General features: G+C 49.8%; 1 protein-coding gene across 1 annotated transcript; it reads right to left on the bottom strand.

The window, feature by feature from the left end:
* Positions 1 to 35,698: 35,698 nt before the first annotated feature.
* Positions 35,699 to 53,456, bottom strand: LOC143803696 (uncharacterized). The gene is made up of 5 exons (XM_077281473.1): positions 53,328 to 53,456; positions 52,595 to 52,763; positions 38,959 to 39,063; positions 36,419 to 36,490; positions 35,699 to 36,253 (listed from the first exon to the last, which is right to left on the bottom strand). Exons 1-5 carry the CDS (start codon positions 53,454 to 53,456, stop codon positions 36,240 to 36,242), a joined length of 489 nt encoding a protein of 162 aa, XP_077137588.1. The 3' UTR covers positions 35,699 to 36,239.
* Between the last annotated feature and the right edge of the window lie 18,633 nt (positions 53,457 to 72,089).

Raw genomic sequence — 72,089 nt, 5'->3', positions numbered from 1 at the left:
TGGGCAGGGACCCTCGGCCTCCGATTTGGTGGTCGGGGAACCTCGGCCTCCGCTTTGGTGGGCGGGGACCCTCGGCCTCCGATTTGGTGGGCGGGGTCCCTCTGCCTCCGATTTGGTGTGCGGGGACCCTCGGCCTCCGCTTTCGTGGATGGGGCCCCTCGATCTTCTATTTGGTGGGCGGGGCTCCTCGGCCTCCGATTTGGTTGGTGGGGCCCTTCGGCCTCCGATTTGGTGGGCGGGGACCCTCGGCCTCCGATTTGGTGGGCGGGGACCCTCGGCCTCCGATTTGGTGGGCGGGGACCCTCGGCCTCCGCTTTGGTGGGTGGAGCCCGTCGGCCTCCGATTTGTTGGGCGGGGCCCCTCGGCCTCCGATTTGGATTGGGTGGACCCTCGGCCTCCGATTTGGTGGGCGGGGCCCCTCGGCCTCCGATTTGGTTGGCGGGGCCCCTCGGCCTCCGATTTGGTGGGCGGGGACTCTCGGCCTCCGATTTGGTGGGCGGGGACCCTCGGCCTCCGATTTGGTGGGCGGGGACCCTCGGCCTCCGATTTGGTGGTCGGGGACCCTCGGCCTCCGATTTGGTTGGCGAAGCCCCTCGGCCTCCGATTTGGTTGGCGAGGCCCCTCGGCCTCCGATTTGGAGGGCGGCGACTCTCGGCCTCCGATTTGGTGGGCGGGGACCCTCGGCCTCCGATTTGGTGGGCGGGGACCCTCGGCCTCCGATTTGGTGGGCGGGGACCCTCGGCCTCCGATTTGGTGGTCGGGGACCCTCGGCCTCCGCTTTGGTGGGTGGGGCCCCTCGGCCTCCGATTTGGTGGGCGGGGTCCCTCTGCCTCCGATTTGGTGTGCGGGGACCCTCGGCCTCCGCTTTCGTGGGCGGGGCCCCTCGACCTTCGATTTGGTGGGCGGGGCTCCTCGGCCTCCGATTTGGTTGGCGGGGCCCCTCGGCCTCCAATTTGGTGGGCGGGGACCCTCGGCCTCCGATTTGGTGGGCGGGGACCCTCGGCCTCCGATTTGGTGGGCGTGGACCCTCGGCCTCCGCTTTGGTGGGCGGGGCCCGTCGGCCTCCGATTTGGTGGGCGGGGCCCCTCGGCCTCCGATTTGGATGGTGTGGACCCTCGGCCTCCGATTTGGTGGGCGGGGCCCCTCGGCCTCCGATTTGGTTGGCGGGGCCCCTCGGCCTCCAATTTGGTGGGCGGGGACTCTCAGCCTCCGATTTGGTGGGCGGGGACCCTCGGCCTCCGATTTGGTGGGCGGGGACCCTCGGCCTCCGATTTGGTGGGCAGGGACCCTCGGCCTCCGATTTGGTGGTCGGGGACTCTCGGCCTCCGCTTTGGTGGGCGGGGCCCCTCGGCCTCCGATTTGGTGGGCGGGGTCCCTCTGCCTCCGATTTGGTGTGCAGGGACCCTCGGCCTCCGCTTTGGTGGGCGGGGCCCCTCGGCCTTCGATTTGGTGGGCGGGGCCCCTCGGCCTCCGATTTGGTTGGCGTGGACCCTCGGCCTCCGATTTGGTGGGCGGGGACCCTCGGCCTCCGATTTGGTGGGCGGGGACCCCCGGCCTCCGATTTGGTGGGCGGGGCCCCTCGGCCTCCGATTTGGTGGGCGGGGCCCCTCGGCCTCCGATTTGGTGGGCGGGGCCCCTCGGCGTCCGATTTGGTGGGCGGGGCCCCTCGGGCTCCGATGTGGTGGTCGGGGCCCCTTGGCCTCCGCTTTGGTGGGCGGGGCCAGGCCCCTCGGCCTCCGCTTTGGTGGGCGGGGCCGCTCGGCCTTCGATTTGTTGGGCGGGGCTCCTCGGCCTCCGATTTGGTTGGCAGGGCCACTCGGCCTCCGATTTGGTTGGCGGGGCCCCTTATCCTCCGATTTGGTGGGCGGGGACTCTCGGCCTCCGATTTGGTGGGCGGGGACCCTCGGCCTCCGATTTGGTGGGCGGGGCCCCTCGGCCTCCGATTTGGTTGGCGGGTCCCCTCGGCCTCCGATGTGGTGGGCGGGGCCCCTCGGCCTCCGATATGGAGGGCGGGGACCCCCGGCCTCCGATTTGGTGGGCGGGGCCCCTCGGCCTCCGATTTGGTGGGCGGGGACCCTCGGCCTCCGATTTGGTGAGCGGGGACCCTCGGCCTCCGATTTGGTGGGCGGGGACCCTCGGCCTCTGATTTGGTGGGCGGGGACCCTCGGCCTCCGATTTGGTGGGCGGGGACCCTCGGCCTCCGATTTGGTGGGCGGAGCCCCTCGGCCTCCGATGTGGTGGTCGGGGCCCCTCGGCCTCCGCTTTGGTGGGCGGGGCCGGGCCCCTCGGCCTCCGCTTTGGTGGGCGGGGCCGCTCGGCCTTCGATTTGGTGGGCGGGGCTCCTCGGCCTCCAATTTGGTTGGCGGGGCCCCTCGGCCTCCGATTTGGTTGGCGGGGCCCCTCGGCCTCCGATTTGGTGTGTGCTCTGCCTGGGGCCACTGTGCTCTGCCTGGGGCCCCATATGCTGCCTGGGGCCCCTGTGCTCTGCCTGGGGCCCCATATGCTGCCTGGGGCCACTGTGCTCTGCCTGGGGCCCCTGGGCTCTGCCTGTGGCCCCATGTTCTGCCTGGGGCCCCTGTGCTCTGCCTGGGGCCACTGTGCTCTACCTGGGGCCCCATATTCTGCCTGGGGCCACAGTGCTCTGCCTGGGGCCCCATAAGCTGCCTGGGGCCCCTGTGCTCTGCTTGGGGCCCCTGTGCTCTGCCTGGGGCCACTGTGCTCTGCCTGGGGCCCCATATGCTGCCTGGGGCCACTGTGCTCTGCCTGGGGCCCCATATGCTGCCTGGGGCCCCTGTGCTCTGCCTGGGGCCCCATATGCTGCCTGGGGCCCCTGTGCTCTGCCTGGGGCCCCATGTTCTGCCTGGGGCCCCTGTGCTCTGCCTGGGGCCACTGTGCTCTGCCTGGGGCGCCATATGCTGCGTGGGGCCCCTGTGCTCTGCCTGGGGCCCCATATGCTGCCTGGGGCCCCTGTGCTCTGCCTGGGGCCCCATGTTCTGCCTGGGGCCCCTGTGCTCTGCCTGGGGCCACTGTGCTCTGCCTGGCGCCCCATATGCTGCCTGGGGCCCCTGTGCTCTGCCTGGGGCCCCATATGCTGCCTGGGGCCCCTGTGCTCTGCCTGGGGCCACTGTGCTCTGCCTGGGGCCCCATATGCTGCCTGGGGCCCCTGTGCTCTGCCTGGGTGTAGGACACTGGTGACGTCACTTATCTCCGGACATTACCTCCGGACATTAGCTCCGGACATTAGCTCCGGACATTATCTCCGGACATTAGCTCCGGACAAAGCCACGGAAGTTGGCACAAATTGCAGGAAGTAGTATTCTAGGCAATTATATATTAGATACCATGTATAGCAGTTGAAAAGGCAGTAGGTCCTGGCTGAACGGGACGGTCCTGTAACAGAAAGGAGAGGCAGTAGGTCTGGTGCCGATAGGACAGGCGGTCCTGCAGATTTAAAGAAGGAGAATGAAAAGTTAACTTCTCTAATATATAATTGCCTAGAATACTACTTCCTGCAATTTGTGCCAACTTCCGTGGCTTTGTCCGGAGCTAATGTCCGGAGATAATGTCCGGAGCTAATGTCCGGAGCTAATGTCTGGAGATAAGTGACGTCACCAGTGTCCTACACCCAGGCAGAGCACAGGGGCCCCAGGCAGCATATGGGGCCCCAGGCAGAGCACAGTGGCCCCAGGCAGAGCACAGGGGCCCAGGCAGCCTATGGGGCCCCAGGCAGAGCACAGTGGCCCCAGGCAGAGCACAGGGGCCCCAGGCAGAACAGGGGGCCCCAGGCAGAGCACAGGGGCCCCAGGCAGAGCACAGGGGCCCCAGGCAGCATATGAGGCCCCAGGCAGAGCACCCGCCCACCAAATCGGAGGCCGAGGGGCCCCGCCTACCAAATCGGAGGCCGAGGGTCCCCGCCCGCCAAATCGGAGGCCGAGGGTCCCCGCCCACCAAATCGGAGGCCGAGGGGCCCCGCCCACCAAATCGGAGGGAGGGGGTCCCCGCCCACCAAATCGGAGGCCGAGGGGCCCCGCCCACCACATCGGAGGCCGATGGGCCCCGCCCACCAAATCGGAGGCCGAGGGTCCCCGCCCACCAAATCGGAGGCCGAGGGTCCCCGCCCACCAAATCGGAGGCTGAGGGTCCCCGCCCACCAAATCGGAGGCCGAGGGTCCACACCAACCAAATCGGAGGCCGAGGGGCCCCGCCCACCAAATCGAAGGCCGAGGGGCCCCGCCCACCAAAGCGGAGGCCGAGGGTCCCTGCACACCAAATCGGAGGCAGAGGGACCCCGCCCACCAAATCGGAGGCCGAGGGGCCCCGCCCACCAAAGCGGAGGCCGAGGGTCCCCGACCACCAAATCGGAGGCCGAGGGTCCCCGCCCACCAAATCGGAGCCGAGGGGCCCCACCAACCAAATCGGAGGCCAAGGGGCCCCGCCCACCAAATCGGAGGCCGAGGGTCCCCGCCCACCAAATCGGAGGCCGAGGGGCCCCGCCAACCAAGTCGGAGGCCGAGGGGCCCCGCCCACCAAATCGGAGGCCGAGGGTCCCCGCCCACCAAATCGGAGGCCGAGGGTTCCCGCCCACCAAATCGGAGGTCGAGAGTCCCCGCCCACCAAATTGGAGGATAAGGGGCCCCGCCAACCAAATCGGAGGCCGAGGGGCCCCGCCAACCAAATCGGAGGCCGAGGAGCCCCGCCCAACAAATCGAAGGCTGAGCGGCCCCGCCCACCAAAGCGGAGGCCGAGGGGACCGGCCCCGCCCACCAAAGCGGAGGCCGAGGGGCCCCGACCACCACATCGGAGGCCGAGGGGCCTCGGCCACCAAATCGGAGGCCGAGGGGCCCCGCCCACCAAATCGGAGGATAAGGGGCCCCGCCAACCAAATCAGAGGCCGAGGGGCCCCGCCAACCAAATCGGAGGCTGAGGAGCCCCGCCCAACAAATCGAAGGCTGAGCGGCCCCGCCCACCAAAGCGGAGGCCAAGGAACCCCGACCACCACATCGGAGGCCGAGGGGCCTCGCCCACCAAATCGGAGGCTGAGGGGCCCCGCCCACCAAATCGGAGGCCGAGGGGCCCCGCCCACCAAATTGGAGGCCGAGGGTCCCCACCCACTAAATCGGAGGCCGAGGGGCCCCGCCCACCAAATCGGAGGCCGAGGGTCCCCGCCCACCAAATCGGAGGAAGAGGGTCCCCGCCCACCAAATCGGAGGCCGAGGGTCCCCGCCCACCAAATCGGAGGCCGAGGGGCCCCGACCACCACATCGGAGGCCGAGGGGCCTCGCCCACCAAATCGGAGGCCGAGGGGCCCCGCCCACCAAATCGGAGGCCGAGGGGCCCCGCCCACCAAATTGGAGGCCGAGGGTCCCCACCCACCAAATCGGAGGCCGAGGGGCCCCGCCCACCAAATCGGAGGCCGAGGGTCCCCGCCCACCAAATCGGAGGAAGAGGGTCCCCGCCCACCAAATCGGAGGCCGATGGGCCCCGCCCACCAAATCGGAGGCCGAGGGTCCCCGCCCACCAAATCGGAGGCTGAGGGTCCCCGCCCACCAAATCGGAGGCCGAGGGTCCCCTCCCACCAAATCGGAGGCCGAGGGTCCACACCAACCAAATCGGAGGCCGAGGGGCCCCGCCCACCAAATCGAAGGCCGAGGGGCCCCGCCCACCAAAGCGGAGGCCGAGGGGCCCCGCCCACCAAATCGGAGGCCGAGGGTCCACACCAACCAAATCGGAGGCCGAGGGGCCCCGCCCACCAAATCGAAGGCCGAGGGGCCCCGCCCACCAAATCGGAGGCCGAGGGGCCCTGCCCACCAAATCAGAGGCCGAGGGGCCCCGCCCACCAAATCGGAGGCCGAGGGGCCCCGCCCACCAAATCGGAGGATAAGGGGCCCCGCCCACCAAATCGGAGGCCGAGGGGCCCCACCAACCAAATCGGAGGCCGAGGAGCCCCGCACACCAAATCGAAGGCAGAGGGACCCCACCCACCAAATCGGAGGCCGTGGGGCCCCGCCAACCAAAGCGGAGGCCGAGGGTCCCCGCCCACGAAATCGGAGGCAGAGGGACCCCGCCCACCAAATCGGAGGCCGAGAGGCCCCGCCCACCAAAGCGGAGGCCGAGGGTCCCCGCCCACCAAATCGGAGGTCGAGGGTCCCCGCCCACCAAATCGGAGGCCGAGGGTCCCCGCCCACCAAATCGGAGGCCGGTCCCCGCCCAACAAATTGGAGGCCGAGGGTCCCCACCCAGCAAATCGGAGGACGAGGGGCCCCACCAACCAAATCGGAGGCCGAGGAGCCCCGCCCACCAAAAGTAAGTGCGGCCCCAAAAGTAAGTGCGCCCCCGGGTGCAAAAGTAAGTGCGCCCCCGGGTGCAAAAGTAAGTGCGCCCCGGGTGCAAAAGTAAGTGCGCCCTGGGTGCAAAAGTAAGTGCGCCCCCGGGTGCAAAAGTCAGTGCGCCCCCGGGTGCAAAAGTAAGTGCGCCCCCGGGTGCAAAATTAAGCGTGCCCCCGGCCCCGGGTGCAAAAGTAAGCGCGCCCCCCAGTCCCGTGTGTGAAAAGTGTTGCTGTAAAGCTGGTAGCGCTGTTCAAGCACCATGTATTTCCTTCAGGAAATGCCCATCTAATATATAATTGCCTAGAATACTACTTCCTGCAATTTGTGCCAACTTCCGTGGCTTTGTCCGGAGCTAATGTCCGGAGATAATGTCCGGAGCTAATGTCCGGAGCTAATGTCCGGAGCTAATGTCCGGAGATAAGTGACGTCACCAGTGTCCTACACCCAGGCAGAGCACAGGGGCCCCAGGCAGAACATGGGGCCCCAGGCAGAGCACAGGGGCCCCAGGCAGAGCACAGGGGCCCCAGGCAGCATATGGGGCCCCAGGCAGAGCACAGGGGCCCCAGGCAGAGCACAGGGGCCCCAGGCAGCATATGGGGCCCCAGGCAGAGCACAGGGGCCCCAGGCAGCATATGGGGCCCCAGGCAGAGCACAGTGGCCCCAGACAGAGCACATGGGCCCCAGGCAGAACATGGGGCCCCAGGCAGAGCACAGGGGCCCCAGGCAGAGCACAGGGGCCCCAGGCAGCATATGGGGCCCCAGGCAGAGCACAGTGGCCCCAGGCAGAGCACAGGGGCCCCAGGCAGCATATGGGGCCCCAGGCAGAGAACAGTGGTCCCAGGCAGAGCACAGGGGCCCCAGGCAGCTTATGGGGCCCCAGGCAGAGCACAGGGGCCCCAGGCAGAACATGGGGCCCCAGGCAGAGCACAGGGGCCCCAGGCAGAGCACAGGGGCCCCAGGCAGCATATGGGGCCCCAGGCAGAGCACAGGGGCCCCAGGCAGCATATGGGGCCCCAGGCAGAGCACAGGGGCCCCAGGCAGCATATGGGGCCTCAGGCAGAGCACAGTGGCCCCAGGCAGAGCACACACCAAATCGGAGGCCGAGGGGCCCCGCCAACCAATTCGGAGGCCGAGGAGCCCTGCCCACCAAATCGAAGGCCGAGTGGCCCCGCCCACCAAAGCGGAGGCCGAGGGGCCCCGCCCACCACATCGGAGGCCGAGGGGCCCCGCCCACCAAATCGGAGGCCGAGGGTCCCCACCCACCAAATCGGAGGCCGAGGGTCCCCGCCCACCAAATCGGAGGCCGAGGGTCCCCGCCCACCAAATCGGAGGCCGAGGGGCCCCACCAACCAAATCGGAGGCCGAGGGGCCCCACCCACCAAATCGGAGGCCGAGGGTCCCTGCCCACCAAATCGGAGGCCGAGGGGCCCCGCCAACCAAATCGGAGGCCGAGGGGCCCCGCCCACCAAATCGGAGGCCGAGGGGCCCTGCCCACCAAATCGGAGGCCGAGGGTCCCCGCCCACCAAATCGGAGGCCGAGGGGCCCCACCCACCAAATCGGAGGCCGAGGGTCCCTGCCCACCAAATTGGAGGCCAAGGGGCCCCGCCAACCAAATCGGAGGCCGAGGGGCCCCGCCCACCAAATCGGAGGCCGAGGGGCCCTGCCCACCAAATCGGAGGCCGAGGGGCCCCGCCCACCAAATCGGAGGCCGAGGGTCCCCATCAACCAAATCGGAGGCCGAGGAGCCCCGCCCACCAAATCGAAGGCCGAGCGGCCCCGCCCACCAAAGCGGAGGCAGAGGGACCCCGCCCACCAAATCGGAGGCCGTGGGGCCCCGCCAACCAAAGCGGAGGCCGAGGGTCCCCTCCCACCAAATCGGAGGCAGAGGGACCCCGCCCACCAAATCGGAGGCCGAGGGGCCCCGCCTACCAAAGCGAAGGCCGAGGGTCCCCGCCCACCAAATCGGAGGTCAAGGGTCCCCGCCCTCCAAATCGGAGGCCGAGGGTCCCCGCCCACCAAATCGGAGGCCGAGGAGCCCCGCCCACCAAATCGAAGGCCGAGCGGCCCCGCTCACCAAAGCGGAGGCCGAGGGGCCTGGCCCCGCCCACCAAATCGGAGGCCGAGGGGCCCCGCCCACCACATCGGAGGCCGAGGGGCCCCGCCCACCAAATCGTAGGCCGAGGGTCCCCGCCCACCAAATCGGAGGCCGAGGGTTCCCGCCCACCAAATCGGAGGCCGAGGGTCCCCGCCCACCAAATCGGAGGCCGAGGGTCCACACCAACCAAATCGGAGGCCCAGGGGCCCCGCCCACCAAATCGAAGGCCGAGGGACCCCGCCCACCAAAGCGGAGGCCGAGGGTCCCCGCACACCAAATCGGAGGCAGAGGGACCCCGCCGACCAAATCGGAGGCCGAGGGGCCCCGCCCACCAAAGCGGAGGCCGAGGGTCCCCGCCCACCAAATCGGAGGCTGAGGGTCCCTGCCCACCAAATCGGAGGCCGAGGGTCCCCGCCCACCAAATCGGAGGCCGAGGGTCCCCGCCCACCAAATTGGAGGCCGAGGGTCCCCGCCCACCAAATCGGAGGCCGAGGGGCCCCGCCTACCAAATCGGAGGCCGAGGGTCCCCGCCCACCAAATCGGAGGCCGAGGGTCCCCGCCCACCAAATCGGAGGCCGAGGGGGCCCGCCCACCAAATCGGAGGCCGAGGTTCCCCGCCCACCAAATCGGAGGCCGAGGGTCCCCGCCCACCAAATCGGAGACCGAGGGTCCCCGCCCACCAAATCGGAGGCCGAGGGTCCACACCAACCAAATCGGAGGCCGAGGGGCCCCGCCCACCAAATCGAAGGCCGAGGGGCCCCGCCCACCAAAGCAGAGGCCGAGGGTCCCCGCACACCAAATCGGAGGCAGAGGGACCCCGCCCACCAAATCGGAGGCCGAGGGGCCCCGCCCACCAAATCGGAGGCCGAGGGTCCCCGCCCACCAAATCGGAGGCCGAGGGTCCCCGCCCACCAAATCGGAGGCCGAGGGTCCACACCAACCAAATCGGAGGCCGAGGGGCCCCGCCCACCAAATTGGAGGCCGAGGGTCCCCGCCCACCAAATCGGAGGCCGAGGGGCCCCGCCTACCAAATCGGAGGCCGAGGGTCCCCGCCCACCAAATCGGAGGCCGAGGGTCCCCGCCCACCAAATCGGAGGCCGAGGGGCCCCGCCCACCAAATCGGAGGCCGAGGTTCCCCACCCACCAAATCGGAGGCCGAGGGTCCCCGCCCACCAAATCGGAGGCCGAGGGTCCCCGCCCACCAAATCGGAGGCCGAGGGTCCACACCAACCAAATCGGAGGCCGAGGGGCCCCGCCCACCAAATCGAAGGCCGAGGGGCCCCGCCCACCAAAGCGGAGGCCGAGGGTCCTCGCACACCAAATCGGAGGCAGAGGGACCCCGCCCACCAAATCGGAGGCCGAGGGGCCCCGCCCACCGAAGCGGAGGCCGAGGGTCCCCGACCACCAAATCAGAGGCCGAGGTTCCCCGCCCACCAAATCGGAGGCCGAGGGTCCCCGACCACCAAATCGGAGGCCGAGGTTCCCCGCCCACCAAATCGGAGGCCGAGGGTCCCCGCCCACCAAATCGGAGGCCGAGGGTCCCCGCCCACCAAATCGGAGGCCGAGGGTCCACACCAACCAAATCGGAGGCCGAGGGGTCCCGCCCACCAAATCGAAGGCCGAGGGGCCCCGCCCACCAAAGCGGAGGCCGAGGGTCCCCGCACACCAAATCGGAGGCAGAGGGACCCCGCCCACCAAATCAGAGGCCGAGGGGCCCCGCCCACCAAATCGGAGGCCGAGGGTCCCCGCCCACCAAATCGGAGGCCGAGGGTCCCCGCCCACCAAATCGGAGGCCGAGGGTCCACACCAACCAAATCGGAGGCCGAGGGGCCCCGCCCACCAAATTGGAGGCCGAGGGTCCCCGCCCACCAAATCGGAGGCCGAGGGGCCCCGCCTACCAAATCGGAGGCCGAGGGTCCCCGCCCACCAAATCGGAGGCCGAGGGTCCCCGCCCACCAAATCGGAGGCCGAGGGGCCCCGCCCACCAAATCGGAGGCCGAGGTTCCCCGCCCACCAAATCGGAGGCCGAGGGTCCCCGCCCACCAAATCGGAGGCCGAGGGTCCACACCAACCAAATCAGAGGCCGAGGGGCCCCGCCCACCAAATCGAAGGCCGAGGGGCCCCGCCCACCAAAGCGGAGGCCGAGGGTCCCCGCACACCAAATCAGAGGCAGAGGGACCCTGCCCACCAAATCGGAGGCCGAGGGGCCCCGCCCACCAAAGCGGAGGCCGAGGGTCCCCGACCACCAATTCGGAGGCCGAGGGTCCCTGCCCACCAAATCGGAGGCCGAGGGTCCCCGCCCACCAAATCGGAGGCCGAGGGTCCCCGCCCACCAAATCGGAGGCCGAGGGTCCCCGCCCACCAAATCGGAAGCCGAGAGTCCCCGCCCACCAAATCGGAGGCCGAGGGGCCCCGCCAACCAAATCGGAGGCCGAGGGGCCCCGCCAACCAAATCGGAGGCCGAGGAGCCCCGCCCACCAAATCGAAGGCCGAGCGGCCCCGCCCACCAAAGCGGAGGCCGAGGGGCCCGGCCCCGCCCACCAAAGCGGAGCCCGAGGGGCCCCGCCCACCACATCGGAGGCCGAGGGGCCCCGCCCACCAAATCGGAGGCCGAGGGTCCCCACCCACCAAATCGGAGGCCGAGGGTCCCCGCCCACCAAATCGGAGGCCGAGGGTCCCCGCCCACCAAATCGGAGGCCGAGGGGCCCCACCAACCAAATCGGAGGCCGAGGGGCCCCACCCACCAAATCGGAGGCCGAGGGTCCCTGCCCACCAAATCGGAGGCCGAGGGGCCCCGCCAACCAAATCGGAGGCCGAGGGGCCCCGCCCACCAAATCGGAGGCCGAGGGGCCCTGCCCACCAAATCGGAGGCCGAGGGTCCCCGCCCACTAAATCGGAGGCCGAGGGGCCCCACCCACCAAATCGGAGGCCGAGGGTCCCTGCCCACCAAATCGGAGGCCAAGGGGCCCCGCCAACCAAATCGGAGGCCGAGGAGCCCCGCCCACCAAATCGGAGGCCGAGGGGCCCTGCCCACCAAATCGTAGGCCGAGGGGCCCCACCCACCAAATCGGAGGCCGAGGGTCCCCATCAACCAATTCGGAGGCCGAGGAGCCCCGCCCACGAAATCGAAGGCCGAGCGGCCCCGCCCACCAAAGCGGAGGCAGAGGGACCCCGCCCACCAAATCGGATGCCGTGGGGCCCCGCCAACCAAAGCGGAGGCCGAGGGTCCCCGCCCACCAAATCGGAGGCAGAGGGACCCCGCCAACCAAATCGGAGGCCGAGGGGCCCCGCCTACCAAAGCGGAGGCCGAGGGTCCCCGCCCACCAAATCGGAGGTCGAGGGTCCCCGCCCACCAAATCGGAGGCCGAGGGTCCCCGCCCACCAAATCGGAGGCCGAGGGGCTTCGCCAACCAAATCGGAGGCCGAGGAGCCCCGCCCACCAAATCGAAGGCCGAGCGGCCCCGTCCACCAAAGCGGAGGCCGAGGGGCCTGGCCCCTCCCACCAAAGCGGAGGCCGAGGGGCCCCGCCCACCACATCGGAGACCGAGGGGCCCCGCCCACCAAATCGGAGGCCGAGGGTCCCCGCCCACCAAATCGGAGGCCGAGGGTCCCCGCCCACCAAATCGGAGGCCGAGGGTCCCCGCCCACCAAATCGGAGGCCGAGGGTCCACACCAACCAAATCGGAGGCCCAGGGGCCCCGCCCACCAAATCGAAGGCCGAGGGGCCCCGCCCACCAAATCGGAGGCCGAGGGTCCCCGCACACCAAATCGGAGGCAGAGGGACCCCGCCCACCAAATCGGAGGCCGAGGGGCCCCGCCCACCAAAGCGGAGGCCAAGGGTCCCCGCCCACCAATTCGGAGGCTGAGGGTCCCTGCCCACCAAATCGGAGGCCGAGGGTCCCCGCCCACCAAATTGGAGGCCGAGGGTCCCCGCCCACCAAATCGGAGGCCGAGGGGCCCCGCCTACCAAATCGGAAGCCGAGGGTCCCCGCCCACCAAATCGGAGGCCGAGGGTCCCCGCCCACCAAATCGGAGGCCGAGGGGCCCCGGCCACCAAATCGGAGGCTGAGGTTCCCCGCCCACCAAATCGGAGGCCGAGGGTCCCCGCCCACCAAATCGGAGGCCGAGGGTCCCCGCCCACCAAATCGGAGGCCGAGGGTCCACACCAACCAAATCGGAGGCCGAGGGGCCCCGCCCACCAAATCGAAGGCCGAGGGGCCCCACCCACCAAAGCGGAGGCCGAGGGTCCCCGCACACCAAATCGGAGGCAGAGGGACCCCGCCCACCAAATCGGAGGCCGAGGGGTGTTATGACCCCAATGGCGAGGGTCTCAGAGGAACGTGGAAGTCTGCAGAATACAAAAATCCAGCTCATAGGGCAGTGGTAACTGGGTTGACCATATATCTACTCCTAACGCCAACACTAGAAGTAGCCGGGGATCATTCCTACGTTGATTCTAGATGACACGCGCCAGCCGGAGAATCTAGCTACCCCTAGTAGAGGAAAACAAAGACCTTTCTTGCCTCCAGAGAAGGGGACCCCAAAGCTGGATAGAAGCCCCCCACAAATAATGACGGTGAGGTAAGAGGAAATGACAAACACAGAAATGAACCAGGTTTAGCACAGAGAGGCCCGCTTACTAATAGCAGAATAAAGAAAGGTAACTATATGGTCAACAAAAACCCTATCAAAATCCACACTGGAAATTCAAGAACCCCCGAACCGTCTAACGGTCCGGGGGGAGAACACCAGCCCCCCTAGAGCTTCCAGCAAAGGTCAGGATATAGATTTGGAACAAGCTGGACAAAAATACAAAACCAAAACAAATTGCAAAAAGCAAAAGGCAGACTTAGCTGATATAACTGGAACCAGGATCAGTAGACAAGAGCACAGCAGACTAGCTCTGATAACTACGTTGCCAGGCATAGAACTGAAGGTCCAGGGAGCTTATATAGCAACACCCCTATCTAACGACCCAGGTGCGGATAAAAGGAATGACAGAAAAACCAGAGTCAAAAAACTAGTAACCACTAGAGGGAGCAAAAAGCAAATTCACAACAGAGGGGCCCCGCCCACCAAATCGGAGGCCGAGGGTCCCCGCCCACCAAATCGGAGGCCGAGGGTCCCCGCCCACCAAATCGGAGGCCGAGGGTCCACACCAACCAAATCGGAGGCCGAGGGGCCCCGCCCACCAAATTGGAGGCCGAGGGTCCCCGCCCACCAAATCGGAGGCCGAGGGGCCCCGCCTACCAAATCAGAGGCCGAGGGTCCCCGCCCACCAAATCGAAGGCCGAGGGTCCCCGCCCACCAAATCGGAGGCCGAGGGGCCCCGCCCACCAAATCGGAGGCCGAGGTTCCCTGCCCACCAAATCGGAGGCCGAGGGTCCCCGCCCACCAAATCAGAGGCCGAGGGTCCCCGCCCACCAAATCGGAGGCCGAGGGTCCACACCAACCAAATCGGAGGCCGAGGGGCCCCGCCCACCAAATCGAAGGCCGAGGGGCCCCGCCCACCAAAGCGGAGGCCGAGGGTCCCCGCACACCAAATCGGAGGCAGAGGGACCCCGCCCACCAAATCGGAGGCCGAGGGGCCCCGCCCACCAAAGCGGAGGCCGAGGGTCCCCGACCACCAAATCGGAGGCAGAGGGGCCCCGCCCACCAAATCGGAGGCCGAGGGTCCCCATCAACCAATTCGGAGGCCGAGGAGCCCCGACCACCAAATCGAAGGCCGAGCGGCCCCGCCCACCAAAGCGGAGGCAGAGGGACCCCGCCCACCAAATCGGAGGCCGTGGGGCCCCGCCAACCAAAGCGGAGGCCGAGGGTCCCCGCCCACCAAATCGGAGGCAGAGGGACCTCGCCAACCAAATCGGAGGCCGAGGGGCCCCGCCTACCAAAGCGGAGGCCGAGGGTCCCCGCCCACCAAATCGGAGGTCGAGGGTCCCCGTCCACCAAATCGGAGGCCGAGGGTCCCCGCCCACCAAATCGGAGGCCGAGGGGCTTCGCCAACCAAATCGGAGGCCGAGGAGCCCCGCCCACCAAATCGAAGGCCGAGCGGCCCCGTCCACCAAAGCGGAGGCCGAGGGGCCTGGCCCCTCCCACCAAAGCTGAGGCCGAGGGGCCCCGCCCACCACATCGGAGGCCGAGGGGCCCCGCCCACCAAATCGGAGGCCGAGGGTCCCCGCCCACCAAATCGGAGGCCGAGGGTCCCCGCCCACCAAATCGGAGGCCGAGGGTCCCCGCCCACCAAATCGGAGGCCGAGGGTCCACACCAACCAAATCAGAGGCCCAGGGGCCCCGCCCACCAAATCGAAGGCCGAGGGGTCCCGCCCACCAAAGCGGAGGCCGAGGGTCCCCGCACACCAAATCGGAGGCAGAGGGACCCCGCCCACCAAATCGGAGGCCGAGGGGCCCCGCCCACCAAAGCGGAGGCCGAGGGTCCCCGCCCAGCAAATCGGAGGCTGAGGGTCCCCGCCCACCAAATCGGAGGCCGAGGGTCCCCGCCCACCAAATTGGAGGCCGAGGGTCCCCGCCCACCAAATCGGAGGCCGAGGGGCCCCGCCTACCAAATCGGAGGCCGAGGGTCCCCGCCCACCAAATCGGAGGCCGAGGGTCCCCGCCCACCAAATCGGAGGCCGAGGGGCCCCGCCCACCAAATCGGAGGCCGAGGTTCCCCGCCCACCAAATCGGAGGCCGAGGGTCCCCGCCCACCAAATCGGAGGCCGAGGGTCCCCGCCCACCAAATCGGAGGCCGAGGGTCCACACCAACCAAATCGGAGGCCGAGGGGCCCCGCCCACCAAATCGAAGGCCGAGGGGCCCCGCCCACCAAAACGGAGGCCGAGGGTCCCCGCACACCAAATCGGAGGCAGAGGGACCCCGCCCACCAAATCGGAGGCCGAGGGGCCCCGCCCACCAAATCAGAGGCCGAGGGTCCCCGCCCACCAAATCGGAGGCCGAGGGTCCCCGCCCACCAAATCGGAGGCCGAGGGTCCACACCAACCAAATCGGAGGCCGAGGGGCCCCGCCCACCAAATTGGAGGCCGAGGGTCCCCGCCCACCAAATCGGAGGCCGAGGGGCCCCGCCTACCAAATCGGAGGCCGAGGGTCCCCGCCCACCAAATCGAAGGCCGAGGGTCACCGCCCACTAAATCGGAGGCCGAGGGGCCCCGCCCACCAAATCGGAGGCCGAGGTTCCCCGCCCACCAAATCGGAGGCCGAGGGTCCCCGCCCACCAAATCGGAGGCCGAGGGTCCCCGCCCACCAAATCGGAGGCCGAGGGTCCACACCAACCAAATCGGAGGCCGAGGGGCCCCGCCCACCAAATCGAAGGCCGAGGGGCCCCGCCCACCAAAGTGGAAGCCGAGGGTCCCCGCACACCAAATCGGAGGCAGAGGGACCCCGCCCACCAAATCGGAGGCCGAGGGGCCCCGCCCACCAAAGCGGAGGCCGAGGGTCCCCGACCACCAAATCGGAGGCCGAGGGTCCCTGCCCACCAAATCGGAGGCCGAGGGTCCCCGCCCACCAAATCGGAGGCCGAGGGTCCCCGCCCACCAAATCGGAGGCCGAGAGTCCCCGCCCACCAAATCGGAGGCCGAGCGGCCCCGCCAACCAAATCGGAGGCCGAGGGGCCCCGCCAACCAAATCGGAGGCCGAGGAGCCCCGCCCACCAAATCGAAGGCCGAGCGGCCCCGCCCACCAAAGCGGAGGCCGAGGGGCCCGGCCCCGCCCCCACCAAAGCGGAGGCCGAGGGGCCCCGCCCACCACATCGGAGGCCGAGGGGCCCCGCCCACCAAATCGGAGGCCGAGGGTCCCGACCCACCAAATCGGAGGCCAAGGGTCCCCGCCCACCAAATCGGAGGCCGAGGGTCCCCGCCCACCAAATTGGAGGCCGAGGGTCCCGCCCACCAAATCGGAGGCCGAGGGTCCCCGCCCACCAAATCAGAGGCCGAGGGGCCCCACCAACCAAATCGGAGGCCGAGGGGCCCCGCCCACCAAATCGGAGGCCGAGGGTCCCCGCCAACCAAATCGGAGGCCGAGGGGCCCCGCCCACCAAATCGGAGGCCGAGGGGCCCCGCCCACCAAATCGGAGGCCGAGGGTCCCCGCCCACCAAATCGGAGGATAAGGGGCCCCGCCTACCAAATCGGAGGCCGAGGGGCCTCACCAACCAAATCGGAGGCCGAGGAGCCCCGCCCACCAAATCGAAGGCCGAGCGGCCCCGCCCACCAAAGCGGAGGCAGAGGGTCCCCGCCCACCAAATCGGAGGATAAGGGGCCCCGCCTACCAAATCGGAGGCCGAGGAGCCCCGCCCACCAAATTGAAGGCCGAGCGGCCCGCCCACCAAAGCGGAGGCAGAGGGACCCCGCCCACCAAATCGGAGGCCGTGGGGCCCCGCCAACCAAATCGGAGGCCGAGGGTCCCCGCCCACCAAATTATTCTTACATTTGAATAAATAAAGTATATAGGGATTCTAGACTCCCGATTCTTTAGAATCGGGCTGCCATCTAGTACCTTATAATGTGATTATAGGAAGGCCTTTGGTGGATACGGAGTGTATGTCCTTAAGGGCAATGTTAAAGTACTGTTCAGCAATTTTTGCACTTAGTAGAATACCCGGTTGGGTAACAGGAGTTATTTATAGCCTGTAATTTATAATGTTTAATGTTTAACCATGTTTTTGTAACGTTCAAGTGTCCTCACCTCCCATAAAGGGAAGCTTGTTCAAGTATACGTATTGTTATTTGCACTCAACAAAATTTGTATGTCTTTTTGCTAAACTTGTATTGTTGTTTTCTTCCCAGTCCCGGAGTACTGTGTTTAACCAGGGGGGAGTGCAGCGCCCCAGAGTCCTGGTCGTTGCAGTACTGTGGCTCCGCCACTATGGGGAGCTATGGTGCGTCCGATGGCACTGAAGGAGTTCATCTGATCAGGTATCACAGACACCAATACATTTCACAGCCGGGCCTCCGGGGGGAGCTAAGGGTGCTATTCATTAGGCCACTCCCCACCATAGTGGGTAAACTGGGGGTCAGGCAGCAAGTTAGAAGAGAAAGCTGACTGGGTTGTAACCAGGCAACACCTTGTGGCAGAGGGTGTTGTAGGGGAAGATACAGTAGGGTCTCTGTCAGGGGTGGGATCCTGACAGAGGCTTGGCAACGAGAACGAACGTAACGGGACCGTGCCTGCTCCGGGTAGCGGCGGTGCCCAAGAAAGGATTAGAAGAGAGATAGATTGTGCTGAGTGAGAAACGAGATCACGCAAAGGAGAAATACCAGTAGGAGTCGTGCTGTAAGACCGAAGCAACATCCTACTGAGGCGCACTACCGGTGGCCGGAACGCCGAGGGAGTAGAATAACATTCAGCTTCAAGCAATACTCCAAACAGCGGCAGGGCAGTCAGTCTCAGGCGGGCTGTCTAACTCAAATCACCTATGAAGTCTTGGGAGGCAATTGCGGGAGAGGGGCGTCTCTAGGGTCCCGGAAGAACTCCAGGCCTACCCATCAAACGGGTGCCGTTCCTACCCGAACCTCAGGGAGGGACGGAAGATTAGCAGAACATCATCTAATCGAGTTGTGAGGGAACATCAGAAACAGACACAACAGTTGTGGGGTACTTTCCGTAAGCACAGCAGGGAAGGACTACAACACATAGCGCTAGGGGGAAGGCACAGATTTCCTCCTGTGAAGAGAACTCTGGAAGTGCCATTGGACCGGCCGGACTTGCGCAGCCTGGTGAACCGTATTCTGGACTGAGGACTCAGAGATCTTCAGTAAAGAGGTAAAGAGACTGCAACCTGGTGTCCTCGTTATTTACCGCGACCTGCACCCCACAACTGCACCGTTACAACACCATATTTTGCACCGGACGTCCCCCACTGACAGACAGGGCCACGGACCGGGTCTAGCCATCGTGACAACCCCAGGACTGAGACCCAGAGGCCCGGCTCCGGGTACCCCTCGGCCCTGCGGCGGTGTGGGGGCGCTCCACTAGCATTAAACGAGGCTGCACACGTCTAGTCAGCAGGTGACCGCATGTATGCAAATCACATACTTGTGGTTATACTTCCTCCACTCCCAGCGCAGGCACTGGAGAATCCTGACAGCGTGCGATGTGAAGATTCACAAGTCTGCAATCACATAGAATGACCCCAGATTTGTAGCCTCAGGCTGGACAACTCCTTTAAATAGATATCAACACTACAAGTGAAGATAATAAATTTTATAGCACATCTTAGTTGAGAAACGTGCCTCTTTCTTCATTTCATGCTTCTATTTTTGTCTTCTGCACTGATCACTGAACTGCTCGAATCTGTCTACAAATCTGTCTTTAGTGAGGGATGAAAGTACATCATTTATACCATTAAAGGAGCTGGATGAAAGCAAAAACAGAAAGGCATGAGGAGCAATTGGTGAGGCTTCTAGTGCAGGGGGACTCTACTAAGGATGCGTGATACAAGTCATACAGGTCCTTCTCAAAAAATTAGCATATAGTGTTAAATTTCATTATTTACCATAATGTAATGATTACAATTAAACTTTCATGTATTATAGATTCATTATCCACCAACTGAAATTTGTCAGATCTTTTATTGTTTTAATACTGATGATTTTGGCCTACAACTCCTGATAACCCAAAAAACCTGTCTCAATAAATTAGCATATCAAGAAAAGGTTCTCTAAACGACCTATTACCCTAATCTTCTGAATCAACTAATTAACTCTAAACACATGCAAAAGATACCTGAGGCTTTTAAAAACTCCCTGCCTGGTTCATTACTCAAAACCCCCATCATGGGTAAGACTAGCGACCTGACAGATGTCAAGAAGGCCATCATTGACACCCTCAAGCAAGAGGGTAAGACCCAGAAAGAAATTTCTCAACAAATAGGCTGTTCCCAGAGTGCTGTATCAAGGCACCTCAATGGTAAGTCTGTTGGAAGGAAACAATGTGGCAGAAAACGCTGTACAACGAGAAGAGGTGACCGGACCCTGAGGAAGATTGTGGAGAAGGACCGATTCCAGACCTTGGGGAACCTGAGGAAGCAGTGGACTGAGTCTGGTGTGGAAACATCCAGAGCCACCGTGCACAGGCGTGTGCAGGAAATGGGCTACAGGTGCCGCATTCCCCAGGTAAAGCCACTTTTGAACCATAAACAGCGGCAGAAGCGCCTGACCTGGGCTACAGAGAAGCAGCACTGGACTGTTGCTAAGTGGTCCCAAGTACTTTTTTCTGATGAAAGCAAATTTTGCATGTCATTCGGAAATCAAGGTGCCAGAGTCTGGAGGAAGACTGGGGAGAAGGAAATGCCAAAATGCCTGAAGTCCAGTGTCAAGTACCCAGTCAGTGATGGTGTGGGGTGCCATGTCAGCTGCTGGTGTTGGTCCACTGTGTTTCATCAAGGGCAGGGTCAATGCAGCTAGCTATCAGGAGATTTTGGAGCACTTCATGCTTCCTGGCACCTGCTCACAGTGCCAAAACCACTGGTAAATGGTTTACTGACCATGGTATTACTGTGCTCAATTGGCCTGCCAACTCTCCTGACCTGAACCCCATAGAGAATCTGTGGGATATTGTGAAGAGAAAGTTGAGAGACGCAAGACCCAACACTCTGGATGAGCTTAAGGCCGCTATTGAAGCATCCTGGGCCTCCATAACATCTCAGCAGTGTCACAGGCTGATTGCCTCCATGCCACGCCGCATTGAAGCAGTCATTTCTGCCAAAGGATTCCCGACCAAGTATTGAGTGCATAACTGAACATTATTATTTGATGGTTTTTTTGTTTGTTATTAAAAAATACTTTTATTTGATTGGACGGTTGAAATATGCTAATTTATTGAGACAGGTTTTTTGGGTTATCAGGAGTTGTAGGCCAAAATCATCAGTATTAAAACAATAAAAGACCTGACAAATTTCAGTTGGTGGATAATGAATTTATAATATATGAAAGTTTAATTGTAATCATTACATTATGGTAAATAATGAAATTTAACACTATATGCTAATTTTTTGAGAAGGACCTGTATAATGGACAGCAATAGTGTTATTCCTCACCTGACAGTGACGCTGTTTTTTAAAGTTTTATACAACGTTTTAGATCAAGGTAAATGTAAAAAAAAAACCCCAAACATTCATTGATATGTTATCTTCATGTTCCATTCCTGTGCAAAAAAAACCCCAAATAAAATGCATTGCAAACTTCATGTGTGTACTGATTTGGGTGCTGTATTTCATCTGATTCATCTATGATGCTGATACAGTTGAATGTGTGATGCAGAGCCGGCACTGGCACCGGGCCCCCTAACTCACGGGTCACATATTATTATTATTATTATTTATTATTATAGCAGACCGAATGGTTGGCTGTTATTAGCGGCACGCCACTGGCTGGAGGCATCTGGGGGAGTGGGGGCCTTAGGCAAATGCCTAGTTTGCCTGCCCCTAACAACGGCCCTGGATATAAGCAGGTAAACAATAAGAGCAGCACAGTATCGTATATTTCAAATATATATCGTCATATAGCAGATAGTATTTATTCTGTATACAATGCCATAGTGTGCACATATGTGTGTGTTTTTATGTCTTCGCTCTCTTTCGGTAGTATTTATTCTGTATACAGTGCCATAGTGTGCACATATGTGTGTGTTTTTATGTCTTCGCTCTCTTTCGGTAGTATTTATTCTGTATACAGTGCCATTCTGTGCACATATGTGTGTGTTTTTATGTCTTCGCTCTCTTTCGGTAGTATTTATTCTGTATATAATGCCATAGTGTGCACATGTGTGTGTTTTTTTGTCTTCGCTCTCTTTCGGTAGTATTTATTCTGTATATAATGCCATAGTGTGCACATAGGTGTATGTTTTTTATGTCTTCGCTCCCTTTCGGTAGTATTTATTCTGTATACAGTGCCGTAGTGTGCACATATGTGTGTGTTTTATGTCTTCACTCTCGGTGGTATTTATTTTGTATACAGTGCCATAGAGTGCAAATATGTGTGTGTTTTTACGTCTTCGCTCTCTTTCGGTAGTATTTATTCTGTATACAGTGCAATAGTGTGCACATATGTTTGTGTTTTTTATGTCTTCGCTCTCTTTCGGTAGTATTTATTCTGTATACAGTGCAATAGTGTGCACATATGTGTGTTTTTATGTCTTCGCTCTCTTTCGGTAGTATTTATTCTGTATACAGTGCCATTCTGTGCACATATGTGTGTGTGTTTTTATGTCTTCGCTCTCTTTCGGTAGTATTTATTCTGTATATAATGCCATAGTGTGCACATAGGTGTGTGTTTTTTATGTCTTCGCTCCCTTTCGGTCGTATTTATTCTGTATACAGTGCCATAGTGTGCACATATGTGTGTGTTTTATGTCTTCACTCTCGGTAGTATTTATTTTGTATACAGTGCCATAGAGTGCAAATATGTGTGTGTTTTTACATCTTCTCTCCCTTTCGGTAGTATTTATTCTGTATACAGTGCGATAGTGTGCACATATGTTTGTGTTTTTATGTCTTCGCTCTCTTTCGGTAGTATTTATTCTGTATACAGTGCCATAGTGTGCAAATATGTTTGTGTTTTTACGTCTTCGCTCTCTTTCGGTAGTATTTATTCTGTATACAATGCCATAGTGTGCACATATGTGTGTGTTTTTTAGGTCTTCGCTCTCTTTCGGTAGTATTTATTCTGTATACAGTGCAATAGTGTGCACATATGTGTCTGTTTTTATGTCTTCGCTCTCTTTCGGTAACGGATTTCCTGTATTGCTTATTCTCTCACACGGCAGCACTCAGAACACAGCAATCTCCACTTCCAAGCTCTTTTCTGTCGAGACGAGCAGCTCTGGAAACATAAGGAAAGTGCACATAATGGATTGAGAGCGCCGATGGCAGATTTGGAGATTCGTGTTTTCGGACGATCGTTCTGTATTCATCATTGTAGCACTAGAAGAACTCAGCAAAGCATAATATCTCCAGCCCTGCTGGAATTGGATTCCCTGTGTCATGCTGACATGGAGGAAAGGTAACCTTGGTTATGTATATCATCCTGTGTATCTGTGCGCTGTATCTAAATTACACTAGTCTTTGTAATAAATCCTTCCCCAGAGATGTGGACCAAATCTGATGTTTTCATTTTATGATTGAGCGTCTTAATTTAGCTTCCAGAGCTCAGTTCAAGGTACAAGACGTCTCCCTTCCTGGCAGGGGCTGCGCCTACTGTGACTGTGGAACGCAGATTCCCCTCTTTAGAGAAATAAAAGACACATTTTCATAAGAAGCGATGATTTACATACAAAATCATTGTAAGCTTTTATCGTTGAGATCTGCAAACTAAAAGCAAGCTTCTATTTACTGCTCTATAATTTTCTATAAAAGGTAATATAATACATGATTAATAGCTTACTTAAAAAAAACAAAGTACTTAAAGGTAGTATGTCAGCAGGTTTTTGTTATGTAATCTGAGAGCAGCATGGTGTAGCATCTGAGATCCTGATTCCAGTAATGTGTCACTTACTAGGCTATGTTTTTCTGTTTCAATACAATCAGTATTTAATCAGCAGGAAATGATCACCACAGGACTAGGTGGCAGGTGCTTCCTGGTCCAACTCTGCCCCCAGCACTGATTGGCAGCTTTCTAACAATATACAGTTTAATCTGCCAATCAGTGGTGTGGGCGGGATTATACACAGTTCAGCATTCCGAGCTCTGCTAGATCTGCAGCAGAGAAAAATGTGATTGTATCACAACTGGAGCACCCAGTAATCTAAGTGATACATCACTGCAATCAGGGTCTCTCTCCCTACATCATGCTGTTGTCTGATTACATAGCAAAAACCTGGTGTCAAATTCCCTTCACCGGCATTGACTCAAGTTCTTGAAAAGTTAAAAAGAATCTGTCAGCAAGTGTTTGCTATCTAATCTGAAAGCAGCATAATGTAAGGACAGTGACCCTGATTCTGGTGATGTATCACTTCCTGTGCAACTTATTGTAGTTTCAATAGAATCAGTGTTTTATCAGCAAGAGATTATCACTAGATCACTTCGTGTCATGTGCTGTCTAGTCCTTCTGTAACTCCCCCACCAGCTTTCTTTGTAGACTGTGCATAGGCAGAAAGCTGACAATCAGAGGTGTGGGAGGGGTTATGCACAGCTCAGTATTCAGAGAAGCGCTAGATCTGCAACACATAAAACAGTGATTGTATCAAAACTACAGCAAGCAGCCCAGTAAGTAATACATCATTGGAATCAGGGTCTCCTTCAGATTCCAGTGGTGACAGATTCCCTTTAATTCCCTGTATTCGACCAACCTCATTTTTTCTCCCATGCTGTAGAGGCAAAGTTGCAAAAATTGCAAAAATAATTTTTTAGGCCTACATACAAAGGCGGATGATGATTTTTCGACATTTCAAACAACACTACTATTAGGGGGTCCAGGCCACATTCAGGTATATACATCCCAATATAGTAATAGAAGCCGAGATCCGACACCAATACCCTGTTTACCGTGTTGACTCCCGTTGATCTCGTCTGCCCTTCCTTGTCAAGCTGTTTATTGCAATGTGTTCCGCACACGATAAAGGCCTGGTGGGAAGTGGTAAATTAATCTAAATGTCAGGGCCACTGTGCACTTCTATCCTGTTTGCTCTGTGTAGTGTCTGTCATGTCTGGATCACTCCTAAGTATTTATTGTAGTCCCCTAGGGCTTGTAATGTGGCAACTGCCTTCGTTTCCATAACACCTCAGCCTCCGAGCTGCCGGTTGTCCCCGTCTCCTGACATGGCGCTCCGAAGAGTAGGAAGCAAAGTAATTACACTTTCATCCTATGTGAAGGGAAAGTCATCCAAGCAAGTCATTAAGTTATACAGCACACCGGCCTCAGACAATTTCCCACCCGATTGACTCTTATCATACACCCTGCTGTGTATTATGGACGCTGACACATAATTGTTATTTATTTATTTTTTTTTACATTCACATTTTACATATTAGGTATTCAATATTTGCCCAAATTGTACAGGTTAATTAGTTTCCGCACTGGGAGAAAACTTGTCGATATTTCATACGCATCACAACTCGATAGAAGGCGCAAAAAAGTTACTGGTCCGACAGCAATTAACACAATCTGGTCACCCTAATTATATGGTTAACGTTAAAAAAAGACAAATGGCCGCCAAGTCCAACCGAATGGAATATATCCAACCAATAGTGCCCCCTTGTATTTTGAGGGGGTTTTACGTAGAACCGCTTGTGACCATAGTTTTTATATGGACCATTTATGTACTTGTACAAGTTACCGTAATCATCTCTCAAGACTAAATACACATAATTTTTTTCATATTTCCTCATAACCAATATGTTTCATGCCCTTTATCAGTTTTGTGGGTTTTTTTGCACCTTTACTAGCTATTGGGCATCTGTCCTATGAAATGGTGCCCACATCTGCCCTGAATATGACAGGTCACACTTACACTTTGTAAAGTACTAGTATTATGTCGCTGTCCCGTAAGTTCATGCCTCTTTTAATACATGAGAACATCTTGCTGATGTGATCTAAAAGTACTCAGATCCTTCTCTACAAGTGACTCTCCTAGTTTAGCTCTGCTGGCACATATGTTGCCCTCATTTTATTACTACCCAAGTGCATAACTGTTATGCACGTGTCCTGCATCCGTGCTTTGCGTCCCTCACTGTAGTCTGCTAAACTCTTCCTGGGCCTATATAAGGCTCACCATTGTATTAAGACTTCAATGCTTCCATGTCTCTGAGCTACTCTATGCAACTCCACCTACTCTGCTTCCTGTCCGTGGCCTCCTGGACATCTTCCACCTGTTTGCGGTTTCCAGCGTTTTTGCAGCCTGTCCATGGTATCTTGGACGTCTCCCACTTGCCAGCGGTTTCCAGTGCAGCGCCCCAGAGTCCTGGTCGTTGCAGTACTGTGGCTCCGCCACTATGGGGAGCTATGGTGCGTCTGATGGCACTGAAGGAGTTCATCTAATCAGGTATCACAGACACCAATTCATTTCACCGCCGGGCCTTCAGGGGGAGCTAAGGGTTCTATTCATTAGGCCACTCCTCACAGACTGGTAAAACTGGGGGTCAGGCAGGAAGTTAGAGAGAAAGCTGACTGGGTTGGAACCAGGCAACACCTTGTGGCAGAGGGTGTTGTAGGGGAAGAGCCAGTAGGGTCTCTGTAAGGGGTGGGATCCTGACAGAGGCTTGGCAACGAGAACGAACGTAACGGGACCGTGCCTGCTCCGGGTAGCGGCGGTGCCCAAGAAGGGATTAGAAGAGATATAGATTGTGCTGAGTGAGAAACGAGATCAAAGCGATAGGAGAATACCAGTAGGAGTCGTGCTGTAAGACCGAGGCAACATTCTACTGAGGCGCACAACCGGTGGCCGGAACGCCGAGAGAGTATCATAATATCCAGCTTCAAGCAATACTCTAAACAGCGGCAGGACAGTCAGTCTCAGGCGGGCTGTCTAACTCAAATCACCTATGAAGTCTTGGGGGGCAACTTGTGGAGAGGGGCGTCTCTAGGGTCCCGGAAGAGCTCCGAGCCTACCCGTCAAACGGGTGCCGTTCCTACCCGAACCTCAGGGAGGGACGGAGGATTAGCAGAACATCATCTAGTCGAGTTGTGAGGGAACTTAAGAAACAGACACAACAGTTGTGGGGACTTTCCGTAAGCACAGCAGGGAAGGACCACAACACATAGCGCAAGCAGGAAGGCACAGATCTCCACCTGTGAAGAGAACTCTGGAGGTGCCATTGGACCGGCCGGACTTGCGCAGCCTGGTAAACCGTATTCTGGACTGAGGACTCAGAGATCTTCAGTAAAGAGGTAAAGAGACTGCAACCTGGTGTCCTCGTTATTTACCGCGACCTGCACCTCACAATTGCACCGTTACACCACCACTTATTGCACCGGACGTCCCCCACTGACAGACAGGGCCACGGACCGGGTCTAGCCACCGTGACAACCCCAGAACTGAACAGAGACTCTCAGAGGCCCGGCTCCGGGTATCCCTCGGCCCTGCGGCGGTGTGGGGGCGCTCCACCAGCATCTGAGCAGCCTGTGTGCGGTCTCCTGGACATCTCCAGCCTGCCTGTGGCTTCCAGTATCCTTGCTGCCCTTCCTTTGTCTCATGGATGTCTCCTCCTGTCTGTGGCATCTAGTAAATCTGCTACCTGTCTGTCAGCACCAGTAACTCTGCTGCCTGTCTGCAGTCTCCTGGACATCTCTGGTCTTTTTCAAGCTTCCCGTAATCCTGCTACCTGTCTGAAGTCTCCAGGACATCTCCTGTCTGTGTTCTACGTGCCTCACCCGTCTGCTGCACCAATGCCCATGGCTCGTGTGCCCACCTGGACTTTGGGCTTAGAGTAGAGTATCCACTTCACCTGGTAAGCCCAATAATAACTTTACATTTCTCTACATTGACTCTCATCTGCCATGCGACTACCAAAACACTCATTTTGTCCTAGTCATTATTGTTATTATTATTAATTATTATTATTATTACTATTTATTTTTATTTATTACTTAATATTTATTATATTGTCAGTTTTTATTCTTTATAATTTCTTTTTTTAAGCTACACTTGTTGAGAACTATGGCAGAGAGTCAGATTGAAGAACAAAGAAAGTACATTCTGAAGCCGTACTAAAAGATTGAAAGTGTCAAGAAGTTTCGCCACTCTTAGCTACAGGCATTTGACAATGCTCCATCAACGCGTCTAAGAATTTATCGTGTCAGAGATGAATTTGATGTAACGTGTTCAATGGTTAATGAACTGAATTCTGGATGTCCTCGGAGGTGAATGAGATGAGAGTCGCCCTGACATTCGCGAACAGTCTACAAAAGTCTACAAGTGCGCTTTGCGAAAAAAGTTCCTATAGAAAACTCCTTACTACATGTAATGTGTAAATTGAAATGACAACTATATTGTTTGAGACTCTCATAAAACCTGTTGTGTTGTCATCGTCTCCAGGTCTGGGAGATAATATGCAAGCAAATTTCTCCCTGAATGAACTTTGTCAATGAGGACATACAGTTAGATGAAGCCTGTTTGTCGCATCTGTGGACATGCCCCAGATAGTGTCAGACAGGTGTATGTGACATAATTTGTACACCTGACCTACTTCTCTACCTGTCTACAGAGGTCAGGTGCGCACTGCACCCTAGCGCTTCTTATTACCTTGGATTAATGGCTCTTTGGCTGTCACTATCCTTGGGCTGGACAGGGACACCCAAGGAACCGGATGTGTTTGCCAATATCTCCATTAGATTAGTAATGGTTAGATCTGCTGATTTCAGTGGGACTGGCCACCCATTCTGTGTCTATAGGTGTCTCGACTCTTCGCCAACTGCAGATGTTGGTTTGTAGAGTCGGGCATGTTGTTTTTCATCATTACTAGTTCAAGTTAGGAGAAATAGCTATTGGTTATTCAAGACGAGTTTGTCCAACGGCTGTCTACAGTGAATGGCCGGCTTCATATAATTACTTTTCCAATCTATTAGACCTCATATTATATGTCCTGGGTGTACTTAGTATGCAGTTTTAAGCAGATGCTTGGCTCACCTCGTGATGTAGATACACAAAGCCACAGGATACAGTGGACGCATGGACCTAGGGCGTTGGTATAGCAGGCTGGAAGGACATGGAAAAACGAGCACTTGGAAAACAGCCTATGCTGGACAATAGCCAAACAACCAAGGCAGGAAACGTAAGAAGACACAGAACCAGGATGGCCAAAATAAATAAAAATGGCAGCTCACAGATGTAAGTAGCAAAGTTCGCCACAGATAGCAATTTAATGTAAGCAGACTCCAATAACAGTTTGTGATGCTTGCAGCAAAAATCGGTTAATTGAAGAAGATGCAGATTATACAATCCACAGCAGAATGTAACATAGGGAGAACAGTCTATAATGACAGTTGATGATGATTGCAGCAAACAATAGGTAAACCAGCAGCATATGTAAAAATAATGTGAACAGTTTGTGATGCTTACAGCAAATGATATGTTAACAAGCAGCAGGTGCGAATGATGGAAATCACAGAAGTCTGAGGAGATGATGGCAACAGAAGAAAAAACTGGATACTGGCAATCTCCATACAGCAACTAAACATGTTACAGCATCAATACTCAGATACAATGGTTTGTCTAATTAGGTCTTAAAAGATGACGCCACTAAGGAAAGCAAGCACTGGGCCACTTTTAAGACCTGACATGGAGGACAGCAGCTGCAAGGAAGAGAGCATAGCTTGGGCCTTAAGATGAGACAGGTACGTAACAGTTGAAGTGCATGTGTTCTTTGTATATGGACAATGGGCACTCAGAATAATTTCCTTTGGTGGGCTGAAGGTTAAATAATTTGTCACAATAGGGAGAAGGATTGTGAGCCTTTCTGACTAGTCCCTGTCTGCTTGGGATATGATTCTGAAATATTCTTCTTCTTTTTCTTCTGCACAACAGAAAGACTGTTTTTAGGTAGCTCAACAATTTCAGTATATACAGTATATATATTAAGTTATCACATTTAACTCACTTCTCATGATCCATTAAATGGGCAACTTGAAGCAGCACTAACGGTTTTCACAGACTAAGGGATCTTTAATTAACCGTAGAAATTGTCAGTATATCTGCTGACAGCGAGTAAAGCATTATGATCCTGTCTGTGTATATACGGTCTAGAGTAGCACTATTTGGAGGTCTGCTTTGCTTCAGGTTGGCTCAGTCTATGCATATACAGAATTACGCCAATACAGACTTTTCATCGAAGAAAAAAAATGGTTGATCACTCCCACCCTGACTCTTCTACAAATGAACAAATCATTATCATACAAATTATACAGAAGAGCTGGCTGCCTGGAATCAGGCCTGCCATCAGGGCATTACTGCCCTTACTGCTGTATGGGGTCCAGTAAACAGAAGTACTGAGGGGCTGCCCGGCCCGAGCAAGAGTCTTCCCCCCCTCTGTACTTCTGCTCTCCGGGCCCTAGGATATGGTAAAGTATCATGCTTTGGGGCGCTGCCTATCTGGTGCAGGGCACCTTCCTGGTGATGTGGAGTTCCTCCTCTTTTGTGGCACTTGGGTAATGGTGCGTACATGACACTATTGTGTACCCGCCGGCATATACGTGCGCCACTCGCCAAAGGTGGAGCGAGCTGCAGGGGATTGTGAGATGTAAGTATGAAAACCTTTTTTTTTTTAAATAAAATTAATTAAATGGGCTTTGGGTGAATAATGAATTCAGGGGAAGGGGCATGTAAATATAACGATGCAGGAGTGTGACTGGCATTGAATTGTGGAAAAGAGAGTACAGGTTCTAATTAATTTGTATATGTATTTGATGAGGAAAGCGGCTATTTATAGTTAGTGGGGGTGCAGTGGTGGATAACAATTTATATTTGGAATGGTGGGTTGCATAATAACTATTTATATATTAATGGTGGGTGCACATCTGTATTCAACTGCGTAGTGTAAAAGTTGGGGACAAAGTGGGGAATGTGCTCTGGAAGTGGTGCTTTAGATAACTGTGTGGTATTTCCAGCAGAGGCGAGTCCTGGCTAGAAGAAGTGAAGCCGGTCTATGCTGGGTGAAAAAGAAAAGCGAATATACAGGACTTCAACTAGAGATGTCACCGGTGAGTCAGTGTGTTACGTGCACACTGACCCTATACACTGCATGCTGTGTACAGAGCTCCTGTGTATAATGTCACTGGTGATCACTGTATTATGTGTACACTCACGCTATATACAGATTTCTTTTGTTCTGTACACTGATACTATACACAGAGCTCCTGTGTATAATTTCACTGGTGATCACTGTATTACCTGTACACTGACACTATATACAGAGCTCCTATGTATAATGTCACTGGTTATCATTGTATTACTTGTACAATGACACTATATACAAAGCTCCCGTGTATAATGGCACTGGTGATCACTGTATTAACTGTACACTGACACTATATACAGAGCTCCTGTGTATAATGTCACTGGTGATAATTGTATTTACCCGTACACTGACAATATATACAGAGTTCCTGTGTATAATGTCACTGGTGATCCCTGTATAACCTGTACACTATACAATATATGCAAAGCTTCTGCGTAAAATGTCACCAGTGATCTCTGTATTACCTGTACACTGATACTATATACAGAGCTCCTGTGTATAATGTCACTGGTGATAATTGTATTTACCTGTACACTGACAATATATACAGAGTTCCTGTGTATAATGTCACTGGTGATCCCTGTATAACCTGTACACTATACAATATATGCAAAGCTTCTGCGTAAAATGTCAACAGTGATCCCCTTATTACCTGTACTCTGACCCAATATACAGAGCTCCTGCGTATAATGTCACTGGTGATCACTGTATTACCTGTACACTATATACTATATACAGAGCTCCTGTGTATAATGTCACTGGTGATCCCTAAATTACCTGTACACTATACAATATATGCAGAGCTTCTGTGTAAAATGTCACCAGTGATCTCTGTATTACCTGTACACTGATACTATATACAGAGCTCCTGTGTATAATGTCACTGGTGATCACTGTATTACCTGTACACTATATACAGTGCTCCTGTGTATAATGTCACTGGTGATTACTGTTCTACCTGTACACTGATACTATATAGAGAGCTACTGTCTATAATGTCACTGGTGATCCCACTATGTGGTTGGAATATGTGGTCTGGTCATGGTGTGATGGTATTTATCCCTTGTATGTGATATTATTTGTCATTTAAAAAAAATGGATGTGCCATATTTCCTTAAAGAAAATAAATAAAAACATACCTAAAAGTAACATTGGATATTTAAAAACAATGTTTAATAGGTTAGAGTAGAATAGGACCCTTCCAAACGAGTCTCTTTGTCATAGTGACAGCTTAAAAAATCTTTTGGCCAAAACTAAAGCTGCTGGTTATGTATGTGATCTGGTGTTTGATGGGAACTGTTAGGCTGTGTGCACACGTTGCTGATTTTTCACGTTTTTTTTCGCGTTTTTTTCACGATAAAAACGCTATAAAACCACAAAAAAATAGCATACAATAAGCATCACATCATTTAGAATGAATTCCGCATGTTTTGTGCACATGATGCGTTTTTTTCCGCGAAAAAAACGCATCGCGGTAAAAAATGCAGCATGTTCATTAATTTTGCGTATTTTTTGCGGATTTCCCACTATAAAATGCATTGGGAAATGTCCGGACAAAAACGCATCAAAAACGCACAAAAAACATGGCAAAAACGCGGCAAAACCGTGGCAAAAATGCGCAAAAAACGCATGCAGATTTCTTGCAGAAAATTTCAGGTTTTTCTCAGGAATTTTCTGCAAGAAATCCTGAACGTTTGCACATAGCCTTACTGTGTGATTGGTGAGGACATGGTGCAGAAGTGGAGTTTTTGAAGGAGTGGGTGGTGGGACTGTGGAACGTTTGAGGGGTGGAGGCGGAGCTGGGGTGGAGCCTGGGCAGGGTATCAAGGGGACCGAAAAAATGTTGCCAGTATGGGGCCCTGACATTCCTGGTAGCAGCCCTGCCTGCAATTAATCAACCATGAACTTAGATTATTGATGAAAAAGGAAGAATATTACATTGTACCCTTTATTCACATAATCTTGCAGTAGCGTATTTAGAGATAGGCAGGTTATATTTTTCTTTTGCTTGTGGGCATAGAAAATAGAATAGATTACCTATTATATCAAGTGCTGGCAAAAAGCAGTCCTGTTAGAACTACAACAGTTTGAACTTTAAAATTGTTCTCAAATTGTTTCTTTATGGTATATTCTATGGATGTCATATTTAGAAGAGTGAACAGTGTGGTCATTGGTGCTTCCAAATCTCTATTAACATTTTTCCATTTTTTTACTTAACGGGGAACTTATACTGGATTTTTAAATTCAAGCTGAGTAGCTCCTCCAATTTTTGATCTTTTACTGATTTTGGATAAGTTTTCCTTTTTTTCTTTGTCCCTCCATTATAAAGTTATGCTCCCTGGTAATAATGGTGCAAATTTTCCCTCCAATTGACTAGTCTTAAACCAAAGACTTTATAACCACCTTTAACTCTGATGACAGCATTGTACACCCTTGGCACTTACTCAAGCATTATTAGCATCATTAGGTAGTCACCTGGAATAGCTTCCAATGAGCAAGCGGGCCTCATCAAAAGTTCGTTTGCTGAATCACCGGCCTTCAGATAGTGTTTGTGACAATAAGATGTATTTTGCAGCAGCCGTGTCAAAACCCAGTTCTATACAGGGTTGAGACTATTCCACAACTGTTCTAAACCAAATTATGATAAAAAACACTCAACTAGGTATAGAGAAACGACAGTCCACTATTTATGTAACTTTCAAGAAGTTCAGTCAATACAGAAAATTTCTAGAATCTTGAAGTATCCTCAAGTGCATTCATTAAAACATCGATCGCTATGATGAAACTGTATCTTATGAAGAGTGCCCCAAAAAAGGAAGACCAAAAATTACCTATGCTGCAGAGGATAAGTTCATCAGCGTTATAGCCTCAGAGAAAACAAATTGCCAGCTCCTCAGATAACAGCTCTCATAAATGATGTATAGCCATCTTGTTTGTCAAAATGAACTGCAAGGAAAGAATTACACAGCTGTATCACGTGGAGCAGCATGGCAATGCAATGCTTGGACTGGTAGATGGCTCTGCTGACTTGAGTGTGACAGTAGGTATTTGTATGTATCTGTCACTCTCAAGTCAGGAGAGTCGCCAGCCAGTCCGAGCATTGTGTTGCGATCCTCGTCTGAGTTATTCAACCATCTGACTCTTCCCCTAAAAAGAAGAGGCTGTGAGAAGTAGGTCCTTATAGTCAAATTGCTGCCAAGAAGCCACTACTGAGAAACGTGAACAAGAAGGGGAGACTTGTTTGGGTCTTGCGATATAAACACTGGACATTAGATATGTGAAAATGTATACTGTGATTGGATGAGTCAAAATGTGAGCTTTTTGTATGAACCTTCATGTCTTTTTCAGATGTGGAAAAAGTGAACAGATGGTTTCTACATGTGTGATGCCGACTGTGAAGCATGGAGGTGGAGGTGTGATGGTGTAGAGTTACTTTGATGATGACAGCACTGGTGATTTATTCCAAATGCAAGGTACATTTACCAGACATGACTAACATAGTATTCTACATTGACATTCCATCCCATCTGGATTACACTTAGTGAGACCATCATTTGTGTTACAACAGTGCAATGAGCCAAAACACCTCCAGGCTATGTAAGGACTATGTACCAAGAAGGAGCATAATAAAGTGCTGCTTCAGATGACATGGCCTCCACAATCACCAAATATCAACAAAATTCAAATGATTTGGAATGAGTTGGGCGCAGAGTGAAGGTTCCTTTGGGAAGTCCTTCAAGACTGCTGGAAGCCATTCTACGTGATGCCTGATGGAGCTGCTTGAAAGAATGTCAATGGCATATAATGGAGTCAGCAGATTAAAAGGGGGTGTGATATATGTGATGCAGTAACCCCTGTAACAGGTAGGGGGCGCTGCATGGTCTCCCCGGGATGTGCACGGAGTTGTATGGAGGCCGTGAGAATTGACCTGCAGTGATGTCAGGATCACGTGACCAGCCCATGTGATCCATTACTGTGGGTGTGGTTACAGGTACATAACGTGACCAGGGTGTGGGTCACATGTTCCTGTGTGGTTCCAGTGTGTGGACCTGAAGGGTCCAAGTGCAAAATCCCTGAGGGAGTTCCTGAGGGCTCGGTGTGTTCCTGTGTTGGAAGCCTGAGAGGAGGCTTCCTGGAAAGCACCTGCTGGCGTGGGAGGTCCTAGTAGGAGGACCAGATCCCGGAGCAGTGCACAGTGGAACTGGGGAAGCTGGAGTCCTTCGGTGAGGTCTGGACTGACTACTGTATGCCGGACAGGCAAGTTGGGGATCCCTGTTAGGCAGCTTACCCAGAAGAGTGTTAATGGAGTCTGGGGAAGCTGGAGTCCTTCGGTGAGGTCTGGACTGACTAGTGCGTGCCGGCCAGGCAAGTTGGTGATCCCTGTAAGGCAGCTTACCCAGAGGTGCGGACTGGCAAGGAGTCAGCAGGTGGAGCCGGAGCTCCCGTCAGGTATCGTACAGGCCGGTAGTGCTTGTGAAGTTCTATGAACTGTGTGGTCTCCCTTGGGAACTGGTTAAGGGAGGACCAGCGTGTTAGTGGCCGTGAGGCAAAGCTGTACCCTGAAGTGTTAGAAGCTGCAAGTAAATATCACCAGTTGGTGCCTGTTGTGTTTCATGTTATGAACTGTGCGTACCCCGGTTTATGAGGCATAATAAACCGCATGGACTGCTTTGTTTTATAAACCCGTGCCCGTGTGCTTGAATATCGCGGCCAAGTGAGTGTCCCCCAACACTCTCAGTAAGAGAAACCTTACAGGGGGTACTTTGAGAAATCTAAGGATTAACGCATGATCTAGTTTGTCTCTCACATGCTTCTTTACTTCTTTTTTATATGTGTTCCTCCATCATTTTGCAGCCTGCTGTCTGAATCTACAATGTGCACATTCCAATACATACAAGGAAAACCAGTTCATGGTCAGGTGTGTCCAAATATATGACCAGTATATATTTATATATTTTTATTTTTTTACCTTTATTAATGAGTTATTGCTCTAAAATTTGGAAACAATGTATAATTACTGGCTCATCGTTCTACAGTAGCTTTAGGAACAGAATGCCATTTCCTCAAATAGATAGATTTCCGTTCAACTGGATCCTTCTCCCACCACCTAATCTTCGGTAATTGCTACATGCAATCAAGTCGGCAATCCTTCTGACGAGCGAGGAACTACTCATAATAACCCCGCTGTGATGAATTTAGGCTGTTTGGGGTGAAATACGTACACAGCAAAGGAAACAAGTTGCTGCACCAATCATCTAAGCCCGTAACTCCGTACATATGCGATACACAATGCCCTCATCCCAGCGGGAATTCAGCTTGTCAGTTTAATAAAGAGGCGATCAAAGTAAATTATTTGTTTTATGCACATCTCCTAAATTGATATGACACGGGCTAAAATATGAGTGTCTCACACTGACATTTGACTACATAAGCTGTATTTTCCTTTGACACTGAAGCTAAGTCTTTCGGGTCTGTTTATTTGCCGCTCTTCCAATTTTTCATAAAGGAAATTTAAGAATGCTATAAATAAAGATAAAAAATAAGAGATAATAATGAAAATTTTTAGGGTGTACAAACATCAGAAAAAAGCCAATCCAACAAACCACACTCGAGCTGTCAAGGTCTGATTGATTTATTTTATTAAAGACTGTGATTAAACACAGAATCTTTTTCACTAAGGTCAACAGAACAGGTTAATTTCAAGCAACATCTTCCTCCCGGGAAGAAGGTTTTGGATGCCGCTGTCATCCATCTCTGTACTTGCTGTGTCCTGCAATTAACCCCAGTGGCGGTGTTGACAAAATACTTGTCTTTTCCAGTTAGTCGCAGCCATGCTTTGCTTCCTTCCTACTAAAGCGTTTGCAATTTTTGTTGTATTTTGTGTCGTGTTGCAATGTTTCTTATGATACAATGCAGCTAAAGGTGACGACTGCAGCAAAATCTTCTCTCTGAACATTGATATTATCAGGACGGGGAGATAATGATTGTGTCCTTTTACTTTCAGGCTTTTTTTTTTTTAACCAAACTAGGTCTGAAGAAGAAAATGTCCTGAAATGTCTTGAAGGGAAACGATCATTATCTCACAAGTGACATGGAATTAATTGACGTCTCTGGATCTTCAGCTAGATTTCACAGTTAAAGGTCATACAAGGTAACCTATGGTTCGGGGAAAAGAAGGGAGAGTTATTGCATCAGCGGTAAAATGTAAATTCTTCAGCTTTGACACCATAAAGGAGGATGAAAAGCAAAGGATCCAGGTATAGGAGGTAAAGGTGGCCATGCCCAGTGATACAACTGGGGGCCACTACCCTCAGGACCTACATGGCTGAGCTGGGGCATCTTCTTTTGGGGTTGTCTTTACTTCTGGTGCTGGGTTTTGTTCTGGGAGTTCATCTGTAAAATAAAGTAAAGTCGACTGAGATATTGATTCTAATGCATCTGTGGTGCCCGTGTCTGTAGCGTCACAAAATGCTTGCATGTGTGTTATACTTATATATGTATTTCCAGCTATGGTGGGGGCTGGTTTCTCTGCTGGAAAAAAACTGCATCCACACATTTTACCTGATCCCTTACTGAAAGATTGTGCACTTTTGCCTTAACCAAGAAGTGTGCACGATCCCTCAGGGGGGAGGAGGTGCTTCTAAGAGATTGCCATGTGCAGATCAGTGGAGATGTAGGAAGAGGCAGGAACATGGAGGTCCACAGGCAGAGAAGAGTGTGCTCTCCTTGCCAGGACAAGTGGCCCGAGGAAGGGTATCAGTCCCTAGAGCACAGAGACTTCCAGGGTCCGTGCTCAACTGAAACACTACTCGGTTTTCATATAATAAGCAGTTGTGTGCTTTTGCACTGGAGCTCAGCAGCGCATAGAATCAGTGAAACTGCTGCAAGAGAAAGTGTTTTCCACATGATTCAAGTTGCCTGCTCCCTAGAAGGGATCAAGGATCCAGTAACTGTTTACCTTGGAACCCTGGGCATCCAAGGAATTGTGTACAAGAGGTATAATTAGCAGCAGATAGGCTACACTATGTCACAGCAGAGAAACTGAACTCTCACCATGAAGGCCTGACCAAAACCCTGTATGTGACTTGTCAATTCTTGAACTGTTTGCAGAACTTCAGTAAATGGTACCAACTGATCATTACCCTGTCTAACGCTGATTGTTCTCTGCTGCACCATTCCTGGGAGCCAGCCCTATTTGGGAAGGTGTTAATCAGCTGGCACTGTTGACCTGTCAAAGCAATTTATGCCAGAATTATGGCAAAATTTGCTTTGATGATGTCACACACCTGTCCTGGGTATCCTGTGCTCCGCTTCCTTCTCCTAGGTCCGCTGCACTCTGTTGGGTTTTGCAGGTTGCCCAGTGTGGATCAATGACATAATCTCCCTATACCTATTTAAGGTCTAGTGACACATTCCTGTGTCTTGGGATTGAGACTCTTGGGTTACTTGTTTGGTGTGCTCCATTATTTGTACTAGTGTGTTTCAACTCGCATCCATCCCTGCCGGGTTCCTCTCCATCTGTTCATCTGCTCCTAGTTTTCTAGTTAGTCCTGGTTCCCACGTTTCCAAGTGTCCTCTGCAAACTTCCAATGCCTGGGGTCCATGTGCCCACCCAGACCAGAGGCTTGGCGGACCCACCTCATCTGGTGAGCCCTTACACATGATTTGGGACCTGAATGTTTTACCTCAACTGAACCCTTAGGGTAGGTGCACATAACATTTTATTTAGGTAGGAAATCTCCATAACCTGCCTGAAAAATACTTTAACGCCTTCATATTTCCATTTCACATAGCGTTAAAAGGAGTAACCTGACCATTCTTCAGATGGTTCCCCTTGGAAGCTGATCTCTATTTCATAAAAAGAAGGAAAAAAACAACAACAAAAAAGAGTGCATGGATGACAAAAACGATGCTTCAAGGAGAACACAGCAGGCCAAAAAACTCGGGGGGTACATCTTTGTCCAAAAGACATCATGTGCACATACTCTAAGTGATGAACTTACAACTAACCACCAAGAGCAGAACATAATATTTTTCACCATCCACCTGACACTGAACTCTGAAGCTCCACTCATTTCCACCGCACGAGACCCAGCGCGCCTCTGGGAACCTGACTCTTAGTTTACCATGAACTGTCAGATCAGATGCTGGACTTAGATTGTATATTTTCATTTTCACCATTTCTATGTTCCACCGGCTGCCAGTTTTTTGCTGTCTGACCTTTCATAATATGTCAGACAGCTCTGGGGTCTTGTTGGAGCCAAGAATCTCAGTAGATACTTGAACTTTTCCTGACTCCATGGCTGCTGTAATCAAGCAGTTTATAATAAAAGACAAAACCTAGAATAAACAGTACATCTATATCCTGCAACAAATAACTAAATAATAGTAATACACGGAAAAAACATAGGGTGCAAAGCAAAACACAGACAGGCCCAGGTGCTGCTCTGCCCATCTCCCATTTTGAGGCCTGTGGGCACATGGCGGTTTGGGTTACTTGAGTTAGGGACCTTCCTGATTGGGTACACCACGTCGCCGTGGGATGGCTTTTACCTACACATTGTACTTATGCCAACAAGTATGCTAGCCCGATTTTTTGCTTTTTTTTTAATAAAAGATGTAAACATTTAATAATGTAGTAAATATGACTTTGTCTGGTCACCTGGGCCTGTGCAATGGGAGTGGAGAAGAGGAGTTTCATCTCTGGAAGCCAACTTTCCACCGGGTCATAGCTTACCCTTGTTTAGCTCTTTCCATAAGTGATAACTCTGCTCTTACTAGCCAATACTGTCATTAATTTACCATCTACTATATAATGAGTGGAGGTGCTCTGAAAAAATGCTGCATTTGTTCATACTTACTAGGCTTTGCCTTTGCAGACATTGGGCATGAATAAGGAATTGGAGGCTCCTCATCTTCCTTCTTTCGACAGAGATCTCCAATTTTCACTGCCACATAGTTGCAGGCTGCATGAAGAAATAAGTATTTTATAATAAACATGATTATTTTATACGATACATCTATCTATCTATCTATCTATCTATCTATCTATCTATCTATCTATCTATCTATCTATCTATCTATCTATCTACAGTATCTATCTATCTATTCATTTATCCTTCCATCTTTCTTTAATTTCCACACCACACTTTGTTCACTGTATTTGGGACATCACAGTCTTGTATTCTGAGGGTAAATTCACACTGCTTCTTTTACTGGCGGTTTTTGATTCGGGAAATGTTGCAAAATTGCTGAAACCGCTCAAAAAATGAACATATTCATTTCTATGTAAACACAACTTGCTGTGCATATGTTAAAACATTGAAGTATTTTTGAATGCTTTAGGGCCCCTTCACACTGGTCGATTCTGCTACGATTACGACGCATTTGCGTCATATTCGACATCGCAGTACGAGCTCGTAGCCAGCGGTCACACTCTACGATGTTAACGCTTTTTCTGACGTAGTTGCGATGTGAACGTCACGCGTCGCAATCGTACGCTACCCTTCACACCGCCATAGTCCTACGACTCCGAGCGTGACGTATTACCAGCATGGGCGTGCTAAAACGTCACGCCCAATCAGGAGACAGGTATGCGGAAGCCCAACCCACGTAGTCGCATTACGAGCTCGTATGACCGCCGTCACATACTACGATTTCGACCGCCACAGCGAGACATTTACGACGAAAGAAAGTTCTGCTCTTTCTTTCACATCGTACGATGCTGGGCTGCGTCGCAAATCGTAACGCCATGTCACACTTTGCAACCTCGGAACGAGGACGGATAAACGTCACAAATCGAACGCTCGTTCAGACTTTGATTGCACAGTGTGAAGGGGCCCTTAGGCTTTCAAAAAACACCAAGCATATAAAATAAATAGTGCACAATTTTCTCTGCTATTTCCCACTGTGAAGATGCTCAATACTTAGCTTAAAAGTCAACGCAAAGACAGATTTTTAGTTTTTTTGCATTTTTTAGCGTTTACATTGCAAAACAAAGTCTAGCAGTTTCTTTATTGCTTAATCATGTAAAAAAAAGCCAAACAAAAAAAGGGAAAATACTAAAAAAAAAACTGGTGTCAAAAAACGCTCAGGAAATGCCAAAAGGAAGCAAAAAAAAGACATTTTAAGATTACAACAGAAAAGGGAGTTTCCTAAAGCTTTTTTTACTTGAAAAATGGATGTTATAAAGCAGCAGAAAAAATGCAATGTGAACACCCTCACAGTGTGACATTAAGAAGCTTTCCCTTGGCTTGTTCCTATGAATTACGCTTTGTCTCAGCACAGTACAGACCGTGCCTACAGGACTGGAGCTAAGGGAGATGCATACTGGCACATACAGCTCCCGACGATGCTTCCCCACAGTGTTTAGCGTAGGCTGCGTGCCCACCACCAGTAATACTAGCGATCTGGGAGCAGCGTTTTTTCGCTGCATCCAAAACGCTGCGTTGGACAGTATAAGCACAGTGGATGGGATGTTTATTTTTAACACTGCGTAAAATCACCTGCAGTGTGAGTTTCTGAGCTGTGGCATGTCAATTTCTCTTGTGGGAAAGCTCAGTCTTCTTTGCGGAATTTCCACATAGACTTGCATCAGATGTGGTACATCCGCATTTTAAAAAAGCACAATGCGTTGTAAGTGCGTTTACGCACGTGTTTTTAGCCTGGCTTAACCTAATAAATAAATAATTAAAAAAAAAAAGTGAGGTTTCCCCTATTTTTGATAACCAGTCCAGGTAAAGCAGACAACTGTGAGCTTATATTATCAGGCTGGGAAGGTCCATGGTTATGGGCTCCTTCTCAGCCTAAAAATAGCAGCCTGCAGCCGCCCCAGAGTGAGCGAATCACATCAGATGCTCCTATTCTGGCGCTTTACCCGACTCTTCCGATTGCACTGGACTGGTGCGATGATAGTAGTTGGGGTTGATGACTGCTGTGATCTGTAAGAAATCACAGCTGCCATTAAGCACTTTGTTTAGTAATAAAGAGGCGTCTATCAGACACTACTAACCCAGGAATACAAAATTAAAACACACAAAAAATTATTTATTTGAATTGTCACAGGGTTACCACAGTGTGGAGCCAGAAGACCGCAGCGTCTGATGGCTCCTACTCCGGCACTGAGAAGAAGCACTTCTTCATTTTAAATGTGTTTATTTCTTCTGGCAGTGCAGGGGTCAATTGGCCATGTTGGAAATCCCTGTGTTCACAGCTGATCTCGGTTAGCAATTCCCTTCCCCTTTATAATCTGGGCTCTGTTACTAATCCTTGTCAGAGATAGCATTTGCTGCATGGCTAATGGTGGGTGAGGAGCACATATGAGAAGGAGAGCTGGAGGAGTTATTGGTAACTGTTGCTTGGTTTGTATGTGTGGTAATTCCTTATCCTTCTCTGTTTTTGTTTATTCCTTTACTGTCACACCCCGATGCATTCCTCTGTTATATGTGAGTGAATGTTTTGTATGCCTGGAGTTTTCAGTTAACCCTTCTCTGTGTTGCCTTGTTTGTCAGGTTGGTGTACTACGGTGCACAGTAGCGCACCTTCTCTCCTGGGTGGGGGAAGAGAAGAGACGGAGGGCTAACTCAGGAGATAAGACAAGGGTGGAGGCCCCGGCATCTTCCCCATCTGAAGTACCCTGGAGAACATGGCGAGTTGGGGCGCCACCTAGTGTAAAGGACAGGGAATGAGCCCATGGTCCCAGGTCACCCGACAGCTGTGTCGTGACATGAATAAAGACTCCCCCCACACTATCCCTTTTTCACCAATTTATTGAAGAAAAAAAAAGCTGAGCCCGACCAGCCCTGAGCAAGACACAGAAGTACACGGTGTTCAGTGCTCACAGATGGGCTGGTATTATTAATGAAGAGCTAGATGGACTTTTTCAGGTTGAAGATGGACTCAAAGCAGTAGCGTAGCTACTGGGGGGGCAGAGGGTGTGGGCACCCGGAGCTACGCTACTGTGACTGTATTGGCGCAGGCAGTGCGCCGATACAGTTACATTCAGCGGTAGAACAGGGAGAATCGATCTCCCTGCTCTGCCGCTATGGGGCCCCTGAGCAGGCGGGGGGGGCCCGGTGCCAGCAGTGGGCCCCCCGCCATCATCAGAAGATCAGCTGTACTGGCATTTAGCTGATACAGCTGATCTCAGTGATGGGAGAAGGAGCACTGCGCTCCTTCTCCCATTATCCCCCTGTCAGTGTCGGCGTCTGACGTCGCCGACACTGACAGAGGGCGCGATCATGTCACTGCCCAGCGCCCGCTGTCAGGAGATCAGCGTGAGCAGCGCAGGAACCAGGATGAAGAGAGGTGAGTATTTATTTTTTTTTTATGGGTGCTGCTGCCTTATTACAGGGTATGCCTATGGGGGGGCTGGCTTATTATAGGGTCTGACTATGGGGGTGCTGCCTCATTACAGGGTCTGCCTATGGGGGTGCTGCCTTATTACAGGGTCTGACTATGGGGGTGCTGCCTTATTACAGGGTCTGACTATGGGGGTGCTGCCTTATTACAGGGTCTGCCTATAGGGGTGCTGCCTTATTACAGGGTCTGCCTAAATGGGTGCTGCCTTACTACAGAGTCTGCCTATGGGGGTACTACCTTATTACAGGGTCTGCCCATATGGGGGTGCTGCTTTATTACAGTGTCTGCCTATGGGGGCTGCCATATGCTATAGAGTCTGCCTATGGGGAGTGCATTATACTATATTGTGGACTATTTGGTGCATTATACTATATGGAGGCTATCTAGGGGGCTATTATACAGTATGGAGGTTACAGTGTGGTGGTCATTATACATTGTTGGAGCCATCAAACAGCTTGGAGGCTACTAAGGAGTCAGTATACTGTGTGAGTGCATTATACTGTGTATAAGAGAGCATCATGCTGTGTATAGGGGAGCTGTACAGGGGGAGACTCGGGACTTTATTAAATGTAAAGTGGGCACTTATTGTTATAGCGGAACTCAGGTTACTGTGGCTATCAAAGGGGCACAAAGGGCATTATTACTTTCTAGGGGCAAAATATGGGCACTGTTTTCTAGGGCACTTGCACCTGGCATTACTATATTGTAGAGAGTTGCTTTAGAATTTAGAGGGCACAGAGAACCACACAGCAGGGGCAGTAATAGGGACACATACGGCAGCAGCGGCTCAGTATTGGGGTATCAGGTGCAGTAATAGGGACACATACGGCAGCAGCGGCTCTGTATTGGGGTATCAGGTGCAGTAATAGGGACACATACGGCAGCAGCGGCTCAGTATTGGGGTATCAGTGGCAGTAATAGGGACACATAGGGCAGCAGCGGCTCAGTATTGGGGTATCAGGTGCAGTAATAGGGACACATACGGCAGCAGCAGCTCTGTATTGGGGTATCAGTGGCAGTAATAGGGACACATACGGCAGCAGCGGCTCAGTATTGGGGTATCAGTGGCAGTAATAGGGACACATACAGCAGCAGCGGCTCAGTATTGGGGTATCAGGTGCAGTAATAGGGACACATACGGCAGCAGCGGCTCAGTATTGGGGTATCAGGGGCAGTAATGGGGACATAAACGGCAGCAGCGGCTCTGTATTGGGGTATCAGGAGCAGTAATAGGGACACATATGGCAGCAGTGGCTCAGTATTGGGGTATCAGGAGCAGTAAAAGGGACACATACGGCAGCAGCGGCTCAGTATTGGGGTATCAGGGGAAGTAATACGGACACATACGGCAGCAGCGGCTCAGTATTGGGGTATTAGGTGCAGTATTAGGGTCATATAGCAGCAGCGGCTCAGTATTGGGGTATCAGGTGCAGTAATAGAGACATACGGCAGCAGCGGCTCAGTATTGGGGTATCAGGTGCAGTATTAGGGTCACATACGGCAGCAGCGGCTCAGTATTGGGGTATCAAGTGCAGTAATACGGACACATACGGCAGCAGCGGCTCAGTATTGGGGTATCAGGTGCAGTATTAGGGACACATACAGCAGCAACAGCTCAGTATTGGGGTATCAGGGGCAGTAATAGGGACACATACGGCAGCAGCGGCTCAGTATTGGGGTATCAGGTGCAATAATAGGGACACATACGGCAGCAGTGGCTCAGTATTGGGGTATCAAATGCAGTAACAGGGACACATACGGCAGCAGTGGCTCAGTATTGGGGTATCAGGTGCAGTAATAGGGACACATACGGCAGCAGTGGCTCAGTATTGGGGTATCAGATGCAGTAACAGGGTCACATATGGCAGCAGCAGCTCAGTATTGGGATATCAGGTGCAGTAATAGGGACACATACGGCAGCAGTGGCTCAGTATTGGGGTATCAGGTGCAGTAATAGGGACACATACGGCAGCAGCAGCTCAGTATTGGGTTATCAGGGGCAGTAATAGGGACACATACAGCAGCAGCGGCTCAGTATTGGGGTATCAGGTGCAGTAATAGGGACACATACGGCAGCAGCGGCTCAGTATTGAGGTATCAGGTGCAGTAATAGGGACACATACAGCAGCGGCTCAGTATTGGGTTATCAGGGGCAGTAATAGGGACACATACAGCAGCAGCGGCTCAGTATTGGGGTATCAAATGCAGTAACAGGGTCACATATGGCAGCAGCGGCTCAGTATTGGGGTATCAAATGCAGTAACAGGGACACATATGGCAGCAGCAGTGGCTCAGTATTGGGGTATCAGGTGCAGTAATAGGGACACATACGGCAGCAGCGGCTCAGTATTGAGGTATCAGGTGCAGTAATAGGGACACATACAGCAGCGGCTCAGTATTGGGTTATCAGGGGCAGTAATAGGGACACATACAGCAGCAGCGGCTCAGTATTGGGGTATCAAATGCAGTAACAGGGTCACATATGGCAGCAGCGGCTCAGTATTGGGGTACCAGGTGCAGTAATAGGGACACATATGGCAGCAGCGGCTCAGTATTGAGGTATCAGGTGCAGTAATAGGGACACATACAGCAGCGGCTCAGTATTGGGTTATCAGGTGCAGTAATAGGGACACATACAGCAGCAGCGGCTCAGTATTGGGGTATCAAATGCAGTAACAGGGACACATACGGCAGCAGTGGCTCAGTATTGGGGTATCAGGGGCAGTAATGGGGACATAAACGGCAGCAGCGGCTCAGTATTGGGGTATCAGGAGCAGTAATAGGGACACATACGGCAGCAGCGGCTCAGTATTGGGGTATCAGATGCAGTAATAGGGACACATGGCAGCAGCAGCTCAGTATTGGGATATCAGGTGCAGTAATAGGGACACATACGGCAGCAGTGGCTCAGTATTGGGGTATCAGATGCAGTAACAGGGTGACATATGGCAGCAGTGGCTCAGGGGTATCAGCAGGATGAGGAGTTTGTGCAGGTTCGGAATAGATGGTGATGGGGCTGGAATATGAGAAGTGAAATGTGTCTTTGTTGTATTCTCTGCAGACGAGTCGTAGCTGGAAGAAGTTGTCATGTCAGTCTGGGCCAGATGGAAAAGACGGGAAAAATGAACGATTCCATCAGAAAGAACGATAGCGGTAAGTCATTATCTGTAACTGTGCTATGATCTCTTATATGTTCTGTAGGGCTGGTATCTACCACTGACCATATGGCGGTAATATCCATATTGGTCTTTATATAGAGATTATCTTCAGTAACAGCGCGGTCATCTGCTGAGGTTCTCCTCCACTATTAGGGCACGTCACTGAGTTGCAATCCAGGTTACCTGGTTGGGGGCCCACTCAGAAGTTTCGCACCCCCTGAACCAAAACCCTAGCTACTCCTCTGACTCAAAGTCAACTCCTAAACCTACTGCCAGCCTTTAGAAGACACTTTTATCAAGCAGTGGAACAAGAAAAAGTCTGCATCTGTCAAGAAAACCAGGATTTTTCTGCAGGACAATGCTCCATCGTAGCATCAAAGACTTCACTCACACGGGGCAAAGAAAGACTTTAAAGATGGAGAAATACGACCTGACCCCTTCCTTACATGACGAAAACACTACTGAAGACTTGTAAGCCCTTCTTAAATCAGGAGCTTTCAGTTTAAGAAAATAGCTGGAGCTACCCAAAAAGTGGATCATCAACAGATTAAAAAAACTAGACAGACTCCATGAATGGAGCTTATGACTGTTGTTGCAAAGAAGGGCCTCGATATTGGTGACTGATATTTTTATGGAAATGTCAGAAATGGATTTTTGTATATTTTGAGTTGTTCCGTTATTATTGTCACTTTAACAGATCAATTGAGATGGAAAATTTACGTTTCTCATTCAGTTGGAAATTATTCTGCACAAGGAGATATTCTCCTAAGAGACAAAACCTCACCTTTTTTAAATATTCAGGTTTCAGGGTTATTAACCTTTTGGATTGACTGACAGCTCTGTAGTTGTTCAATAATAGAATGAATCATCAAAAGTACTAATTGCTAATAATTGTGCACACAGTGTAAAAACAATAAAAATCGAATTTTTAGTGTCCTAATTGCTTCCTCTGTTCTGCAGAAACTGGAGTTGGATCAATTATGTTAACTATGGTGCACGGTGCAGCCTTGGTATTGCCGAGAGGCTGATGGCTCCGTTCCGATTACTGGTTTAGGATGACTTTGCGATTGACAGCTCGGGGCCAGCACTGCGTGCACAGAAAGCTTACGCAAGCCAGCGCTATCAATCAGCAAGACTGCAACCGCCGAGCTCTTGTGCCCTATATGAGATTCGTGACCATCAAGCATGTTATCCAACTGTTGTATGACGATGGAAGAAGTAAAGTTCTTTTGTTTGAACCAATAAAGATAATTTACCGATATGTCGTATTACTTGCTACATGCCAGCTTTATAAAATCTTGTTTTTTGAATTTCAGCTAAAGGAACAAGTTAGGTCAAACATTGCTGGAATATTCTGTATACATGTTTTCTAGATAAAGTCTATAGGTCTTAGATTACCAACGATTGTTCTTAGTTTGCTTTTGTTTAATTATTATTGATGTACAATATTCTCTGATCTGCATGGGCAAGAAATCCATAAATGCGAGACAAAATTGTGACTGACATACTGCAATCTTTTCAGCAGGTCAGATCTCTCTTATTTATAGAGATCTCCATATCCACATCTTTTTATCTCATATCTTTAGCCAACCCCTTTTTAATTGTAAATCTTACTTTCAATTTTTTTAAAATTTTGATTACCTGTGAAGAACAGATCTTTGCTAGTAAAGAATTCCATGTCAGTCTGTGATTTCTTTCCTGTAAAGGGGACCATTTGGCCATTGCCATGTTACACTTTGAATAGGTGCCATCTGCTACTACATTTCCATTGAAGGTGAAACCTCTGGCATCAGAGGACACAGCCGTCAGTGCATTACTTGTGGTAGTCCGCGATCAGCCAAAGCGTCGTTCAGCTGACAGCTCCCATACACATTGCGGTCAGCTCTTATGACTGCCAAAGCACATTCACATGGGTAGTGTACAAACCAGGAAGACAAACACCTGAACCTTATAGGTTCCTGTTCAGACTAGGAAAACCTGACCCCAGAGGTTGGCACCCTAAGGAAATGCAACGCACTATAGTAAAAAGAAAAAAGAAACTACAAAACGATGTACACACTCAAAATTATCTAACAAATATACAAAAATATTTTTATTGGCAAACAAGAAACATACCGTACATATAAAAACAAGTAAAACCAATAGTACAGGTCCAATTGCTCATAACAACATGGTGTGCAAAATCAGCAATTAAATTCCGCAGTTAGGGGAGGTATATGAGGCCTCCTAAATAATGGGGACACTACTGAGGTGTATACCCTATCACAGATGCTGATAAGGAGAAGCTCCAAAACTGTGCCAGAAACATGCAGAGCATGCAGGCATCTGATACAACACGAATATCCCGGCATATACTGGCTAGTACTCAAATCTCCAGGTGTATATCTGTTAGATAATTCTGAGTGTGCACATCATTTTGTAGTTTCTTTTTTTCTTCTTACTATAGTGCATTATGCTCTACTACTGGATGTAGCACCCATACATTTAATACATTATATTGTAGTGCACCCTGCTTCTTGTCCTAAGGAAATGCAATGGCTCCTACATTCAAAGGCTGCATGCCCTGAATGTTTTTAGCAGCTCTTCCCCAGCGATGGCTGCTTACCCTGAATGCCCTTAGCAGCTCTCCCCCCTCAATGGCTGCTTATGTAACACCCCGGAAGCCGGTTGTTACAGTGGTATTGCCTTCCTCACGGGGAGGGTGATGCCATGCCTGAAAGTAAGGAAGATCCCTTTAACAGGTGACACGTACACACAACACTGTTCTGACTCCAGGCCAGAAGGGAGAGCTCTGATCCAGTTTGTGGGTGGCTTCCCTATATATTCTGGCTGGAGGAGGAGTTAGGAAGTCAGTATAGAGAAGAGCTGGGGCTGTGCAGACATGAGGTTCTGCAGCTCCTGACAGAGCAGTCTGTGAGAGACTGTGAGGGGAGAAGAAGAAAAGAAGAGGAAAGATACTGGGAGTGGATCTGAGACTGAGCTCACTCCAGAATCAGCGCAAGAAACCGGTGGCTGGAATCCCGAGGTTGTGGGGGTAACTGTATGCCCCACAGCAGAAACCGGCGGGCAGGAGATTTCAAGTCGCCTGTCCACCATTACATCCGTAGGCACAGCAGCATATAGAGCCCAGAGTCGCCGCAAGTAGAGACACCTGTATAAAGGCTCAAGTTGCCTGCCATATGGATATTGTCCTACTAATAGGACAGAGAGAAAGAGAGGACCTTGTGTGAAGCCTTAGGCAGCAAGGGACTAAAGCACAGCACAATAAGGAAGGCTTCCATCCCCAGCTAACTAGGGGGATTCCGAATCGCTCCCAGGCTGGCCGGACCTCACCATCACCTGTGATCCATACCCTGGACTGTGGCTACATACTACCAGTAAAAGGTAAAGAGACTGCAACCTTGTGTCCTCTAATTCTTTCCTGCACTTCACCATTTATAATCCTTACCAACTACACTGGGAGCCCTGGGGACTAAGTTCTACCTGTGGGGATCTAAACCACCGCTGCTGCAATACTATCATCATCCCCAGAGGACCCCTTTAAGCAGCGTTGGCCATCCCTGGCCGAATACCACAGGTGGCATCATGAACAAGCTGTATAAACTTTATTCCCATTTCAATACCCTTTTTATTGGATGCCCAGGGCCACGGACCGGGTCATTGCTGCCGTGACACATCCCCTTTAAGTACAGCCGGACCCGGCCCGAGTTCCCCACGGTCCTAGTAGGCAATCCGCTTACCCTGAATGTCCTTAGCAGCTCTTCCCCTGCGATGCCTGCTTACCCTGAATATCCTTGGCAGCTCTTCTCCTCGACGGCTGTTTACCCTGAATGTCCTTAGCAGCTCTTCTCCATCGTCGGCTGTTTACCCTGAATGTCTTCAGCAGCTCTTCCCCTCAATTGCTGATTACTCTGTATGTCCTTATTTATCAGATCTTCCCCTCGATGGCTGCTTACCCTGAATGTCCTTAGCAGCTCTCCCCCTCGACGGCTGTTTACCCTGAATGTCTTTAGCAGCTCTCCCCCTCAATGGCTGCTTACCCTGAATGTACTTAGCAGTTCTTCCCCTCGACGGCTGCTTACCCTGAATGTCCTTGGCAGCTCTCCCCCTCGAAGGCTGCTTACCCTGAATGTCCTTGGCAGCTCTCCCCCTCAAAAGCTGCTTACCCTGAATGTTCTTAGCAGCTCTCCCCCTCAACGGTTGCTTACCCTGAATGTCCTTAGCAGCTCTCCCCATCGATGGCTGCTTACCCTGAATGTCCTTAGCAGCTCTCCCCCTCGAAGGCTGCTCACCCTGAATGTCCTTAGCAGCTCCCCCCATTGAAGGCTGCTTACCCTTAATGTCCTTAGCAGCTCTCCCCCTCAACGACTGCTTTCCCTGAATGTCCTTAGCAACTCTTCCCCTCGACGGCTGTTTACCCCGAATGTCTTTAGCAGCTCTCCCCCTTAACGGCTGCTTACCCTGAATGTACTTAGCAGTTCTTCCCCTCGATGGCTGCTTACCCTGAATGTCCTTAGCAGCTCTTCCCCTCGATGGCTGCTTACCCTGAATGTCCTTAGCAGCTCTCCTCCTCAAAGGCTGCTTACCCTGAATGTCCTTGGCAGCTCTCCCCCTCAGAGGCTGCTTACCCTGAATTTCCTTGGCTCTCCCCCCTCGAAGGCTGCTTACCCTGAATGTCCTTAGCAGCTCTCCTCCTCAACGGCTGCTTTCCCTGAATGTCCTTATCAATTCTTCCCCTCGACGGCTGTTTACCCTGAATGTCCTTAGCAGCTCTCCCCCTCAACAGCTGCTTACCCTGAATGTACTTAGCAGCTCTTCCCCTCGATAGCTGCTTACCCTGAATGACCTTAGCAGCTCTTCCCCTTGATGGCTGCTTACCCTGAATGTCCTTGGCAGCTCTCCCCCTCAGAGGCTGCTTACCCTGAATTTCCTTGGCTCTCCCCCCTCGAAGGCTGCTTACCCTGAATGTCCTTAGCAGCTCTCCTCCTCAACGGCTGCTTTCCCTGAATGTCCTTATCAATTCTTCCCCTCGACGGCTGTTTACCCTGAATGTCCTTAGCAGCTCTCCCCCTCAACAGCTGCTTACCCTGAATGTACTTAGCAGCTCTTCCCCTCGATAGCTGCTTACCCTGAATGACCTTAGCAGCTCTTCCCCTCGAAGGCTGCTTACCATGAATGTCTTTGGCAGCTCTCCCCCTCGAAGGCTGCTTACCCTGAATGTCCTTAGCAATTCTTCCCGTCGACGGCTGTTTACCCTGAATGTCCTTAGCAGCTCGTCCCCATCGACGGCTTTTTACCCTGAATGTCTTCAGCAGCTCTCCCCCTCACTGGCTGCTTACCCTGAATGTCCTTAGCAGCTCTTCCCCTCGAAGGCTGCTTACCCTGAATATCCTTGGCAGCTCTCCCCCTCGAAGGCTGCTTACCCTGAATGTCCTTAGCAGCTCTGCCCCTCGAAGGCTGCTTACCCTGAATGTCCTTAGCAGCTCTTCCCCTCGAAGGCTGCTTACCCTGAATATCCTTGGCAGCTCTCCCCCTCGAAGGCTGCTTACCCTGAATGTCCTTAGCAGCTCTGCCCCTCGAAGGCTGCTTACCCTGAATGTCCTTAGCAGCTCTCCCCCTCGAAGGCTGCTTACCCTGAATGTCCTTAGCAGCTCTTCCCCTCGAAGGCTGCTTACCCTGAATATCCTTGGCAGCTCTCCCCCTCGAAGGCTGCTTACCCTGAATGTCCTTAGCAGCTCTGCCCCTCGAAGGCTGCTTACCCTGAATGTCCTTAGCAGCTCTTCCCCTCGAAGGCTGCTTACCCTGAATATCCTTGGCAGCTCTCCCCCTCGAAGGCTGCTTACCCTGAATGTCCTTAGCAGCTCTGCCCCTCGAAGGCTGCTTACCCTGAATGTCCTTAGCAGCTCTCCCCCTCGAAGGCTGCTTACCCTGAATGTCCTTAGCAGCTCTGCCCCTCGAAGGCTGCTTACCCTGAATGTCCTTGGCAGCTTTCCCCCTCGAAGACTGCTTACCCTGAATGTCCTTAGCAGCTCTCCCCCTCGAAGGCTGCTTACCCTGAATGTCCTTGGCAGCTCTCCCCCTCGAAGGCTGCTTACCCTGAATGTCCTTGGCAGCTCTCCCCCTCAAAAGCTGCTTACCCTGAATGTTCTTAGCAGCTCTCCCCCTCAACGGTTGCTTACCCTGAATGTCCTTAGCAGCTCTCCCCATCGATGGCTGCTTACCCTGAATGTCCTTAGCAGCTCTCCCCCTCGAAGGCTGCTCACCCTGAATGTCCTTAGCAGCTCCCCCCATCGAAGGCTGCTTACCCTTAATGTCCTTAGCAGCTCTCCCCCTCAACGGCTGCTTTCCCTGAATGTCCTTAGCAACTCTTCCCCTCGACGGCTGTTTACCCCGAATGTCTTTAGCAGCTCTCCCCCTCAACAGCTGCCTACCCTGAATGTACTTAGCAGCTCTTCCCCTCGATGGCTGCTTACCCTGAATGTCCTTAGCAGCTCTTCCCCTTGATGGCTGCTTACCCTGAATGTACTTAGCAGCTCTCCCCCTTGAAGGCTGCTTACCCTGAATGTCCTTGGCAGCTCTCCCTCTCGAAGGCTGCTTACCCTGAATGTCCTTAGAAGCTCTTCACCATCGACAGCTTTTTACCCTGAATGTCTTGGGCAGCTCTCCCCCTCGAAGGCTGCTTACCCTGAATGTCCTTGGCAGCTCTCCTCCTCGAAGGCTGCTTACCCTGAATGTCCTTTAGCAGCTCTCCCCCTCAACGGTTGCTTACACTGATTGTCCTTAGCAGCCCTCCCCCTCAATGGCTGCTTACCCTGAATGTCCTTAGCAGCCCTCCCCCTCGATGGCTGCTTACCCTGAATGTCCTTAACAGCTCTTCCCCTTGACGGCTACTTACCCTGAATGTCTTTAGCAGCTATCCCCCTTGACGGCTGCTTACCCTGAATACCCTTAGCAGCTCTTCCCTTTGATGGCTGCTTACCCTGAGTGTCCTTAGCAGCTCTTCCCCTCGACGGCTGCTTACACTGAATGCTCTTAGCAGCTCTTCCCCTCGATGGCTGCTTACACTGAATGTACTTAGCAGCTCTTCCCCTTGATGGCTGTTTACCCTGAATGCCCTTAGCAGCTCTTCCCCTTGATGGCTGCTTACCCTGAATGCCCTCATTAGCTCTTAGTTGCAAGATACTCCGGTCACATGGGAGCGCACAGGACACAGATGAAAGGATTAAAAGTTTCTTTGTTTATTGAAATCCTCAACGCATTTTGACGGAACAGCTCTGTCTTCATCAGGTGGCAGTAACTCATCAGCTCTTAGGATGGCTAAAATAGCCGTTCCCTAAGGAGAAAAGGAATCACACACAAAGCAATGACAACCAACACAAGCACAGTGAACGAATCTAACAAAGTCTATCACCAGCAGGAAACACCAGTAGGAGAACATAATGTCTGTAAAGCACTGTGGAATTAATGACGCTATATAAGTGAGTAAAATAAATAACTAAATATAAATATTAAAAGCTGCACTCAAAAGGTGATAGGAAGGACAAACCGAGTAAATGGAAAACACCTGTTACCCAAAACCAACAGAAACAAAGATAACAGAACTAAAACAGCCAAATAAAATCAGTTGTGGCTCAGCGAAAAGAGATGCTGACCACAGGAACAAGGGTTCGAGTCCAGAAGCAAGACATCAGCTGTACAATTGATTGGCTGACTGATATCTCTCCGGACTCCCCCATACTCCCGGTGTCTGTTGTTTTCTGCAGGGCTGACGTCATGTTGATCAGTGTTGACGACGGGATGTCAGTGCTGAATACAATTTCAGACACCAGGAGGAGACTCATCCTTGGACCCAGGGATGGTGAATAAAGCAAAGTTTATTTTTTTAAAACAAAATTGCAGCCATGGGATGTATTTTTTTTCCCAAAAAAAAACCCCTTAAGTATAAGAGCAGGGTCTAAGTATTGCCCCTGTAAAAAAATACAACTCGCTTAATCTCAAAATATAGCAGTAACTTCAAACACAGCGAGTAATACCCGTCCTAAATACTGTTCGGGAATGGAGCACTGCAGGTAAGCCTCTTTACCGCTTCATTAATATTTATATATTTTAATAATTATATCATAGCAGATTATGCTGGAACTGGAAAGCTGATGAATTTATATTACGAGGAAGAAAAGAAATGAGTCTGAAAATGTCAACTTTTAATTGAATGAATGGCATTTTCATATAAAATGCTAAAGGGAAAAAAGTAAAACCAGAAAGCAAAATCCTAATAACAGCGAATGTATCGGGGGCTACAACTTGCGTTGTTTTCTTGTATTTCGCGGTTTCTAATAAATTTAGATATCTATACTTATCATATGCAAATGGATGGCGCTGTGTGCAGAGATAAAAATACCCGTCCTATTCTCCGAGGATCGTGTGTCCCTTACCTTTCAGTATTAATCAGACCATTTTGCCAGCTTGCCGTCTCTCCGTATTAGCTGCTCGCGCTGAGCATATGAGCACAATGTGCAAGTGACAATCTGTCTCTCTCCGGTGACAGGTACCTTGTTAAGGAGCCAGGTGTCAAATGTCTATGGGAGGGACGGTAAGGAGAGCAAATAAGGGATGATTAGCATGTTTACAGTGACACCCGCGGAATATTCCCTGTGTTACTGACACATGGGAACGCTATGTTAATTTTATGCACTATCATTGTTTTCCAGTGCATTTACAGGTGATCCACATAGTAAAGCATTATAGATAAGTTATCTGCTGCTGGATGGGTATTTTACTGCTGATTTAGGTACATTATTATTTTTTTCATGCACACTGTAACGTACAAGCGACAGACGTCTTTGATATACCATGAGAGTATCAGTGACTGAATATTTCAGTACCGGGGTCTCGCCAGAGTCATACTGTGAAATTACCGAGTTTATAATTACCCACGTTATCAGATCATTTTCTCATGTCTTTGTATAATAAAAATAAAAATCAAAGAGTATTTGTTTGCTGTAAGGGATAGTTTCCCCTTATGATAAGTGCCACGTTGGTGTAAGGAGACTTATAGGCAATGCATTGCACCTCTGGCTTCTTCTGAAGACTTGGCACTCGCTATGAAAAGCAACCTTACCCCTTAGATTTCCAGTCAGAGGCCTTTCACCCAGTCAAACCCATTCTCCGACTTTGGACTGATGAGGGGCAAACATTCAGAAACATGTGTCTGTAAATGGAGTTTCTAGTTTGGCTTCTAATCTTAAATTATGTGGCAAGGCTCGTTAAAGGGTCATTATGGTGATCTCTTACTGAGCCGTAACAATTCTTTTGCTTTAAACTGATGAGGGGGAAACATCCAGAAACACGTGTCTGTAAATGGAGTTTCTAGTTTGGCTGCAAGGTTTGTTAAAGGGTCATTATGGTGATCCCCTCTTACTCAGCGATACTAGTTCTTTCGCTTTGAACTGATGAGGAGAAAACACCCAGAAACATGTGTCTGTAAATGGAGTTTCTAGTTTGGCTTCTAATCTTAAGTTATGTGACAAGGCTTGTTAAAGGGTCAATATGGTGATCTCCTCTCACCCAGTCGAACCAATCCTTCTGATTTGCACTGATGAGAGGCGAACACTCTGAAAGATATGTCTGTAAATGGAGTTTCTGATTTGTTTTTTAATCTTAAACTATGTGGCAAGGCTCGTTAAAAGTGACACTATTGAATTTTTGCTTTGCTACATCCAAAATGTGGCACTAGAGTGTCTGTCCTCTTTTTCTATGATGAGGCTATTTGAATACTAAAAATATCTCAGAGGAGCATTGCTTGGCCTGTAAGTCTCCATACACCAAGTTGCACTGATGAGGGGAAAAAAAACACCTGGAAAGATGTGTCTGTAAATAGAGATTCTAATTTGGCCTCTAATCTTAAGTCATGTGGCAAAATTCACTAAAGGATCTGTATTGACTTTTAGGATTGCTATATCCAATAGTTGGCACTAGTGTTCCTCCACTTCTCCTGGTCTGCTCTGATGAGGAGCAAACAGCCCGAAACATTTGTCTATAAATGGAGTTTCTGGTTTGGTTTCTAATCTCATGTCATGTGGCAAGGCTTGTTACATCAACTTTTGGAATTGTACCATTAAGTAGGTGCTACTAGAGTTCCTGCTCTATTTCTGAAGAGGCTATTTGCATTTTTTCTATAATGAAACAGATGCCACATTATATATTGTGTATAAGACTGGCATAGATAGCGGAGTACAGGGCCATCCTTTCAGTCTGGTACATGATGAGTATCTGTGTAGCATCAAGCATGATTAACCATCACTCCATTGGGTTATTAATGACACTGAAACTTATTACTTATTGATATATAACTATTTGATTGGCGGGTCCGACAGCTGGGACCTTGACCAACCTTATGAATGGGCCTGTAAAATGCAACTAGAAAGGAACTGTGGCCACACATGGGCTAGAGAAAGCCTCTTCTCCATTCCAACATGGCACTCCATAGCCCCTATTTGGCATGGTGAGGTTCCCAGTGGTTGGACTGTCCATTCATTTCCAATGTTGGCAATAACCTTGAATCGAATAAGTGAGTGAAAATAGTGTCAGGACCTCCCTTCGAGTGATAGCAATCGGACTTATTAATAGGATGGGTGATATATAGAACTCTAGTGCCACAGATTGGAAGAAGCGATCCTAAAAGTGAATAACAACCCTATGACGAGCCTTGCCACATGACTTAGGGTAAAAGCCAAAACCAAAATCTCAGTTTGCAGACACTGTACGAACAAGTGGCAGTACCCCGAAACACAAAGTGTGAGATCTGGTTTTGCTAGGTGAGAGGCGTCTGACCGTGATCCAAGGGTTAACGTTTCTCCTTGCGAAGAATGACATGTCAAGGTGAGGACATGTCCTCTTCCTCTCTGAAGAGATAATTTTCATCTTTAATTGAAAAAATCACTTAAAATTAACTTGTTTCACTGAGACAAAGGAATGTTCATATCGTAAGTTCTATTGGGGCATTTGGTTACTTGTTGGTGGTCCCTGCAATTGGTCTCTGTCTACTGGAGGGTCTTCTATGTGGGAACTCTCTATTTAACCAAAGTGAGAATCTACTAAAAAAAGAGCAGCTCTCGCTCGTAGCTCATTACATAACTGGGAATTCACCAGATGCAGGGAGACCCATAATGATCAGCAGAACGCCATGCTGCCTTCATATTAAAAAGATCATAAAAAACACCCTTTAAGACTTATGGCTAAGGATGGGTGAACCCATGTTACAGTTCGGGTCCAGTTCGGGCTGTAAAAAAACTGAAAATTAATAATGAACATTATAATTATACTTACCTGTCTAGCGACGCGTCCTCCCGTCTCGCTGTCTCCTAGCCGCATCTGCTTCCTGGGCTGCTCATTACCTTCTGCCGGTATTCACTGCACTCAGCAGTTTTTGGCTTTTTCCTGCAGTAATTATTTTTTTATATTGATAGATTGGGCGATTCTGAATGCGGTGATACCAAATATGCGTATATATTTTTTTTATTGTTTTATTTTGAATGGGGCGAAAGGGGGGTGATTTGAACTTTTATGTTTTTTTATTTTTTTAACATTTTTAAAAACTTTTTTTTACTTTTTGCATGCTTCAATAGTTTCCATGGGAGACTAGAAGCTGCAGTACTTTGATCGGCTCTGCTATATACAGGTGATGACCAAATTGCCTGTATGTAGCAGAAATGCTCACTTGCTATGAGCGCCGACCACCGGGCGACGCTCATAGCAATCCAGCTATGACAACCATAGAGGTCTGCTGGAGACATCTGCTTGTCACTCCAACCCATCGGTGACCCGCGATCACGTGACGGGGTCACCAATGGATTTCCAGCGCGCTTGCCGGAACCGCGAGAAAAAATGCCTCTGTCAGAGATTTACAGTGGCATTTAACTAGTTAACAGCTGCGGGTGGATCACGATTTCGCACATGTCAGCTGTATATATCAGCTGTCGTGTACCCGGAACGGTGCGGGCTCCGACGCTGAGGTAGGGAAGTCCAACGTCGGTGTACTATTACGCCCGATGTCAGAAAGGGGTTAAAGGCGTTGTCCACTTTAGTGGACTTTTTTTGGGGGGATTTGGGTTTCTTTAAAAACTGTGCAACGTTTGTCTTTTACAGGCTTTTTCTTTTCGTATACATTCAACTTTGATGTGATCTGCGGTCATAAATCAGCGAAAAGGAGCTCAAGAAAAGACGGATAAAAGAGTTACAAGCTCTCCATTAAACCATCAGTGCGGACTGACTGACTCTCAGCTCATTGTAAAGCTAGAATTAGGCAATGTAACACGGAGACTACAGAACTAAATAATGGAAAACCAATTGCAAATTTCTTTTACTGCTGATTACACGCACTTAAAGAGTTAGTATTAATTGTTCTTTCATAAATCAATAGAACACAGTTTGTTACAGTAGGAGATGGCAGCTTCTTCCTGCCCCTCCCCCCCACATAGAATCTTATGATCACCAACTGTCATCTCCTATCTCAGTAATGTAACAATCTGTCTTCACTGAATACACATTTTAACTTTAATTGAACATTTTGAGAATAAAAAAAATCTATTCAGGAGAAGAAAAAAGTGAATTTCTCTGATAACACACATTTAAAATGTTTCTTACTTTCATGTGTACCATTGATTTATGAAATAAAAATTAAAGCGACAATGTCAGGACTCTGAACATTTTTATTACCTTTTGTGCATTACTGCCCTTTTCCAAGATAGCATCTTTGGTCTCATGTGCACTGTGTCTTCCTGCTATAAAACTCCACCCCAGGCTTCAGTCTGTGCTAGAGTATTCGACCTTGCATCCAGCTCCTGACCTCTGATTACTCCCTGGCTATACACCTGCTCCTGTGAACCTGTGTGGTGATCCTGCTACTCTGCTCTGAGTTCCTGCTGCATACACAAGTTTCCAGCAATCCTCCTTCATCTGCTGCTCGTGTTTACTTCTTCTGCATTTGCTGGACATGTAAGCTGTGCTGCTCTGCACTAACCTGAGACTATTAACCAGGCCTCCCTGGTTGAGCTAAAGATATGATTTGAACTGCCTTATAAGCATATCTATCTGTGTTTGGACTAAGACAAGGATTTATTCGTGTCAAGTTTCCTCAAGAATAATTATGCTTCATAGACTTTCTGCTTGATTGCATTTTCCTCTGAAGTTTCCTACAGACTGCTGAGCTGCGTTTATTATTTGCACCAAGTGTTGTGGACTTGAGTTTCTCTCTGCACCTGTTTGAATCACCGTGTGATAATATAGACTTTACCACTTATAAAACTGTGTCCTGTAGTTGTCTTGTTCCACGCAAAGAGTCTCCTGAGTTATCCCCTATAATTATTACAGGATACTCTAGCCATAAAAAAAAGGAGACTGCTGGAACAATGATTGCAGAAAGCAGATTAGAGCAGGTGTTTTCCATAATTAGATCACTGCAGAAAGATGTGGAAGGTCTGCAAAAGAAGTTTTGAAGCTTTGAACACAATCAACAAGTGTTTGGACAGACTTTGCAGGACTTAAACAACCGCATGGCAGCCCAGGAAAACAAACTTGCTGGCATAGAGTCCCAGTATGGACGGGCTTTTCAGGACATAAGCACGCAAATAGCTGCACAAGTGACTTTACCCTCTGGGCAACCACCACCAGGTAGCCCACCTAAGTTGCCCCCATTCAGATTTAATGGTGATTGCGACAAATTTTGTGGCTTTGTGAATCAATGTATGCTATATTTTGATGTGCATGCTGACCGTTTTCCTACTGATAGATCCAAAGTATTATGTGTAATAATGCTACTGACCTCACGAGCGCTCGCCTGGGCGAATCCGATGATTGAGTCTCGTGACCCAAGGTTAAATAACTTGGATGATTTCTTGGCCGCTATGGCATTAATGTTTGATGACACTAATCGCCGTGCAACCGCTGAATCTGCTTTGTTGTCTTTACGCCAGGCTAAACATTCTGTTATTGAGTATGCCACTGAATTCAGGAGATTAGCGGTAGATACCAATTGGGACAGTTATGCACAATTGCCTATTTTTAAAAGGGGTCTGTCTAGTATTGTAAAAGATGAACTAGCCCGCTCTGAATCACCACAATAGCTATAGACATTTATACAGCATTGTGTTCGCATAGACATTCGCCTTACTGAGCGAAGGCAGGAGAAATTTGCTGCATATAACCGTGTTTCTAACTTTTCCCTTCCTTCCAAAGAGCCTGCAGGTAAAACCTCTCAGGAGGTGGAGGAGGTGCCCATGCAAATTGATTCCATTCAGAGGCGCGAAATCAGTGAAGTGAGCGCCGGGAGCATCGCCTTCGTGAAAGTCTATGTTTCTACTGCGGCCAGTCTGACCACTTCTTGATCAATTGTCCTAAGTGTCCTAGATGGCCTAACAAGGTGCTAGCAGCAATAGGGGAGTATGACAACTGTGATGATGAATCTGACATCTCTGAATGTAGCCTGCCTTTAAACGCTGTATTCCATTCACTTTCTATGACTTCACCCCCCAAGGAGCTGAAGGAAAAGAACTCACACTGTTCTCTCCCTAATAAGATCCTGTGTTCAGGACAGTGGATTTCCAGGGCAGCTATGATTGACTCTGGTGCAGGTGGCAATTTCATGGATATCACATTTGCCAAGGAACATGGTATTGAAATTCAGCAAAGAGCCTCTCCAATTACCATGGAAACAGTGGATGGGTCACCTTTAATCTCTGGGCCTGTGGATCAGGAGACCGTACCCTTAGAAATTTAGTTGGAGCCTAATCATCAGGAGCAACTTTCTTTCTTGCTAATTTCTTCTCATTTTCCTGTGATTTTAGGCATTCCTTGGTTGCGTTCTCAGAACCCAATTATCAACTGGGAGACCAATAATAAATAATAATAATAATTTTCATTTATATAGCACCAACATATTCCACAGCGCTTTGACCAAGGAGATTATCTTCCCAACAAGGAGCAACTCAGCGCTAACAGAAGCTGTCCCTGAGTCCACGGCTATGGAACCACATGTACAGGTATTTTCTTTACCTCCAGCATATAAAGAGTTCTCTGACATCTGTGACAAGAAGAATGCAGATCAGCTTCCTCCACACAGGCATTATGACTGTGCCATTGAGCTGCTTCCTGGGGCAGCTATTCCTTTTGGTAACGTATACCCTTTGGCGGCACCTGAGCTTCAAGCCTTAAAGGAGTATATTGATGAAAATCTGGCCAAAGGCTTCATACGTCCTTCTTCCTCACCAGCAGGGGCACCTATCTTTTTTGTAAAGAAGAAGGATGGGACCCTGAGACCCTGTGTTGACTATCGGGAACTCAATAAGGTAACCGTATGAAACCTTTACCCTTTACCTCGGATTCCCGAATTACTGGAAAGAGTCCGCCATGCTAAGGTGTTCTCTAAACTGAATCTTCGTGGGGCTCATAATTTGGTGCGTATTCGTCCAGGGGATGAGTGGAAGACTGCATTCAGATGCCGGTATGGACACTTTGAATCTCTTGTGATGCCCTTCGGGCTTTGTAACACCCCTGCAACGTTTCAACACCTTGCTAATGACATTTTCAGAGATTTGTTGGACCAGTTTGTAGTGATCTATTTGGACGATATACTAATCTTTTCTGACTCTGTACAGGAACATGAAGAACATGTCAAAACTGTTTTAAGACGTCTGAAAGAGAACCATCTGTATATTAAGCCGGAGAAATGCGAGTTCCATCGTTCTGAGATACAGTTCTTAGGTTATATCATCTCTCCCCAGGGGCTGAACATGGAAACTGGTAAGATTCAGGCTATCCTTGACTGGCCGTTACCCAAGAACGTTAAGGAGGTCCAACGTTTTATTGGTTTTGCAAATTTCTACAGACGCTTCATTCAAAATTTTTCTGATATTGTCCGTCCCATTACTTCCTTGACAAAGAAGGAAAAGCCCTTTAAGTGGTTATCACAGGCTCAAGAAGCTTTTGATCGGCTTAAGATCTGTTTCACATCAGCACCGCTGTTGATACACCCAGATCCAACACATCCTTTCATTGTGGAGGTGGACACTTCTGATAATGCTTTGGGGGCTATTCTCTCCCAAAGAACTGGAGAGAAGGGTCTGCTACATCCTTGTGCTTTCTTTTCCCATAGACTAACCTCAGCAGAGAAGAATTACGACGTGGGAGACAAGGAATTGCTGGCTATTATTGCGGCTTTCAAAGAATGGAGGCATAATCGGCAAGGAGCTGCACAACAGATCATAGTGCTAACTGACCATCGCAATTTAGAGTTCATTAGATCCGCTAGATGTCTTTCTCCTCATCAGGCTCGTTGGAACTTATTTTTAAATCAATTTAACTTTGTAATCTCGTATCGTCCAGGTTCTCGTAATGGGAAGGCTGATGCTTTATCCCGAATCCATGCTGAGGATTCCGTACCTGGAGCCCCGTCCAAGACCATTCTATCTGATGCCAATTTCATCGGAGTTATCCACGATCAGGACTTGTGGAAGGAGTGCAGGGAGGCCTATGAAGGTGATGTATTTCTGGCCAATCCACCTGTGGATATTAATCTTGTCTTTAAGGGTGGCATGTGGTTCAGAGATCGACGTATCTACGTCCCTGAGGTCGTCTGTCTGCAGATCCTCAAGTTGGTACATGACTCCAAGTTGTCTGGTCACAGAGGGGTACAGAAGACACAAGAGTTCCTGAGCTGATTCTTCTGGTGGCCAACTTACCTGAAGGATACCAAGTACTATGTTCTCTCTTGCGAGGTATGTGCCCGTTACTAGACTCCTCATGTGGCACCTACGGGTCTTCTACAACCATTACCTGTTCCGTCCCGCCCTTGGGGGTCTATATCAATGGACTTTATTGTGGAGCTGCCTACATCGGGGGGCATGAATACAATCATGGTGGTAGTTGATCGCCTGAATAAAGCTGCTCATTTTGTTCCGTGCACCGGCCTCCCCTCAGCTAAAGATACAGTGAACTTGGTTATACAGAATGTCTTTCGGTTGCATGGGGTTCCGGATGAGATCATCTCTGACCGTGGAGTACAGTTCACTTCAAGATTCTGGAAGGGGTTTTGCTCTGCACTCAATATTAATGTCTGTCTCTCTTCTGCTTACCATCCCCAGACAAATGGTCAGACTGAGCGTACCAATCAGATGCTGGAACAATATCTAAGATGCTATGTCAGCCATCTCCAGGATGATTGGTTGGAGTTGCTGCCGTTAGCCGAATTTTCATATAATCATTTTCAGGGCGCCTCCACTAAATGTACACCTTTCTTTGCCAATCTGGGTTATCATCCTTGTATTTTACCTAGGTCTCCAATTAATAGTCCGGTTCCTGCAGTGGAGGAAAGGCTGACTGCGATGAGACAAAATCTGGAGGTTCTGAAGGAATCCCTGACCACAGCTCAAGAACGTTATAAGAAATCGGCTGATAGATTCCGTAAACCTGCACCCATGTTTAAGGTAGGAGATTCCGTGTGGTTAGCAACTAAGAATCTGAAGTTAAACGTTCCTTCACAAAAACTTGGACAGAAATTCATTGGCCCTTTCAAGATCAACGGTATTGTGAGCTCTGTGGCCTGCCGGCTGAAGTTGCCTAGGACAATGAAGGTAAACCCAGTTTTTCATGTATCTTTACTAAAGCCTGTATCTCCTAATACCTTCCAGGGACGTGTTGTGCCACCTACGCAGCCTGTGGTGATTGATGGGCAAGAACAATTTGTGGTGGAGGAATTTATTGATTCCAGGATTCGCAGGAATTGGCTCCAATATCTGATAAGATGGCAGGGATATCCCCCTGAGGAAGACTCTTGGGAACCTGTGGAAAACATCAATGCCCAACAGAAGATTTCTCGTTTTCATCAGAGATTCCCTGAGAAACCAGGTCCAGGATTGTCCTGAGGCCGCTTCTAAGGAGGGAGTAATGTCAGGACTCTGAACATTTTTATTACCTTTTGTGCATTACTGCCCTTTTCCAAGATGGCATCTTTGGTCTCATGTGCACTGTGTCTTCCTGCTATAAAACTTCACCCCAGGCTTCAGTCTGTGCTAGAGTATTCGGCCTTGCATCCAGCTCCTGACCTCTGATTACTCCCTGGCTATACACCTGCTCCTGTGAGCACCTCCCTTTGGTGGAGCAGCTTAGTATACATTTTTTTGCAAAAAAACGTATCAACTAAATACCCTGTTTTCTTTACATCTTTTGACTAGCACTTGCTGATTACTGTGATTTTTTTATAACAGAGTATTTTTGACCTCACTGTGCTCTTTTGCGTCTTCAAGTTTTCTGGTGGTGTGAACAGGTTCCTACAGACTTGTTCAATGTGCAAGTGGCCCATGTGTTTCTGGTTCTATAATTGTTCTCTTGTTTCTACAAGACTGGGGAGTCCACCACTCCTCTGTGGGTCATTTGCATTTAAGCTGTTCCATCCTGCATGTCCACATGGATAGTCCTTCTCTGAACCCTGCTTATACAGGTACTATACAGATGATCAGGTTTTAAATACATCAGATAGGGATTCTATACATTAGTTAGGACTGCTCTATAAGGGTATACCTTGACGATTTGGTGGAGCAGCTTAGTATACATTTTTTTGCAAAAAAACATATCAACTAAATACCCTGTTTTCTTTACATCTTTTGACTAGCACTTGCTGATTACTGTGATTTTTTTACAACAGAGTATTTTTGACCTCACTGTGCTCTTTTGTGTCTTCAAGTTTTCTGGTGGTGTGAACAGGTTCCTAAAGACTTGTTCAATGTGCAAGTGGCCCATGTGTTTCTGGTCCTGTGAACCTGTGTGGTGATCCTGCTACTCTGCTCTGAGTTCCTGCTGCATACACAAGTTTCCAGTAATCCTCCTTCATCTGCTGTTCATGTTTACTTCATCTGCATTTGATGGACATGTAAGCTGTGTTGCTCTGCAATAACCTGAGACTATTAATCAGGCCTCCTTGGTTGAGCTAAATATATGATTTGAACTGCCTTATAAGCATATCTGTTATGATGACCTGGTGGTAAGGAGCACCCGGAATGACCTGATGAGCAAACTAGTAATACAGGACAAGCTCTGGGAAGTGGGATCTCTGCTGACCACAACACTAATCCTATCACAACACACTAGAAATAGCCGTGGAGCGTACCTAACTCTGCCTAGATGCCTCTTCACAGCCTAAGAGCTAGCTACCCCTAAAGAAAGGAAATTAAGCCTAGCTTGCCTCAGAGAAATTCCCCAAAGAAATAGGCAGCCCCCCACATACACTCACCGGCCACTTTATTAGGTACACCTGTCCAACTTCTTGTTAACACTTAATTTCTAATCAGCCAATCACATGGCGGCAACTCAGTGCATTTAGGCATGTAGACATGGTCAAGACAATCTCCTGCAGTTCAAACCGAGCATCAGTATGGGGAAGAAAGGTGATTTGAGTGCCTTTGAACGTGGCATGGTTGTTGGTGCCAGAAGGGCTGGTCTGAGTATTTCAGAAACTGCTGATCTACTGGGATTTTCACGCACAACCATCTCTAGGGTTTACAGAGAATGGTCCGAAAAAGAAAAAAAATCCAGTGAGCGGCAGTTCTGTGGGCGGAAATGCCTTGTTGATGCCAGAGGTCAGAGGAGAATGGGCAGACTGGTTCGAGCTGATAGAAAGGCAACAGTGACTCAAATCGCCACCCGTTACAACCAAGGTAGGCCTAAGAGCATCTCTGAACGCACAGTGCGTCGAACTTTGAGGCAGATGGGCTACAGCAGCAGAAGACCACACCGGGTACCACTCCTTTCAGCTAAGAACAGGAAACGGAGGCTACAATTTGTACAAGCTCATCGAAATTGGACAGTAGAAGATTGGAAAAACGTTGCTTGGTCTGATGAGTCTCGATTTCTGCTGCGACATTCGGATGGTAGGGTCAGAATTTGGCGTAAACAACATGAAAGCATGGATCCATCCTGCCTTGTATGGAGCATCTTTGGGATGTGCAGCCGACAAATCTGCGGCAACTGTGTGATGCCATCATGTCAATATGGACCAAAATCTCTGAGGAATGCTTCCAGCACCTTGTTGAATCTATGCCACGAAGAATTGAGGCAGTTCTGAAGGCAAAAGGGGGTCCAACCCGTTACTAGCATGGTGTACCTAATAAAGTGGCCGGTGAGTGTATATTGACTGTGAGTTAAGATGGAAGTCACAAACACAGGGATGAAACAGGTTTCAGCAAAGGAGGCCAGACTTCACTAAACAGACTGAGGATAGAAAAGGTGTCTTTGTGGTCAGCACAAAAAACTATAAAAAACCACGCAGAGTGCGCAAAAGAGACCCCCACACCGACTCATGGTGTGGAGGTGCCACTCTGCATCCCAGAGCTTCCAGCTAGCAAGGCAATATCATGATAGCAAGCTGGACAAGAAAACAATGATTAGCAAATAAACTCGCAGGGACTTAGCTTCTGATGGAGTAGACAGGTCATCTGAAAGATCCAAGAGAGATCTGAACCAGTACTAGGACATTGGACAGCTGGCATCAAGTAACGATCTGAGTGGAGTTAAATACAGCAGCCAGCCTAGGACTAAACGAGGTCAGCTGAGGAAAGAACCTCAGAACCAGCAGCTCCACTCACAGCCACCAGAGGGAGTCCATTGACAGAACTCGCCGAAGTACCATTCATGACCACAGGAGAGAGTTCGAGAACAGAATTCACAACACATATCTATCTGTTAAAAGATATATACACTGGCGCTATAACTGCTATTTTATGCTTCACAAGTGCTGCCAATATCACAAACGGATTATGTGCCCAATCCGATCATAGAAAAAACAGTATTAAACAATAAGAGATATGGCGCTACAGGTGACTAAAAGCTGACCGTATCTACAGTCCTGTTAAAAATATATAAATATATAAACACAACTTCCCTGCATGTGTGTTAAACCTATTCCTGGCTGCGTCAATCCAGCCTCCGTATACTAGCGCAATATTAAACAATAGTCGGTACTAATGGCATGGTATATTTGTACCATGCGGTGGGTGTTATGGATGTACACAAACCACCTTTAGGAAGGTTAAAAAATCAATATTTCAAGACATGGATGGCATGAAAGAATTCCCCATTAAGGATAATATATCCTGCCATACCACTGGGGTGATCTATATAATCCAATGCCCTTGCAATAAGATGTATGTGGGGCGCACTAAAAGGCAATTAAAGATACGTATACAGGAACATTTTAAAAATATTAAGAAGGGTTTTCTAGGGCATCCCCTCTCACGACATTTTAAGGAGACACATGGGCAATCCCCAAAAGGTATTATATTCTATGGCATTCAGGTTGTACACCCAAACAAAAGGGGGGGCGACTTTATAAAAACCATGTCTAGAGTAGAATCCCAGTGGATTTACACACTAGACAGTCTTAAACCGAAAGGCTTAAATTCTGAACTAGAAATATTTGCATTCTAACCCCTAAGTGTATTGACTATTTAGGGATAACTATTCGATGTATAGCCCTATTCTGTTGCTGTATTGCCGCACTTTAGTAACAGGAATCGACACATAGTGGGAATGCCCCTCATTCTTTCTGTATCCCTAAATATATTGGCCATGTAGGGTTAATTACCATACATCTATAGCCCACCTAATTTTATTTATATATAGCCGTACTTTGTTGATAAGAACTAGCCTACAGTACGGGTATAATTTTATGGTTTCCCAACCGGTGAGTTATTAATCAATAAATGTTTTTAAAAGGAAAATTTTTTTATATATTAGCCTAAGATGTAAGACACTGTAATGCCATAGGCATATAGTTATATTAGTTTTTAACAATATCAAAACTGTTAGGTTCTACTTTGTATATTTACATATGGTTTTATATGGTCTTAATAAAAGTCAAGTTTTAATTTTGGTACGACATAGTCTTTTAAAATTATTTTCCACACATAGAAATAACTGGGGTGATATTATATCCACACAAGAATAGGTCAAATTAATATTCTAGCAAACAATTGCCTATAAATACCGGAACATAGCGATCCACTGTGTGTTCATATACTGTGGGGTAACCTGTGATCGATAGGCATTTAATCTCATGGGAGTGGTAACACACAGCGGGGTGTAAGCAAGGTGCCTATATATGCGGTTGAAGACAGTGAGCGGTAACCCTGATGAAGAAGTGCGTGACACTTTGAAACGCGTAGGTTAGAATTGGCTCCAACAAGCCTCCATAGGCTAGTGACGTCACTCACTGCTTTGCAGTGTCAGCCTTTCCTTCACGTGTATCCAGGGACGCCACCGGCCGGGACGTCTCTGCTACATACACGTAGCTTGTTACCTTCGCCGCTAGCACCCGTAGCCATCTACCTTGGCTAACGCTGATATCGACACAACCACTCCTCATGTGGACAGGAATTACCTCAAATCTGAACGCACATCTATGCGTGTAAACCGGATATCTGAATCTCCAGCAGGCGGCCGAGCTGATCAAGGTCTCACACACAGTAGGTGATTTTATGCCATTAGTACCGACTATTGTTTAATATTGCGCTAGTATACGGAGGCTGGATTGACGCAGCCAGGAATAGGTTTAACACACATGCAGGGAAGTTGTGTTTATATATTTATATAATTTTAACAGGACTGTAGATACGGTCAGCTTTTAGTCACCTGTAGCGCCATATCTCTTATTGTTTAATACATATCTATCTGTGTTTGGACTAAGACAAGGATTTATTTGTGTCAAGTTTCCTCAAGAATAATTATGCTTCATAGACTTTCTGCTTGATTGCATTTTCCTCTGAAGTTTCCTATAGACTGCTAAGCTGCGTTTATTATTTGCACCAAGTGTTGTGGACTTGTGTTTCTCTCTGCACCTGTTTGAATCACCGTGTGATAATATAGACTTTACCACTTATAAAACTGTGTCCTGTAGTTCAGAGGTGTCAAACTGCATTCCTCGAGGGCCGCCAACAGGTCATGTTTTCAGGATTTCCTTAGCATTCTACAAGATGCTGGAATCATTCTGTGCAGGTGATTAAATTATCACCTGTGCAATACAAGGAAATCCTGAAAACATGACCTGTTAGCGGCCCTCGAGGAATGCAGTTTGACACCTCTGCTGTAGTTGTCTTGTTCCACGCAAAGAGTCTCCTGAGTTATCCCCTATAATTATTGCAGACAATTACTATTTAAGTAAAAAAAAAAAAATTGTCCCCTAAGGTGGTCAACACCTTTAATCTACAGTATATGACAAGTAAAACCTCACCTAATGTGCTCTGCCAAATTTTAACTTATAAAAATAGTCACAATATACAGCCAAAATGATCATTTATGCCATAAAACAGGCAGAATTGGCCTCTACACAGTGAGTGTACGTATGTGTTCTACGTATGCAGAGCAGTGGGGGGAGGTTTCTGCTGCAGACCAGAACTGATTGGTGAGACAAGGGATGGGATACATATTCATTTTACATATATTGTTTGTATTTTTTTCTCATAGTTTTAGTAGTAATATAGGATAACATGTGGTTATAGGAGTACGAGGGACAATATTGGAGAATGTAGTGACATTCAGGGTCTATTGATTCTCATGTTTCCAGGTGGCTGAACAAAGACAATAAATGACAGAAAATCACAAAAGACCTACAACGGGCACAGTTTTCTTCTGTCCTGTCATCAATACATATCCGTCCATCACCGTCATATATATTCTGCACGCACGCGGATTCTAAAGACAATCTGTGATTCCACACGGTCTCATGTGGAACCGCCGATGTGACTGCTGTAATGGCGTCACAATGGCAGAAGGTATATAATGCTAATAGGGGATGATGTGATGGCTCGGTGGTGACACTGCTGACTTCACACTTGGCCATTATGTTTGCTATATCTGTGGGGCCACTGAATATATTTGGAAATGGCTTTCTTCCAAAGACAGACTTGTATGTTAATTACTGTCATGTTGAAAATTAAAATTGGGTTCTTGGGGGTGACTTAATCAATATAACGACCAAGTGTCGTAAATTTATGTTTGGAACCATTGTAAATTAAAGCTCCTGAAATTTAACAGGAGGGAGTTGGGTCTCCTCTTCAGCTGTCAGATACAGTCGGGACCATATGGAGAAGACAGAAGCAGTTTATTACCGCTTCTGTCTATACTCTATAGATGATACAGAGTGCTGAATGCAGGCATCTTCAGTGCTAACGCTGCTGTAGGACCGGGCAATAACATGTCTGCCCAACGTAGCCGAGTTGTTGGGTCCCGGCAAACCTGTATAAGCTCTGTCTGTGACTTCTGTACATGTAGTGGACTATTTTACCCCGTGAGACAGATCCTCTTTTGTAGTCTGTTGGGGAACAAATTTTGTAAAGAAAAATTATATTAATTACTCAAAAATGTATTTGTGTCAAAAAACTGCGCCCTCAAATTTTTTAATTTGTCGCACATAAAATAAAGTCTCATACTGTCGCGTGAGTGAAGAAATTTAAAAAAAGTTAAAGGTGGTGGCAAGCAGAGGATAAAATGAAAAAAAAGGCCCGTAATTAATGTCTATTCAAGCCTCGTAAAGTTTTAAAAGGGGAAATATAATGCCTTAGGCATCAGTGATATGACTATTTCTCCAAAATTTTCCTCATAGATGTTTTTCAACACAATGCTGCTCGTGCTAATGTGAGCAGCCTGCGTGGCTTCATCATGCTTCCATGGCCTGCACAGTCTCCAGACTTGTCTCCAGTTGAACAATTTTGGATGTCATTGGTTGACAATTGCAAAGGAAGCTGCCAGCAGTGGATCTTGATGACTTAATCATGTGAATTCAGCATAACAGACTATCCCGAAAAAAAACTATTGATAGCAGACCAGGCTGTAAGTGCAGAGACTACTGCGTGTGGCACTCATCCACGAAACTCGATAAGTCGAGATGTTTTGAAAATTTTGCTTCCGTTTTTTCATCATTTGTACATTAGTAACATGTCTATCTCTCCTCTGATTTCCATTATTCCACAGCTTCTCCTTCTTGGTGTTTTGTGTTATGTTTTTTTCTGTAAAATAAGGTCACTTGGACCTGATGAAGGCTGTTTTGCGGCCCTTTGGATCAATATTACTGAATGGCCCAACGTCTTGTTTCAACTATGACATTACTGCAGAAAATTGGCCCTAGACTGTGTACGTGATTGAGAAAAGGTGATTAAAGGGATATTCCCACTTTGGACATTTGTGTATTTTCCAAGGATATTTCATAAAAGTCTAATAGATGTCGTTGCCACCTATATGTTTTGGAGAACGTGTGTCTCCTGACCTCATACCTATCTGGTAAAGTAGCTGATGCCTACCATATCAAGGCAAGCAATGGACAAGCAAATGTATTACTTTTACAGAAGATAAAGAAGCACTACTCCTTCTATCAAAGTTTTTATCCTCTTAATATATTGCGGTCATCATATTATACAGCACTGTGTACTTACAATTGCTCATTTTGCCTTTCTACCCGGCTAATTCTTCTCTTTTCTTTGCTCTATGTAGAAACAGGAGGTTTCTTGTCCCTACAATTACCATCCCTCTCTTCACCTCCTGACTCAGCTGCTCCTCCTCCCCTGCCATAGACTTTTGCAGAGACTGATGACTCATGCAGGGAAAATTTACCTCCTGTTTCTACATAGAGCTTAGAAGGATTCAGCTCATCAGTGTTTAATCCTTGATGCCATAGACCTAATAGGAAAGAGAAGAATTAGCTGTGTAGAAATTCAAAATGAACAATTGTATAAAAACTTTGATTGGAGTGCTTGCTTAAGAAAATCAAGCATGACTGTCACCTCCATATTGTTGCTCTATCTAGATGTGAAGGCCAGGGACCACCTCACCAGGGACATTTTCTAGTTAATACATATTTTTGTCATCTTGATGTATTAGCTAATAAAATAGGTGGTACAGGCAAGGCAATTTGATTTTCCATAAAAACGGCATATCGTGATAATCTTTAACTAACCCTATCATAATAATGTCAGAATAATGTCACAGAGAAGACGTGGAGTTACGCAGGCGACCTTATATATGCTGCATTAAATCATAGCGCGGCATGAAATGTGATTGCACAGGTGATGTTGTCTGCATGCACCAGCTCCTTTATGATCCCATTGTGTTTCCCAATGCATTACACTCAGTACATTACAGCAGCAACCCATGGGTTAAATCTGTAAATGTAATAAAATGACTGTTGTGCATTCTCAGCTCAAGCAGTCTCCACATTAAATAACACAATTTATTATACTATTTTGAACAACGATTCATCATTTTAGGGAAAATTCAACCTGGTACAGAACCATCTGCTCCGTACTTCAGGAGCAAGGCTTTATAATGGAATAGAATACTAATAAATGCTTATTGAATCAAATGATAATACTTACCTCCGCATAAATAAAACTTTGATTCATGGCCGCACCGTTATATGGCAAATAAGCAGTTTACTGTGA

This window comes from Ranitomeya variabilis, chromosome 2, assembly GCF_051348905.1.
Source record: "Ranitomeya variabilis isolate aRanVar5 chromosome 2, aRanVar5.hap1, whole genome shotgun sequence".
Taxonomy (NCBI): Eukaryota; Metazoa; Chordata; class Amphibia; order Anura; family Dendrobatidae; genus Ranitomeya; species Ranitomeya variabilis.
The sequence above is the reverse complement of the archived record's forward strand: the minus strand, read 5'-3'. Positions and strand labels throughout refer to the sequence as shown.

What these genes read in the sequence shown, in the direction of transcription:
- LOC143803696 (XM_077281473.1), bottom strand. Translation starts at nt 53,456, where the DNA reads ATGAGTCTCCTCCTGGTGTCTGAAATTGTATTCAGCACTGACATCCCG. An exon ending in AGCTGCTAAGGACACTCAGG is followed by an intron (nt 39,064 to 52,594) that starts GTAAGCAGCCAT and finishes TTCTTCATGCAG; the next exon opens with CCTGCAACTATGTGGCAGTG. An exon ending in GTCTGCAAAGGCAAAGCCTA is followed by an intron (nt 36,491 to 38,958) that starts GTAAGTATGAAC and finishes TTTATTTTACAG; the next exon opens with ATGAACTCCCAGAACAAAAC.